The 72,089-nt window shown below is 38.3% G+C and overlaps 1 protein-coding gene across 1 annotated transcript; it reads left to right on the top strand.

Annotated features, from left to right (window-relative positions):
• Positions 1-33,390: 33,390 nt before the first annotated feature.
• BCHE (butyrylcholinesterase) lies at positions 33,391-58,954 on the top strand. The gene is made up of 3 exons (XM_004598348.3): positions 33,391-34,907; positions 50,202-50,368; positions 58,454-58,954. The coding sequence occupies exons 1-3, from the start codon at positions 33,391-33,393 to the stop codon at positions 58,576-58,578; spliced, it is 1,809 nt and encodes a 602-aa protein (XP_004598405.2). The 3' UTR covers positions 58,579-58,954.
• Positions 58,955-72,089: the final 13,135 nt, after the last annotated feature.

Here is a 72,089-nt window from a genome sequence, read left to right as displayed (position 1 = left end):
TCCTGAGTTTTCACAAGCCCATAATGCTGCCAGTGGGGTGTCTGCCATCAATGTGGGAGATTGTCAGCCGTTTGGTTCTGAGTTCATCCTTTGGGTGCGTGCATGCGGGCTTACTTCTTTTTGTTTCCACCTTTGAACTTCTTAATTTCCGCTACATTTCCATGATGCATCCCCTTAAGCACAGTCCACCACAGACAGAAGAAAAACAAAAAAAAAAAAAAAGAAAGAAAAAACACAGTGAGCCTTCATCCACCTGAGGTTAACGAACATCTCATACTTTTAATGGTTATTTCTGATGCATGACTATTTTGAAGAATGTAGGGTAAACCATATGCCCTCTAGTGTTCATTTGTTAGAATAACAACTAGCCACCAGAATTGACTCATGCTTGGGGAAGAGGGTTGGTAAACGATGGAAAAATCAAGTTTGAGAGTATGCAACTGTCCAATAAATGCTTTCTTCATGGAAGCGATATTTTTGTGAGGTGAGAAATAATTGTGACAAACTTGGGCTGGCGCTGTAGCTGAACAGGCTAATCCTCCACCTTCAATCACTGGCATTCCATCTGTGGCCAGTTCGAGTGGCAACTCTTCGGTTTCCAATCCAGCTTCCTGCTTATTGCCTTGGAAAACAGTGGGGAAAGACACAAGTACGAGGATCCTGCATCCATGTGGAAAACTCAGAGAAGGCTCCTGGCTCCTGGCTTTGGATTGGCTCAGCTGGAACAATTACAACCAGTAGGAGAGTAAACCAGCGGATGAAAGATCTTTTTTCTCTATCTTTCTCTAAGTAAATCTGCTTTTAAATGCAAGTAAACCCATCTTTTTAAAAAATAAGACAAAATAGAGCATGTCAAAACAGCAAAAGTTGATCCTAGTGACCTCAGATCCTGGTATAAAGGTACGGAGTATCGTCAAAGGCGACCCACCCAGCATCCGTTATTGCAGTTTGAATTTTTCCTTAGTTGTTTCAAGGTATCCAAATATTGGACGGATACTTTCTGTTTTTCTGAAAGTTTGAGGCTCCTTTTCAAACATCAAGTTAAAACTTAGAGGTACAAACCTGGATTACTGTGGCTGAGCATAAAGTACATAACTCAGACCAAGATGGCTACAGTGTGACTTAGAAAGGAGATATATTTGAGTGTTTACAAGAATATATATGCGCAGAAGAGAAACTTATTAAAATATGCGACAGGTCCCTAGTAAGATCCTCAAGCCCCAAGTTGAGAATGAGGATAAGATAATGCAAATTCAAGATAAGGCCAGGGAGATGCCAATGGCGCGTGACCATCACAGACCACATGCACCGTATTACTGCATGTGCAGAAGAGGCTAAGGCAGTTCCCCAGGGTGCCAGAACTTCCTGAAGGAAAGAAAGAACTTAAAAAGATGTTTATTCTCTCTTTGTGTAAGCATTTGGTGATGCCAAAATGCTCTGAGACATCACTCAAGTTGGAAAAAAGAAACTATTGAAGCTAGAACTCTCATGATGGAGTGTCGGTCTGATGTGTTAAAACTGGGCAGAAATAAGGCCACAGCAGGGCACACTGTTCCTGAGTGAAGGACAGTGCAAATAGTGAAGCCAGGAAAATTTTAGCGCCTTTCCCTTCTACAGAGATGGAACAGTACCAAATTTAGACATGACAGCAACAGAACTTCTGGAGCAGAAAACAGCCATGAGACGATGTTGTAACTTACATTGGCAGAATACTCCAGTGAAAGCAACTATTCCACCTAAAAAGAGATCAGACGTTATTGAATAGGCACAGCATCACTTCTCTGTCACTTGCAGCAGCCTGATCGTGTGCTTCCAAGTGAATATGTGGTCAAAGAAGCCAAATTATATTATTAGAGCTATAACACAAAGAAGGAGTTTAGAATGCATGTTTTTCTTTATGGCCTTCCAAATAATAGCCCCTTTGCACCAAGGGGCTAGTTGTAGCAGCTCAGACAAGCTGATAAACTGTGTGTTCAAAGCAGTGCTATACCTGCATTTGAGTCAATGAACCTCTTTATCAAAAACAGCAGTTATGGGCAATTCATGAACTATAGAAAAGTAGGAAAATTGTTGAAATTGAATTTTTCTATCATTTCAGCTTCACTTGAAGCAAATTTGACAAAAAGCTGCAATACAGGAGTTTCCTGGGAACATACATATATATTTCTAAACGTCTTTCAACATTAATCTGAATAACATAACTACCATGTGTATTTTCAACATTGGCTAGAGCATACCAGATTTCAGTGCAAACAATTCAAGAATTCTAGAATGCAATAATGTCAAATGTGATGATAAATGCCTTCTACAAAACAGTACTTATTCATAAGAGACATTCTTTGTGTGCAGAAACTTCAGCCTGTCAGCTTATGAATTTCAGAATTCTTCAGACAGTTTTTCCACTGGTTTTTCACTCCTGCTCAGAGTGAAATTAGCGTTACCTGGTCATCACACACACACAGACACACACACACACACACACACACAAATGGTTGGGGAAACTTTTTTTTTTTTTTTTAAGATTTTATTGTTATTGGAAAGCTGGCTATAAAGAGAGGAGGAGAGACAGAGAGGAAGATCCTCCATCCGATGATTCACTCCCCAAGTGAGCCGCAACGGGCCGGTGCGCGCCGATCCGATGCCGGGAACCAGGAACCTCTTCCGGGTCTCCCACGCGGGTGCAGTGTCCCAAATCCTTGGGCCGTCCTCAACTGCCTTCCCAGGCCACAAGCAGGGAGCTGGATGGGAAGTGGAGCTGCCGGGATAAGAACCGGCGCCCATATGGGATCCCGGCGCTTCAAGGCGAGGGCTTTAGCCGCTAGGCCACGCTGCCGGGCCCGTTGGGGAAACATTTTAAAGCAGGATATGGATTCAAATTTTGGATTAGCTGTGGGATATGCAGTTTCAACATGATGTATTACCTTACTATGTATATTGGCAAAGAAAGAAATCTAAGCTTTATCTGCGTGCAGAAGTGAGATCGTGGCCTCCTCCTTGGACAACATTTTCTAAAGGAATGAGTTTTTTTTTTTTTTAATGCAAACATGTATTTGTTTAAAGGACTTCTTCATTCAGACTTGCAAACACATACTGACTTTTTCAATTCTTCCTGAGCCCATTCCGGTAGGTGACGTTGTTGTTTGGTAGAAATCAATTAACGTTTCATGCCGTCTGGCATTCTGCTGCTAAGTGCAGCTGCGGCACTGCGACAAGTGTGAGTGCAAGAAGCAAGGTTTATGTTCATTACTGTGTAACGGAGCAGACTATACACTCAATAAATCCTTCCTATGCCAGGCTGATGCCAAAGCTGCTTCATCCTGATAGGAGATGGAATGACTTGGCAGTTCACATAAACAATTATCATGAACAGTAATGACTTCATTGAGACTTTAGAGATCTTGTTTCTATAGTTACATCATCAGCAAAGACACTGTCCTTTTCTTGAATTCAATATTTACAAATCGTGAGCAGCCCTGTCGGCACATAAAAAAGATGCTACTGAAAATTCTGATCTCGTATTTGTTCTTCATCAATCAGAAATACTTTTTTCCATTTTCTCAATGATCCCTTTTTATCTGCTGGGGTCAAATAATTTTATTGACTTTATTATAGTAAATGAAAGAATTATCAGTGATTCTGCAAAGAAAACAAAAACACATCAAGTGTATCTCAGAATAATGAATTTCAACAATGCAAGTCCATAATGTATACTCTGCTAAATGCTGTAAAGTTCACACAGAAATTTCTGGTCTAAACAGTTCTCAGCATACTACTGACTTGTTTTTAAAATATAAAACTTTAGTGTTACTGTTTTTCAATGTGGTGAGATTGTACAGAAATTTTCCTATAAGCAAGAAGAGAAAGGTGTTTATTACAACTATAATTACTTATGCATTATTGTACGTTTTGTCCTACAAAATTTCTCATTGCAGTGGTCTTTCCTGCCTTCCCAGTTTAGCACAACCCACCATGGGAAAAGTCGTGACTACTAGAGGCACATCTTTCTGAATTTAACATTACACACTGCCCATTGCTTTTCCAACATCAGAAATGTGTGTAACCTTCAAGTACTTGGAATGCATTACTGTATCCAGTTGGAATAAAACTAGTTTAGAAAAGAACTTGGGGAGAGATACTGACAAATTCTTGCAGGAAATAACTACCTATAACAGATGAATGGTTTCAAAAGAGTGAGGAGAAACATTTTTTAAGTGCTTGCTTTGTCTCTATAACATTAAAAACTCTTAGAGAAAATAACACACTGTGCATTCAAAGTAGATTTAAAAATGGCCTACCTGTATGGTGTACTCATTTATGTATTCCTGGGACAGTATCTACTATGTGCCAGTAAAGTTACAATGAATACAAAAATGAACAAAGTGAAATCCCTTTTAGAAGACTTACAGGAGTGTGACAGAATACAATCAAGGTACGAGTTAGGCTGCTGCTATTCATATTCATCTAAGAGACAAGTTTAAAACCCCATTGCTCAATTCTAATGAAACTTCCTGCAAATCCACCTGGGAAAAAAATGCAGAGAATGCCCAAGTACTTGGGCCCCCGAGACAATCCTTGGTGACCACGATGGAGCACTGGGTTTCGTTCTTGACAAGCCCTGGCTGCTACAGCATTTTGAGGAGTAAACCATTGAATGGAAGGGCATTCTCTATCTCCCTCCCTCCCTCTCTCTCTCATTCAAAATATTTGTCCAAAAGTTTCCAATATTGTTATAAACACTCCAAGATAGTTTTGAGATATATTCCAATGTGTGGATTTCTTTTTATTGTCCACATGGTCATAGTCATTGACTTATACATTACTTTTCTATTTTAACTACTATAATTTTTATGTTACAGGATTTCATTTATTTATACTTACCAGTAGTATTTTGTTGTCTGATGAAGAGTTTGCAACCGTGACTATGAACATGGAGTTATTTACTCCTTCCTATGTAGCTTAGATGCTTAAAGGATGTGTGATGGTACTTTGCATTCCTAAAGTTCTGTAATACTAGATATTTCTTCATTTAAAAAAAAAATCTGCTATAGGGCCCGGCGCGATATTGTAGCAGTTAAGGGCCTTGCTTTGAACGCACCGGGATCCCATATGGGCGCCGGTTCCAATCCTGGCAGCCCCGCTTCCCATCCAGCTCCCTGCCTGTGGCTTGGGAGTACAGTCCAGGATGGGCCAAAGTTTTGGGACCCTGCACCCGCGTGGGAGACTTAGAAGAAGTTCCTGGCTCCTGGCCACTTGATCTCAAGCCAGGATCCCCAGTGTTCCAAAGGTTCTGCTTCAGTGGTTCCGATAGTTCTGACATGTGTTGCTTTCACCCTCCAAGGATGAGGAAATCCTTCCAGTGCCCATTGGCTGACATGGTTCACTTAGAGTGTGTCTTCTCCCAGATATTTGCTGCCATCACTTGACTTGGATAGTTCCCCAATAAAATTTGTCTTACTTTTAATGGATCTATGACTACAGGGCTTATGAGTTGAGCTTGTAAATAGTATTTCTTGTCTCCATGTGTTTTTGTAATATATTCATGGTTATTCCTAGAAACTAACATTTATTTACAGATAGTAAGTTTTGGCATATACACACAGTTCATTTCATTTTAGTAATGCCTTTATTTATTTCAATGTTATTGTCATTATTATTCACCATGATACACTTTTAGAGATACAGGGTTTCTTCCTACCCTTCAAATCCTTCCCTTCCTATTTTTCCGTCACACTAGTTTTTCATATATTATTATGGTATTATAGTCTCTTAGCAACAGTTATAACTTTAAGGTTCTATTTTTATGTGTGTCTTAGCATTGTAGATATAGACAAAGGAAGAAAATCAAGTATCAGATTGTCAAGGTATATTTCGGAGTTTGGTTGGGAATCCTTTTCTTAGGGAGTAGAGATGCATACTGCAATATGTCTTCACTGCTCGGAATGCTGGCCTCCGTTCTACACTTCATCGATGAGGGTATATACGTATATAACTATTTATCTTCATTTAATGACTGTTGTTTCCTATCATTTGCAGTCACGCTTGCCACTCCCTGCACTGAGTTTCAGTCGCAGGCTCTCATGCTCAGCTTCCATCATGGTCTCTCTGGACAAACCTCCTGGCTCAGCACTCTGCCCCCTCTGCGACCCCGTGTCGTGGGTACACCCTTGCCTTCCCAGCCTTTCTCCTGTTCTCACTTCCAGCAGTACCCAGGATTTTGGACACACAGCTATCTTAAATCATAGGATTCACAGAGGTGCTGTTGTCATGGATTATATTTTGTTGTTGTTGTCTCCCTGTTCTCTGTGGAAACTGGCTGGCCATTATGTCTGGGGCCACCTGGACCCATTTTGGATGAAACCTGGAGAATGCCAAGTGAGCACTCTTTTTCCAGTGGGACCAGTGCAATTTTTGCACCAGAAGTGAGTTCTTTCCTGGCTTAGTGCACACGTAGCTCTGTGTTGTCACTCCACTCCCCTGGGGACTTTGCTTCAGTACCATCAGTGGCACTGATGTGGCACTGCTGGGGATCTGGGCTGTGGAATCCACCCTGCTCCTTCATCTGACTGCTTGGGATCTGCCAACCTGCTTCTGCTGTTGGTCAGATGAAATAAGTGAGCAGGATAGGAAGTTCTATGGTTAGGTTCACTTCTTGAGTTCTTGGAACTTCCTTTCCCATTTGGCTGCTAGTGGAGCGCTGGTCGCTGCTCACCACTGGGCTGTGTGGTCCTTAGACTGTATGGATTAGACTGTCTCTGGTTGACCCTACACTCATTCTATGCAGAGCCTAGAGTTTGTTTTTGTTTTTGTTTGTTTTCCTAACTAGTTAAGGGAAAAGTCTGAATCTATCTTGGACATAACTTGCAAGATGGTAATTTTCTATAATGTTTTTTGCAGGACAATAAAAATGTGTTTGTGGTATCAGATTACCCAGAACGTTCTTCTAGAGCTGGATGTGGGTTCTCCCAGAGCTTAGGACATGTGCAGATCAGTGTTTTCCCACTTCGTAATCATATTCAATGCCACCCATTATGGGAGCTGGGTTGCTCATTCCACCCCAGCGCCCATTGCTTCCTGCAGGGGTTCTCTTTTTGACCTGTGATCTGACTAAAGATCAGCTGCACAACAGTTCTCAAACGTGAATCCCGTCTCGCCTCTCTGGCAATTCCCCTGTTGCACACTTCTGCTAGTGGATCTCGGAGGCCGTTGGCACATCTGCTCAAGGCAGCACTACTTCATCTTCCACACTCGCAGTGCCCCATTTACGCCTCTGCTGCCAGCCAACGTGCCCTTCTGCACACTGCCCCGTCTCTGCTCCTCCGCTGCTATCCATCTGTACGCATTCGCTTCTGCCATACTGCTCTGCCAAATAAATATATTTTCAAATGAAAGGAATACGATTTCAACTGTTACATGCTAAGTCATTTTGTTTATTTAAAGAGCATGCATTTCACATATTTCCGAATATACGTTTAGGAACATAGAGACCAAGCCGCCCTCATTTCTGCACATGTTCTCTGTAAACAAGAACTAAATCTTAAAATGTCAATTCTGTTCATAAAGGTTACATTTGTTTTCCACTCTGTGCATCGGTTGCTACAAACCCGGGAAAGTGCATTGTGGGCCTGAATTATTTCACTAAGCATAATGGCTTCCAATTACATCCATTTTGTTGCAAAATGCGGGATTTCATTCTTTTCATGGTTGAATTATATTCTTTATTAGTGTGTGGGTGTGTGTGTCACATCACATTTTACTTAATCATCCATTGATGGGCATCTAAATTGATTTCATGGAATAGCTACTGTGAATTGAACTGCAATGAATGCAGTTGAGCAACATCTTTCTTATATGCTATTTACTTCATCTGGATAAATTCCCAGGAGTGAGATGGCTGTGTCACACAATAGGTACAGTTTCAGATCTCTGAGTCTCCAAATTGCTAGCCATAATAGTTATACTGTTTTACATTCCCGTCAATAGTAGGTCATCACACTTTCTTCCCCAAAATCTCTGTACCTTTTATTGCTTATTGATTTGGAAATCAAAGACATTTTTACTGGAATGAGGTAGAACTTGTGAATTTCATTTGCATTCCAGGACAGTTGTTGGTGCTGAGAATTTCTGCATGAGTCGAATGGCATTCTGCATTTCATCCTTTGAAATGTGTTCATGCCCATTAACAACTTTTTACCTGGATTGTTTGTGTAGATGTCAAGTTTCCTGAGCGCTTAAAGATCCTGGATATTAATCTCTCTGTGTCATGATTGTCAATATTTTCTCCATTCTGCTTTTATGTCATCCTTCTGTTGAGGTTTTCCTTTTCAGTGCAGGGGCTTCTTAGTTTGATGCAATCCAATTGGATTGTTAGTAGTCTATATATGTATAACCTATTATATATTATATATATTAATGTTATGTATTATGTAATACATTGCATATTATAACTATAATCTTATAATAAGACATTATTTTGTTATATAAAATCTATTACATAGGCATATTAAATATATAATTGTTTTATATGGGTACATAATATATGTGGTATGCTGTATGTGTCATATAAAGTATGTGTGTGTGTGTGTGTGTGTGTTTGCTTATATGCCTGTGCCTATGGGTTTCTTTCCAAGAAGTCTTTGCTACATACATGTCGTGCAGTTTTTCTAGCGATTTGTTTGAGTGATGTTATTATCCATGACTTTACTGGTTAGGTGCAAGGCAGAACTTTGCTGCACATGTAGACCTGGTTTTTTCAGCAACAGTTGCTGACCATACAACTGTTTGCCCCTGAGCTGATTCTAGTTCACCTGTCAAAATAGGTTGGCAATGGAAGTGTGTGTTAATTTCTGGGATTTTCATTCGGCCCCATAAATCTGTCTCCTTTTCTTTTAATTGCCAACACCAGGCTGTTTGGATTAAAACTACATTATAGTATCTTTCAAAATTGGACACAGTTATGCCTACAGCTCATGGGCTTCTTTGTTTCATATTCCTTTAGCTACTTATTTCTTTTCTTTCAATGTAAATTATAGCATCATTTTTTTTCTAAATCTATGAAGTTGATTTTTGATATTTTGATTGGCATTCCATTGATTCTGCTAGTTGCTTTCAAAAATTTTACCATTTTGATGCTTTATATTACCGATTTAATCTCCATCTTAGTTATTGATCTATTTAGGTTTTTTATCATATTGTGAGTTAATTTGGTGACATTGTATCCGTGCAGAATTAAAGCCATTTATTTTATATTTTCCTTATGTTGGGATATAACGGATGGCTCTCTGGATTTCTCAGGAGTCTGTCTTTAATTCTTCTTTCCATATCTGATGTTACTGATTTGGGTCTTCTTTCTCTTTTTTCATTAGCTGGACCAAACGTAGACCAATTTTCTTATCCAAAAAAATCCATTGATGCCATGTGTCATTTTCTGTTCCATGTTGATTATTTGTTCTCTAATTTTAATTGTTTGATTCTTTTAAGCTTGAGTTAGTTTCCTCCCCCAAGTTTGAGGTTCATTGATTACTTATATTGTGTGGTTTTAATTTATTGATTTAGACATTAACTTTCCTCTTATTGCTGATTTTGCAGTATCCTGTAAGATCTGATTCACTGTGCTGTTATTGTATTTTGCTTCCCAGGTGTGTGTGTGTGTGTGTGTGTGTGTGTGTGTGTTCTAATTTCCCTTTTGATTCCCATTGCAGTCCAGTGTTTCTTGTTGATTTCCATGTTCATTCAATAGCAGATTGGAACACGGTATTATTTCATCTTTTTTGAATTTGTTGAGGCTTACCTTATGGCCTCACATATGGTCTATCCTACAGTGAGTTTTATTTGCTGATTAAAATAATATATGGTCTGCAACTGTGGGATGTAATGTTCTGTAGATAGATTTTTTCACACTACACCAAAGATAGGGGGCTCCTATCCAAGATTTACAAAGAGCTTCAGAAACTCAACAACAGCAACCAGACACCCTGTGAAGAAACAGCTGAAGAAAACAAGCAAGCAATTTTTCAAAAGAACAAATCCAACTGACTAGTAGACATATGACGGCATGCTTGGGCTCCCTAGGTATCATGGAGATGCAAATCACATTGATGCTCCTCAAAATTCTGATGAGAATGGCTTCTTTCAGAACTCTACTAACAACAGCTGCTGGCAAGGATATGGGGAGAAAGGCACAGCACTCCACTCTTGGTGGAGGTTCTGGTTTCTCTGTAAGTTTGTTTTCAATATTTTGGTGTACGAATTTTCTTCTAATACTAATTCAGTTACAATCCATTAACTATTATTGATGTTATTGATGTACATTAAACATTTTATCATATCCAATTTTCCTCTTCATTAATCAAAGAATCACTTAGATTTGTTTCTGAAATCTTCAATATTACAAAGTGATTATTTTGTTTTTATTTTAGTTTATTTCTAATTACACTGAATTACCAGGAGATGTAGTAATCTGTGATTGATGTTAACACAAGCTATGTCTTGCTTTGTGATCCGGTATGAACTGAATTGTAGAAAAACATGTCACTAATGTGAAATCTCATTTTGTGTGTTTTTATTGGGTGAGCTTGTTCATTACCCTTTTTGAAATTATCAGGATGTCTATTTTCTTTTAATCTAATGTAAGCTCACAAGAAATGTGTATAACATGTTTTATTTGTAAAAATATCCTTGCTAGTACTGGTGTATGATATCTTTACAGGTAAGTTCTTGGGCCTAGGCATTCTGAATAACTGTATAGTCATATAACATAGACTTTTCTAGGGTTCTATGACTGTCTACTGTGAAATCTGTGTTTTCACTTTCTTCTGTTGCTGCATGGCTCCATTTTAATTAGTGTGTATCAGATAAAATGTTCCACACTGTAAATTTAATATATTTAACTTCCTCCGCCCATCTAGTTTATTTTAAATGCCACATAGCTTGATCTTAAAAAAAAAAAAAAGGTACAATGTATAGGGGCCGATGATATGGTGTTGGCATTTTAGCCGTCTCTAGCAAAAGCAGCATCCAGTAACGGCGCCTGTTGCAGTCTCTGCTGCTCAGCTTCAGATAGCTCCCTGCTGATGCGAGGAGGATGCCGAGCACCTTGGCCTCTCTGCTCATGTGGGAGACCCAGAGAAAGCTGCTGACTCCTGGATCCCACTTGGCCACTCCTGCACACACAGCCATTTGGGGAGTGAGCCAGTAGATGGAAAATACTTCTCTCTGTCTCTTCCTCTCTTTGTGTAACTTAGCCCTCGGAGCATTAAAACGGAGCTTTAGAAAATATAATCAAAGGAGTGCATGATGCATTCCAGTGTTTTTATCAGCTTTTTGGGATGCCGACATTTTTACCAGCCTGGTGTGTGAAATCTATGCTAATATATCCTTATAATATATCCTTTTTTAATCTACGCTAAAATATCCTTATTATTGAGATGGGATGGTAGCAAGTGATGACCGATGGACTTGGGTTTCTGCCACCCTTAGGGCGTATTTGGAATTCTTGGATGCTGGTTATCCCTGGCCTTACCCCTTGCTCTGGAGAACATTTACAGAACGAACCAGAACATAGAATCTGTCTCTCTCTTTAATGTAAATAAATAAGTAAATCCTTGTACATATGTATATATATATGCAGGTTCTACTATTAATTTTATTGTTACTTGATCTATTTCTTTCAAATAGACACAGATTCTTCATCTCGTTTGAAGTCTCACATGCATTTGGTCTTATTTTGGGCAATTGACTACATGTGTCTATGTGCATATGTGTGTGTTCAATGCATTTCCTTTCCTTTCTTCCTATTTGATTTACTGAGTTTTTCTTCATTAATTTTGTTGCCCTACTTATATGCTTGGAATGTCACATTCTTTTTATTTATATTTTTGATAGCTTCGTCGCTTAAGTGCAATGCATTTTCAAATTAATAAATGTCGTTCTACATTTGATAAAGTATCAAATAAAGCAATATACAGTTAGTATATTTTATATTAATATACCTCTGAAATTCCATTACTATGTAGAACTGTTAACATGGACATTATTTTAATCTTATCAAATGAATCCATGCTAATATTTTGTCATGATGATTTTTATTCAACTTATATGCTACCATAGCTGTTCATTTTGGTTCAGTTATTCTCTTCATTCATTGATTTGGCATTTCCATATCTTATTATTTACTTTGGATTCAGTATCCTAAATTCACAGGCTGTTCATCAGCAATTTTTTCATCAAGAGTCTGATACATAAAACAGCTTACTTCTGGAGTGTCTTATATTACCTTTTAGTGCTCTAATAGTAAAATCTCACTTCTTAGGAAAAATAACTAGCATTAATATTAATTTAGTTTTAGAAAAAAATGAGTATTGATTTTCTAGTATATAAGAAAATGTTTTTGAAAAGTCTACAGCCCACAAAAGAGCAAATTAAAAGACAAGGAAAGAACATAAACAAGAATTTCTTCATTAAGATATAGAAATGATTACTAGGTTTATGAAAACCATTGATCAGCAAGAGAAAGCATGTCAAAATAACAACAAACTCTCATTTCACAAATGTAAGTATTGGAGCAAGTGTAAGAAAGCCGACAATCCTACATGATGCAGGATGACTCAACCTAGTGTTGAGAGCAGTCTAGAAGCTCCTCAGAAAATTTAAAGTAGAGAAATTACTCGATCCATAAATTCCACTTGCTTCGAGTGTATCTGAGGGACAGAAGCCAGCAACCCAGGACATTCTGATGCTCACAATACTGCTGTCCACAACAGCCGAGAAATAAAACTAAACGACAGATACAATAACATATTTTTTTTAAATATGGTCATTTATATGCAGTGGATTATCATTTTACCTTAAAAAATCCTGCTTCTCATATCAACCTGATTATCCGTATGTCAAGTGAAAAGAAACAAATCATTTGTAGGAGAAAAATAATGCATGATTCCACTTAACATATCATACACTATTTGCATAACAATAATGTAATATCACTGGTGAAGTCATTTATAATGAATATAAACATACGTTTCACACTTCCAATGGCTTGATCGTTTAGCATTTAGTGAGGGCTAGTTTCTCCTTTCAACATATAATCTCAAGGTCTCACACTCCTGAGGGAAACAAAGCTGAGTTCTCCCTTGGCAGCTGGTACTAGGATAAAGAGGGATAAACTCTTGGAATGACGTTTTACAATATGATTAACATTCATGGAACAGAACCCTCCTGATCTAAGTCTCCCACATGATTTGGCCTTGCAGTGCTGTAGGATTGAAAAGTAGGGATTCGGGGACAATATTCACTTCATAGCGTAAGAGATGCCTGCGATTCTAAAAGCTCACACTGTAGATTGCTGTTGGTAGGTTACTTCTCAGAGGGGAGCACATGAACTGGTTAGAGAAGGCAAAGGGTTATCATCTGCTTCCCCAAGGTGCTTTAGCATGAACCTGCCAGCAGCAGTTAAACCTACTGTGCCGCAGCACAGGCCCAGACTTCCCATGTATTCAACAATCATTTAAAAGGTTACTATTTTCCTGATGCTGATCTGCTTAAATGGGTTAGTGTTGAACATTTCTGTGTTTTAAAGCAAATTGGGTTTCACTAGACTTTACCTTTCAACATGAGAAACATAGCAATCTATGGTGAAGCACTTTCAAACTTAAAAAAATAGATATTTGGGGCTTGGCACGGTAGCCTAGCAGCTAAAGTCCTTTCCCTGCACAGGCCGGTATCCCATATGGGCATCAGTTCTAGTCCCTGCAGTCCGCTTTCCATCAAGCTCCCTGCCTGTGGCCTGGGAAAGCAGTCAAGGACAGCCCAAAGGCTTGAAAGCCTGCACCTGCGTTGGAGACCCGGAAGAGGCTCCAGGCCCCTGGCTTCGGATCAGCTCAGCTCCGGTTGTTGCGGCCTGTTGGGGAGTGAATCAGTGGAGAGAAGATTGTGTTTGTCTCTCCTGCTCTCTGTATACCTGACTGCCCAATAAAAATAAATATTTTAAAAAGATATTTAGATTTGAAATACAGTGTGGGCAATTTAATTATAAGGGTGAGTGTTAGAGTGTGTTGAATGTGACGCTCCAGTCATATCAGGATGCTGGTTCAAGTCCTGGCTCCTCCATTGGTTTTTGTTTCAGCTTCCTGGCAATGCCTCTGCAAAGGTGGCAGAATATGTTCTAAATCCAATGTGTTTCAAGCACAAGGAGGCTCCAGTGAGCTTCCGGGCTGCACCCTAGCCCAGCACAGCTGTCGTGGGCACTTGAGAAATGATGAAACATGCTCTCTCCTACTCTCCCCTGCCCCTTTTCCCTTAGCCTCTGCTTTACAGTTAAATAGATCGTTAACAAATTTAATTAAAATAATTCCAAGTGTCCATTATTAAATGAAAATCTTGTTGGCAATAGAAATTTAGACAATCACCCTATGTAGGTGTATGTGCTGCCTCTTTATGTACCTGTATTTGAGAAGCAGAGACCGAAATAGAAAGAGAGCTTTTCGAAGCATTTGTTTACTCCTATAATTCCCTCCACGGCTGCAGCTGGGCTGAGTTGGAGCCAAGAGCTAAACCTGCCTCTCCTACAGAGACGACACAACCCCAGGCTGTAATAATTGTGGGGTCTCAACTGGTAATATATATGTTTATACCTAAGTAGTTTGAATACATGGCTACCTTGACTTTTTTCAGATGAGAAATTTCATCCAATTACCTTATTTCTGTAAGTAATAATACTTGTATGTTCATGGTTGGTTTATATTATTTCCATTTCTGTGGGTTTGAAATTTTCTTTTTGTTCTCATTCATTCAAAAGACAGTTTTGTTTTCTTATTCATGTCCTCGCTGACTGATTGCTTTCTTTTTCATTACTTCAGTGACACATTGATCATTCAGTAGCAGGTTATTTAATGTCATGCTGCAAATTTTTCACTTTTCTTCCTGTTGGCTTTATTTTATGGCTTTTCATTAAGGGAATGCATAGTAACTGTGTAGTGGAGATTATACATGTGAAGATACAATGCAGTGTGCATCTATATTACAGTTACATTTCCAATGAAAATGTTGGAAGTGTCTTGATAATAGGATGCTGTACTCTCTGCCATTGCTTATGCCTACAATGTCAGGTTATGTTTAAATAGCACAATGATGGCCTGCTGACTGATTGCAAAGGACTACACCATTTTAATATATGGGGGAATTTAAAGTGGAGTTGGGATTTAGGACAGAGGGAAGGGAAACCATGGGGCCTATGGGCCTGTAACTTGGAAAAAAAAAGAATTAATTAGTTTAAAAAATAATACCAAATAACCAAAATTATCTCTTTATGTGGTTATTTTCTCCTGGATGCCCCTTGGGATGTACATCATAGGCTTGATTTATGGCTTTAAAATGTATAATTATGTTCTAATATCTTACTTCTTTCTTGTTTTATATGTTAATATTGATCTTTCAGTTCCCACCTTCAAATTTTCAAATTCAAATTAATTTTTCCACGCATTTATAGCAAAAACTAATTTCCTTTTATGGTAAGTCTATGATTTTAACACGTTATAAATACTTGTTTTGTATATTTTGAACTCAGTGAGACAGATTACATTTTGAATTCTTCAGCAGAGGCATACTTGTTCAAATTCCTGGCTTCACTGAAGAATCTTAAGATGTTAGCTGATTAAAATCCTCTGGTGATCAGCTCTAGAGACACTGATTTGAACAGTCTAACACAAAATGTGTCACCTTAGTAAGAGTTGCAGAAACCCGATGAGACTACAGTCTATTGTTTTGTTAGAATCAGGAGAAAACTCAGTTGGAATAAAGAAGGGAAAATTGCCTGAACCCTACTTTCTCCTGTTGCAAGTTAAGCTGTGTGAAGAGACAGCTGGTTGTCAAACAAACTAAGTGTGTTTCAGGGCCACAACACACACACACACACACACACACACACACACACACACACAGACGCAGGTGAGCTGAGCCTCTCACACCTGAGTCAGATAGTAAGTATTCCAACCATCATATGCTCTCTGCATTGTGAGCAAAGGAATGCATTCTTACCTCTATGGTGATCACACTGTCTTATCACTATATCATATTGATTTGTCAAGCGAACCCACAAATCAATCATTGGGAAATGCACGGTTATTTAGTAACAGAGAACTCAGCAAGTGAGGAAGAGAAGAAGAAATAGAATAATGGTGTCCAATATTTTGGAGTATTTAATCACTAAGGCAGATGTCAAAGATGAAATTAAAATCTAAGACTATCTTAATGTGAGGACATTTAAATGTTTGTACAGGTTTTCCTAAAACGATCTTTCCTGAACTCATCAAACCTTTGTATGCAATTAAGACACTGGAAAAACATTGCTAAATTATAATTTAATAAGCATTTTCACCATTACATTGTTGGCTTTTCCCAAAAAATACTGAAACAGACAAGACAGAGATGAATACATTCTCTTAGAGGCTTCTATTACTCCACATTCTCCGGAAAAACAGCCACTTGGAATGTAATACGTGAGGTTATATTTCTCGTTGGAATTGACTTACACCAACTGGGGGCAAAAGAACAAGGAAACCTTGTGTGCACGTCCCCGAGTGCATGCCTGCGATCAAGGGGCGCTAGTGAGCCCTGTCACTCAGCCTCAGGGCAGCAGGCAGCAGCTTCACTCCTGGGCACAGATGCTCTGCTCCCCCATCCCAAGGCAGAAGCATGTCCCTCGTCAAGCAGAGAGCAAAGGTGTTCCCCCTTGGCCTTTGCCATCTCTGCGTACGTCGGGGAACAGGGTTTGCTGTCCTACATTGGTGAAGGCAGGGCTTCTTTGCTGAGACAAATTCAAAACTTCTTCAAGAAACACCACCACCAAGACATAATGCTTTTTCAGATATCAGCAGATAAACCTGTCAAGTTCATAAATAAAATTAGCCATCTCACCACAGGGATCATCAAATATTTTCTATATCCACTGACACAGAATTCCAAAAGCTCATAATATTGTAGTTCTGACAATTTGTTTAAAATACAAGGTATGCATATCTATTTGTGGAAGTACACTCCATAAGCCTATAAACATGTTGCCTTTTCGAGTTGTATTTCTTGGAGTTTGTAATATTAAATGGCATGTTTTGTGTCACATTGATAGTTTAAACGGAGCCAAAAATATTACTTCACTCGGAAGAGTGATATTACAAGACAAACGTTTAAATTATCTTCTGATGGGTTGAGGGAGGAAGTCAAATGTAAAATCATTACTTGGAAGCAGGACGATGTCATCAATGCTTTCACGTGGCAAGCACGGTTAATGGCGATGTATTCCAGCACATTCTGAAGAAATCTGCATTGATGATTGAAAACTGCTGTGATTGTAATTACCAAATATGAACAGACTGGAAAACAAAGTTAAGATACAGATTGTACTAAGACATAGCAAGATTAATTATTATTGGCCTGATTATATTTAGTAGCTGCTGTAATACAGCAGCAATCCAGTGCTTAGCTAAATGTCAGGCTCTTTGGCAGCACATTGCTGATCCTTCTCCAATACAGAGGTGGATTTCTTAACAGTTCAAAAGTTTTGCACTGTGGATTTTTATTACTGCAACTTCAGAAACTGAAAAAAATTTCTGAAGTAAATAAAATAGCGTTTCATGGAAATAGTAGATAAGTGTCTGGAATTCTGGCAAAGAAGAAAAGAAACAAGATAAAATTGGTAAGAGGCCAAAGCTATCAGGCAATACAGCCAAGTTATCCTGGAGTTCTAGGTGCGAGTCTACCATAGAAAATAGTCTTTATGTCTTAGGTTGGAAGTCATGGCGAGACTCAATGGGATGCTCCTAGGATAACTACATTTATTTCACAAACAGGTTATTTTTGTTTAAAACTTGTATGTACAAATCAGGGACATTTTCAAATTATGGTAACGGAGAAATAATTCAGAGTGTCTGAAAGTTCTACTTTATAAGTAGCGTGACAGCTTGGTTTTTATCAACTACAGCTGACCTTTTGCTTATTTCTTAAGCCCTTGCTTATTTTTCCTGCCAATATCTGTGCAAAACAACCCCCCCCACACACACAGGACAAATATGAGAATACCCCAGAGCCACTGGAGATCACTTACTATCCTGTCATGACAAAGGTTAGGGTTTTCAGCTTGACTTGTTCTTTTAAATCAAGGCATGTGTCAGCCCTCACTTTCCATGTAGCACACACCCGGAGCATTCCTCTCCTTAACATGTATCTAGCTTTCATTCTATTTTCCTTGTCCCTTCTTACATCCATGTGCTCCAGTTTCTTCCTTCCTATGTGTAACTTGTTTTGTTTGTGAAGTTTATTTGATTTCTGTAATGTGAATTGGGTAAAATTACCTCTTCTTGCTTTTTTAAATCATAGAAAACATAAGACTGTTTCCACAATCTTGCATAAGAAGTCATTGCTAAAACTTTTTTATTGTTTAGTTGAGAGGGTGCATGAGCAGGAGTGAGTTTCCATCAACTGATCCACTTACCCAGAGACAGGAGATGAGCAGAAGCCAAAGCGGGAGCGTGTTTGAGGTATTCTATGCATTTGTCAGACACTCCCTTACCTGAGCCATCCTGCTGTGCCGACAGCCTGTATTGGGAGGGATAGGAGCACAGAACAACAAACAGAGGTGTGCATGAGACCTGGGCATCCTGGGATGGGGTGCTGAGTCTTCATTAGCACATACAACATTCATACTTCTAGTTAGCTTAATTTGAGAAGGAAGTGAATAATGAAATGTTTGAGTTGTTCATTGAAAATGTGACTTGCTGTTCATTTTTGTTATTATAGGGGCAGTGTATTTGCAATAAGGAAATTGCATAACATAACAAATGTTTAGAAATAAATTATTGTGTATAAATACTATCCAGCAATAGTCGCTACTAACATCGTAATGCCTAGCCTGCCAAATGAAAGTTTATGTGTGTGTGTGTGTGTATGCTTGTGTACCACAATACAATCACATTTTTACCAGTGTTCTGTCATTTCCTACTTTTTCTCTAGATTTTTATGGTGGGTTAGTCATTTTATATAGTCATTAACTCACATCTGACATGATCTCTTACATAACCACCGCATCGTGATTATAGCTGGCGACTCTGCTTTCAACATCATGTTTCTTAAATACACATATAATTTGACATATTTTGATATAAAATGCCTCTCTCAATAACAGGGTAATTAATTTCATATTTTGTTGGCCACACCTCTGATTGAATTGATTTACTATATTTACACGTGCTGAGCAGGTGGAGTTCCAGAAATACAAGTGGAATGTTTAGGCGTAAATGAACATGATGCCTGAAATAACTGAAATATTCAGAAAAACAAATTTTACATGCATATAAAATATAAAGCAATGCTTAAGTGATGATATGCATACACAAATATGGGGGTTACACGTGTACATTGGTTGATGTCCTGGCTGCTACACCCCGATACAGCTCGCTGCTAATAGTCCAGGCAAAACGGCAGAAAAAGCGCCAAGTACTTGCTCCACCAACAGCTGTGTGAAGGCCCCTGCTAAATCTCATGCAGTCTGCCAGCCATCCTACCTGCTTCGCTGGAGGAATGAACCAGTAAAGCGAAAATCCTTTCTCTCTTTTCCTATAGTTCTCAATTATTGCATGATAGTTTAATTTTACAAAGACAGGAATTGTGAAATAATACAAATTATTTCTTCTTATCTACTCTACACATGAGTTCCTTTATTGTTAACTTCTATCACCATAACGTATATCTTACAATGAATGAACCACATCCAGAATCACTTATTGAAACAAATAGCTTAAATTGGCTGTATTAAAATGGACTCCAAAGGCACATATGCCTCCTTTTTAACTGTATCTTAAAACAAAAGATGTAGTCATGCATGAGCAAAAGGAAGAAAAAATAATAAGGTGAAGTATAAACATAGCACAATAACCATTTCCTGAGGAGCCAGACTCCAGTAATCAATTTCTTTTCTATGATTTCTCACCTTGTAATCAAATTAAAGCTCTATGTCAGATCTACTGAGCTCAGACTGAAGGAGCATGGCCTTGGACTCTGAATTTGTGAGATTACATCTGATTGACACTCTAAGGCTTGACTTTTCTTAGGGTGTTACATCCCATGAAAGAGTTGGCAAGAATATGTTCAAGTCCATTTTGCAAACAAGATTATATACAAAATAGCTTGCCTTTTTTCCCCTTTCTTTTTTGTAGGCATATTTTTAATGAGCTTCTCTTTGCAACCTCATTTCAGAGTTTGTTTCTTCATTCTGATCCTCTGTTTCTGCCCCTCCTCCAAAAATTCTGTTGCTGTTAGTTTCCCTTAGAAGCAAGCGTGAGTTGCTTACTTTGGCTAATGTTTTGCAAGCTGGTGTTCTAAGTTCTATAAGTCTCTCTAGATGCCTGTAAATCTCTTTCCATAACTCCTTTGCCCGAACCACATGCATCTTCAGATGACACTCAACGAAAGCTTCCATTGGCAACTTTCCCTTTACTGCGTAAGCTCCAAAGGTCATCCCTTGATGACGAGGCTGCGGGCTCTTTCCTCATGGCTGCCACCAGATCTTCACAGAATTATATTACTTGCACATCCAGAACCACATCTAACGTCTGTTGAGAAATGATTTTTCTACAACGTAAGTTATAATTTTTTTTTTTTTTATTTTATTTATTTTTTTTTTATTTGTTTTTTTTTTCTATTGTTAATTATTTTGCATTATGTGACAGTTTCATAGGCTCTGGGAATCCCCCCCTCCCTCCCCCTCCCCTCCCCCCGGTGGATTCCTCCACCTTGATGCAGTATTACAGTTCAAATTCAATCAAGATTCTTTCATTGCAAACATATACCAAGCATAGAGTCCAGCTACTTATTGTCCAGATTGGTTGAACAGTTTCTTGGGGAGACCTTTTCTGGTCTGAAGTTTGAGCTGGCAGAATATCATCACAGTCAATTAAGAGTCCCAATATAACATCAACAGCAATTTGCAATGTTATGGAATTGACATGGTTTTGAGTAACCAGTGTATTAAAAAGAAAAAAAAAAAAAAAAAAAAGGAAAACAAGTCCTAGCCACAACCTATGATTAGCTCATTGACATTTCAATTTAGTTCATATACAGGACCGGCTGCTCTATACCTTAAAATGGCCATAAGGCACCATTCAGCTGTTTCGTGTCCATTTCATCTTAGTATTTAGCCAGTTGTTGTGTTGAAGTAAAATTTTGCTGATCTTGGCAGATTTTAGGATAATCCAGACTGGCTTGTAACTCTAACAAGATATATGTCAACATTTTAGGTGCAGAACATTTTTTTTTTTTTTTTTGGGGGGGGTGTGCAGGAAAATCCTCAGCACCATGGTGAGGAGTAAAACTAATCTTTGTGACCCATCCAGCGAGGCATGAGCCAATCCATGCCAGCTCTTTCCTGTCAGATTTCAAGTTCTACTTTCTGTTGTTTATTTATTTTAGGTTTTTTTTTTTTTTTTAGTTTGTATGATTGTTTGTTTGCTGTGAGGGGTTTTCGAAGCGATCCCGATGGTCATTGCGAGGGAGGGGGGGTCCAGAGGTGGAGCCAGTCTCGGACCAGAGAAAGCTCTCCTCTCTGGTCCGGAAGGACGTTTATTGTTCTTCTGTTTCTGCAGACCACTCAGGGCTTCTGGTTGTCTTTCCGATGACGTTGGTTTCTGCACTGTAGTGTTTGGACTTCTTCCATCCCCTGTGGAAGCTCCGGTTGGGGGTGGGTGACCTCAGAGTACTCGGCCTCCGAGGGCATCCAATTCCCTGTGGCCTCCTTGGCAGTTGGGATATAGTCCTTGTTGCTCGTATTAATAGTTTGTGGTGAAGGTCTGGGAGTCTTCATGGTTGGGATCCAGGCTTTCTCCTTACCACCTGCTCCACCCTGGAGTGCTCCCCTGCTCCACGCACATGACCTCCTGTTAAGAGGTTGAATCCATCATGCTAAGAGAAATGAACCAATCCCAAAAGGTTAAATACCACATGTTTGCCTTAATCTGAGATGAAAAGAGAACAACTTGGAAAATAGTACCTGTATATTGTAAAATTAGTGCAATCTCTTATAACCTGTATCCAATGCAATAAGATAAGGCGATATAATCTATAAACCAACAATTAATGTCAGAATACTTAAGATCTACATCGAAAATCTGTAAAACCTACTATACCCTCAATACGCTATGTTAACCTGTAATGGGGGGGAGTGCAGGGAAATCTTTCAGGACCATAAAAAGAGTGAGAAAAAAGTACAATATAGCCTATCAAGATCAAATCTGGTAATTCATAGATAACAGACTCAAAGTGGCACTAAACAACAATAAAACTACTATACCAATGCATGAGGGGGGAATCGGGTGCGATCCTGACAACCTCTTAACAGGAGGTCATGTGCGTGGAGCAGGGGAGCACTCCAAGTTATAATTTAATACGAGTGTCTAGTCTTTTCTCCAGAGGTTGTTCAGATTCATTCTGATTAACAAATGGAAACATTTCTATTCAAAGTCTGTGAAGAGTTTCAGAAGGCTGAAAAACCAACTTACACATATCATAGTACACTACTGGAAAACAATTGAACATAAGGAAAAGATGAATATTGTCAGTAAAATATGCATTGCCGTCAGTGTTGGCATGACTATTAGAAAATAACACTGACATATTTATGACTTACAGCAAATTATTCAATTCTTTTGTAAATTAAGCACAAAATGGGGACAATGACATGAAGACTGTTGCTGAACATCTATACTACTGTAACAATACGGGAAGCAGTAAGGAGAGGAGGAACGTTGAGGGCAGAAGGGCAGCTCCCCAAGCCAATGCAAATGCATCATCAATAATGAAAAAACTCAAAAAATGATCATGGATTTCCAATGAATTAGTGTATTTGCAGAACTTCAAAGAGTGTTTTCATATAATGTTTATTGCCTGACATCATTACCTTTGAAAACATAATGAACATAGAACAAAATAGAGTTTATATGATGAAGTATCAATCATTAAAACATTTCATGGAAAATTTATAGCCTTAAGCAAAATAACAGGAATCAGCTAAAAGCCATTAAGCCACTGTTATATAAGCTATGTAGCTATAGGTACATAGATTTAAGAAAACCTCAAGAATATATCAAATGCCATTCCCCTTGTCTGTGATATGTAAATTGTAGAAATAGTCTTCCCTTCCCCCCATGGCTTGTCAGACAATGTGTTGCTTCTATATAAAATGAAAAATATAAATAAAAGAAGAGAACAACACCATTGTGTGGTACTGATATGTCTAAGGGATATAAACATTATTCAGGATTAATGAGTTGTGCATCGACTCAAAGATCCTTGAGCAAAGCTATTGACAAGACGGTCAGTCTAATACTGGTGGGTAACTGAGTTATAACGACATCTTCTAAGCAAAAAACACCATGACTGGCTAACGGAAAGTGATCCCGGTGCCAAGGCTGCCATGGCTCCCTTGCACAAACCTCAGCATATATGGTTGCAAAATCCAAGCAGTGTTAGTGTCGTGTCAAGTGCCTTGTGATTCATCAGTGTCGCTTCTAAGGCTCCCTCCGCTTTGAAGAGCAGGATCATTAACCCCCAACGCTGGGAGGTCATGGAACAGTGCTTGCCCACTAACCCTGCAGCGAGCTGAGCATGTGTGACCCACATCCTCTGGCTGGATGTGTGCGGGACAATCACGACACCTCAGAAGCAAAACAGCTGCTGTGTGTTTAGCCTCAAAGGAAGAAACTCAAGTAGGACAGGAAGAAGGAATGCTTTAAGAATACACAGAAAGAATGCAGTGAGCGATGTGGCTTAACGGAGAAATCAGTGAAAATGTATTAAAGCGGCAGTAGCTGAAGGTGTTCCACTGGAGTCAGTTCATTTAGAAGAAAAAAATGCCAGGTTTTATAATTATAGCTGAAGCCGGTGGTTAATGTTCCAATAGGAATTAAGCATAGAGATTGGCTAATGAATAATACATTGCTAAGCTTCGTTTTTAAAGAGGTAAACACAATTTGAAATAGTTTACATGGTAGTAAGTGAGTATGAGGAGCAGGCAGTGTGCTCTGCTGTACCCACTAACGTCAAAACGCATCACTCCACCTGTTAGCACTTTACAGTGAGACTGGGAGGCTAGCACGGAAATCAACGCAGCGGAAATATGTTGGAAAGAGTAATTTGTATGTTTGTATGAAAACTTCCCATACATCAGGAATTTTCCCATGGGGGGATACTGTTTGTGTCATTATGATTTATATGCAAGTATTATAATTATGCTACAGATTATTTTGTTTCTGAGGTCTGCCACCTAATCAAGTGACAACCTTCACGAAACAGCCGATTGTATTTACTTTCTCACATTTCAAGGATATGTATTTTAATAAGATGTGCTTTTTTTTCTACTTTGTTATGAAGTGGTTCTTGTTTTCTTCCAGAAATGAAGAGATTTAACATCTTTCCTTTTCCTGTTTTATTTTTCATAGTGCAGTTCCTTAGGCTCAGGGATGGCCCCTTCCATTTTCCCAACCCCCCACTGTTTTTGCCTGTATTATAACAATAGCACAGCCCCTCAACAACAATCACAAGTCCATCGTAGTGCTACTTAAGAACACCCTGACCGACACTGCAGTTACAGACAATGGCACACAGCCCAGCATCCAGTTGTCAGGATGCATTTAACAGTGTCATGGGGGTCCAGCTTCTATTCAGTACAGCTGTGTCCGGGCGTGACACTTCTCCATTACACAGTTCCAGAAAAGATGATTTTAGAAAACCAGCATTCTTATTCTCCTGAAGTAGGAGACAGGAGACAACATCGGATACATCTAGTTTAAGATTCTGATTCCCACAGTAGCTGCCGCAGGGTCTCGAGGAAGTTTCTAATTTGTATACATACATTCCCCAGAGCCAGTGAAGTGGGATAGCCGCCTGTGTGCTTGCAGAGCCGGCTGGCACGTGGTTCCAGTTAGTGAGTTGGTTACTCCACTTCTGCTTCAACTCCCTGCTTGTGCAGAAGCATCACAACAAAGCTCCAGTCCTCGGGCTCCTGCACCCACTTTGGTGGCAGCTCCTTGCTCTTTGCTTGGGATAGGCTCAGCTCTGACAGTTGTGGCAACCTGGGGAGTGAACCAGCCAATAGAATACCTCTCTCTGTCTCCTCTTCTCTCTCTGTAAAATCTGCATTTCCGATAAAAAAATTTAAATTCTTTAAAAAAAACTTTCATTTGAAAATGTGCATAATAATATTTAATTCATATTTATTTGAATAGCAAAACTATTCCTTGTAAATTTTCAAGGAAGATGAACCGGAAAGACATAGGTTATCTTCAAAGGGTTATTGGCTGCTGGGTGGTCAGCTTGCAGAGTGCTATGGCTATCATTTCTTGTATATTTGATCAGAAAATGTGGTTTTCTCTTTAACTGCCTACAGGATGCCCTAAATAGGAAATTACCGGCAGAAATTTTTATGAGCCAAACAAGCATTAAGGTATGGCGGTGGGAAGGATCAGCCAAGAACATTAATTTGTCATATACACTCCTCTTGATTTGCACAGTTTATATCTACATTGCAACTATTTTATATTTTATTTTATAACTACAAACTTGACACAAAGCTTTGCACACTTCCATCAGCATTTTTTGGAAAACAGTGTAAATATTTATATCGTAAGACAAGAATAGAAAAACCGTAATTCTATGAAAGTTGATAGAAAAAAAGCACGTGACTTCTCAGTTTTATCTTCTTTAAAACAAACTGAAAAGGCTGCTCTGACTTCTTCTTCCTCGGTCTGAGAACAGCGCCTGCAGTCGTGAGCCGTGAATCTGCAGTACCTTTGTAAATGAATCATTAATATCATTAGTCTGAGAACAGATGTCAGAAAGTGAAGATTGGCTACGTCCAGATGGAGTTGCTGCTGCCAAGTCTCGCGAGCTTTGTCAGTAACAGTTGATTGTAATGTCACTGCAGTCCAATCCAGGCTGGAGCAGCAGCTGCATCCTTCACCTCCCTGAAGATTTACAGGCTCCGCGGTCCTTGCAAACTTTATCATCTTTCTTGCAGCAGCGGGTAAGTTGTGCTGATTTTACTCCTTTTGGGAGAGATACAAGTTACGGAGACGCTCTTCCTGCGCAACGGGTGTGAGCTCTTCACATGTTCGCTGTGTGTCTGTAGTGCTCCGTGGAGAACAGTTTAGTAAAGCTGGTAAATGGGACCGATGAAGCGAGCAGGCACATGCATTCAACCTACTGCTCAGGGAACGCACACACAGCCTATTGAACTGCTGAAGAAACAATGAATGTATTCAACTTTGCTCAGAAGGACTTGTGGAATCACTGTCATGGATGTTTCTAAAGTGCCCCATAAGGAATTGCATTTAGACAGTTTTATCCTAAATGCTTGATGTATTGAATCTGTCCTTAAAGGACCAATCAAAATAGTCTTTGCTCTATTTTCCTCTTTTGAAAAAACTGAGATGAAACTAATAGCTGTCTTATTTCCTTGTTGAATAGGGTACTTATCTGACTAAATACTTTGTCATCAGGAACATTAACATGAATTGGCAACTAAAAAGGCTAAGAATCATTTATGTAAAGGGAAAACTTATTTCTTAATTTGGTTCACAAACATGTCTGCTTTGTCATTTGCCCATTTTTTATGTAAGTATTTATTTTGTAGCAAAATGTGTTACAGTGTTGTTACTTGCAACATTCAAACAACCACAAGCAAATTGAAACTTTTTTTTTAGTCTTAGGAACTCATAAACTATTTCTTATACTTTTTTTTTTTCTGACACTATTTTGATGACATCAACTCCAGTGTTTTCAGAGGACTAAAAATTCAGAGCCTAACATGTGCTAGTAATTCAAAGTGAATTGAATTTGATTTTGAGTTCTATTTAATCCCTATTTTATTTAATTCTGTGCTTTCTCTTTTATGAGAATGTATCATCAAAATAAACTTGGTTACACCATCCTTTGGCTATGGAATAGCTTCTTTAATGTAAAGCATCCCGTGGTTATGACAAATACAATTATTATAAGCTTCTCTAAGGACTACTTTTATCGGGGAAGCATGAGCTTTCTAACTGTGGCTGCTAAATTGAAATTGAAATATTAGAGTGCTCAGTGATGTGGAATAAAATGAGCTTGCACTAACAAAGCTCTGATCAAATTTAAAAGTTCTGGTTTACTCTCCTAAATTCTTTATGTTGTAATGTCCTCCTCCTCCTATTGGAAAAAAAATTGCAAACAACTACATGTTTTAGTTTTGTAAAAATTAAGCGAATAATGTCTTAGCAAATCACGTCTTACAAAAATACTTTCTATTTTGATTGTTTGCTTGATATTAGTAACACATTTTCTGAATGCTATTATTTTTGTATTGATAGTTTCATGATAAAAACTGGTTCTTGACAAAAACATTGATTATCTCAGATGTTAGGAATCAGAATTGAGTGTATACAACCTATGACCAAATTCACATTTGAAAAGAGTAATAAATCCAGTACTAAAATATTTGTATTATCCACACAACACAATGTTTGTGAATGGTGTTTCTGCTTGATGGTAGGAACTTCCTAATACTTAGTCTACCTGATACACTATCTTTTGTCAGTAATAGTGATGCACTTAGAGTTCCTCAGTTCTCCAATCCAGTGAGTTTGCAGCAAAACAGACCTTTCATGTTTGATATATAGCTTAATTTTCTTAATTTGACCAAATACATTTTAGCAGTGCTTGCTCTAAATTGTATTAATGTACCCAGATGGTCATTTTCCCACTAAGTAAAGCTATGTTTTCAAATAGAAATAAATGTGTGTAGGCACACATATCACTTTTACAAAAGAAGACTTACTCTACACCCAGGAAAATTATGGTAAATACTCTTTTGATGATTATTTAAGAAGTTTCTGGCTGACCCATTAATGTGGAAATTTGATATCCAATAATCACAAATAGTTGGCAGGCAAATGGCCTTTAGTGTTGAATTTTTTTCAATATCCAAATCTTTCATAGAAGTATTGGCTATTTTCCAGTAAATTTGGCCTAAGAACCTATACTTATTTAAAAATTGAATTAATCACACAAAAAGGAATTCAATTTTTTCCTTTCTTGAGAGTCATATTTTTAAAAGTTTACAGATTTTCAAAAATGGCCTGTGTATTTACTTTTTTGCTGTATTGGCCTCTCACAGTCACAGCAAATGTGCAGTTACTGTAACGTAATTGTCGTCAGTTGTCATGTTCCTCTAATGTTAATGCAAGAAGAGGCTGCACGTGCGAGTCGAAGAATGTAGCAGCTCCACTCTCTCCCTCTCCTCCTTCCTTCCTCCCTTCCTTGCTTCTCTCTCTCTTTCCTTCCCTTTTAAGGTTTTTATGACAGTTTTAATTTACATTGCACCCAGGGGTTTAACTCTCCACTGCACAGAGTTCAGGAAGTAAACATTGATATCCTAATACAGTTGATAACTTGGAAGGCTGTAGTACTTACGAGTTATCAAATCTTTTCTCCTCTTCCACATACACGTATATGTGTATATAAATATATATATATACATTTAAATATACGTATATATGCACACACATACATATGAATAATATATATTACAGATCTCTACGTAAAGACTTGCACTGTTCAAGCAGTAACCATCACTTCAGGAGCAGACGGTTGGTGTGAGATGTTTTTGCTGTTTGGGGCACCCACACTCCATCTCAGAGTCCTTGAACGTGAATCGTGGCTCTGCTCCCGAGTCCAAATTCCAGAGAATGCACATGCTGGGAACCAATAAATGAAGAATGACCCAAATATATTTTATTTCTATAAATATAAAACATATTGTATGATCTTTTAATATAGGAAATAAAAAGAAATTTAAAAATAATTTCTATTTAGGTGAGCTGATTGGTCCAGATTTAGATACCCCGTTGAACTTGCTGTAAAAATTGGCCCAGCACTTTGTTAGGAGTGATATACTACATGATTCAAAAACGTAATCATTGATTCAATGTCACAACACTCTCTGACTCAGAATTTATATAAGGAAAAGCAGTACAAGTCTATTGAGTATTTGAGTATTTAAATATTTATGATGAATTTAGCCTAAAGTGAATCTGTCGGTATCCTTTAATAGCTGTATTTTTTGTTATTTAATCAGGTGGTATAAAAATATAAACCAACAAACAAAAAAAGAAAAAGAAAAGAAGAAAGTTAACCAGGGCTGGTGTGGTACAATAAGTAACCATTTATAACACCAACATTTCCATATGAGAATGTTTATTTAAGTCACAGCTTCTCGAATTACGCCCTAGCTTCCTGCGGATGTGCCTGGGAAGGCGACAACCACAACACGTGCCTGAGCACTGAGGGCCCTGCCATTTACACGGAAACCGCTTGGTGTTCCTGACCTTGCCTGCATCTGGCTAGTGTGGTCCTTCAGCGAGCCATTCAGTGGATGCAAGCTCTCTCTTTCTCTGTATTTTTCTTCTCCCTGTCTAGCTGGATTTTACATAAGTAAATAAAAATAAATTGTTTAAAAATAATGTAAACTTGGGCCCAGTACGGTGGCCTAGCTGCTAAAGTTCTTGCCTTGAATGCGCCCGCATCCCATATGGGCACCAGTTCTAACTTCTGCGGCCGTAGTTCCCATCCAGCTCCCTGCTTGTGGCCTGGGAAAGCAGTCGAGGACGGCCCAAAGCCTTGGGACCCTGCACCCATGTGGGAGACCTGGAGGAAGCTCCTGGCTCCTGGCCACAGACCGACTCAGCTCCAGCCATTGGGGTCACTTGGGGAGTGAATCACAACAGATCTTCCTCTTGTCTCTCCTCCTCTCTGTGTATCTGACTTGCAACAAAAATAAAAATAAATCTTAAAAATAATAATAATGCAAAGTAATGTTAACCTATTTTCAATGGACTAGATATAATCCAATATGTTAGACTGTGGAAAACCAAATTATGACAAATGGATGCTTATTAAATAATAAACTGAAACTAAGTGTCAAAATATTAGCTTAGGTCGAGATGTGAATATGTTCATATTTTCAGAGAAAAACATTGATTCAACAATTAGTGATATACAGTCTAAATAAGTAGTGCTTGATTTCTGATTTCAATTTTTTAAACGTAGCTGTTGAGTATTGGAAAAGTAAGGACTCCAACTGATTGTAGTAGCTCTATACAAAATCAGAATCTTGTCAAGACAAAATAAAAAAGAGGACCATTAGAGATAAGAAATATTTGTGTAAATTAGACTCAGTGAATATGAATAACATCTCAACACTTAAGACCCCATAAACATGAAAATTTATTAATTAAACATGGAGCAAATATGTTTTGGCAATTAGTATAGTTTCTCTGAAATAGGATTAATAGTTTGTTTATAGAACAAAATTTGAAGATAGAGATTAAAACTTTTGAGGATTGGTGTATCATTTTAAACACCAAATAGTGTTTATGTAAAAGCAAGGAAATAAACAACAACACATCCAGGTTCTTTGTGTTAAATGAATGTTGACCGAATCAAGCTGGAGGGGCGAGTAAAACCGGAAATGAAACAATTTATGGAAATAGATCTGAGAGTAAATCAGCTTTTTTGCTTATTCACCTGCGAAGCAAATTTTCAAAACAGTAAAAAATTAATCAGAAAACAAAGCAAAGCAAAAATAATAGCAACTTATCATAAATTTTTCAGAAAAATAAAACTTCATTAGTTTATGTTACAGTAACTTTTACATTACTGTATGGTATTTATTATTGGTATGATAGCAAATTTCATTTATTATGACAATAATAATACATACATAGCATAATTATGGAAAGGTCCAATGCCATCTGCTTCACTTAGAAATCTCTGGTTGTGCCACACATTTTACCAAATACTAATTTTTAAAAGATTTATTTATTTATTTATCTATTTATTTTAAAAATTTATTTTATTTTTATGGCAAAGTCAGATAAACAGAGAGGAGGAGAGACAGAGAGGAAGATCTTCCCTCTGTTGATTCACTCCCCAAGTGACCACATTGGCAGGAGGTGAGTAGATCTGAAACCAGGTGCCTGGAGCCTCTTCCGGGTCTCCCATGCAAGTGCAGGGTCCCAAGGCTTTGGGCCGTCCTCAGCTGCTTTCCCAGGCCACAAGCAAGGAGCTGGATGGGAAGTGGCACTGCCGGAATTAGAATCGGCGCCCATATGGGATCCTGGCACATTCAAGATGAAGACTTACACCACTAAGCCACTGCACTGGGCCCAGATTTATTTATTTTTATTTGCAAGACAGAATTACCAAAAAAAAAAGGAGAGAGAGAGAGAGAACGCACGCTAGGGAGAGATTCTCTCCATCGGCTCATGCCCCAAATGGCCACAAGGGCAGAAGCTAAGCGCATCAGCTGGCATCTAGGAGCTTTGTTAGGGTCTCCCATGTGGGTGCTAGTGCCCAATCACTGGATCATCTTTCGCTGCTTTCTCAGGCACATATACAGGGAGCTGAGTTTTAGCCTACTACACCACAGTAACAGCCCCCCAAACTCTAAATTCTATGAAAATAAAATTTCTGCTTTTATTTTTAAATATTATAGCATTTTCTACAAAATACATGGAAAAGATTCATATTTGTTGAATTAGGTGCAGACGGAGACAAGTTTACATATATGCTCAGCATATTGATCTTTGGAGAAAAATACCACATAAGCATGTGGATTTAATCAGGCATTTCTTTTGATCAAACACACTTAATATCACTAGCTCTCCCATTCTCAGCAGTAAATGTACTTGTTTTAAGTGGGAGCACCTGAAGGTCTGGTCTTTTTGATAGGAGAATCCTTATTCTCTAACGTAAAACAGCACAAGTGAAAACAAAACAGAACTGGCGCAAATGTTCGATTCTCTGATGATTAAGGTTTTTGTTCATGTATTTGGTTTCATGTTATTGCATCCTAAAACCTAGTAAAGGAACTGAGCTTGACCTTCTGGGCCCTTTGTTATTGCATAAGCAAGAGAGTTTAACTGAATGTCAAAATCAGTTTATTTTCAATATTCCAAATGACAATTTTGTTTTACATTTTTCTTTCTCTGTGGCTCTTCAAAATCTGAAATACCTTTATTACTCAGAAGAAACTCATATTTGCCTTATGAATTTTGATAGAATTTGGCTTTCCTAAGCATTCTCATTATGACTCCTAACAAACATTGAAGCAGGTGCCAGCTACTAAAACTGTCACTGGACACAAGAACATCCTTTTCCCAGTGACTTAGCAACTGTACAGTTTAGTTCTCTGTTTTTAGTTATTTGTTGCATTGTCAGAATCCCTTTCTGACTACATTGAAACCATCATTTATTGTAGGCATTTTAATCAATTAACAATGAATATGTGCCTTGAGAAATGACTGAGTCTACCTTTCGTCTAAGCCAGTGTCTTCTCTCATGTATCTTAGTACCAACCGAGAGTTCTCTGTTTTCTGCTTTGGGTGTCTACTCAAGCCATTAATTCTCACCGTGAGATAGAGAAACCTCCTACAATTTCTAAACTTCAGAGGAATTGCCCAACGTACATCACAGCACCATTTTTTCCCCTCAAGTGCTAGCAAGTTTGTTCACAATTTGCAGAAGAAATTACATCACACTAGTTTTGTCATTTTGTAGTATGGGAATGACTTGTCTGCTTTTTCTTCTAACCATGGACTGCATTGTGCAAAGAAGGGAACCACAAAACAACAGACGGAACTGTGAGACGGGAAAGGCCGACACTGCAGCTTGATAAAACTTCTTAACTCTGCTCACAGTTCTGTTGAGCATTAGCCAGCCAAGAAAGCTGAGAAAATACATGAGTTTGAATTGTCTTCTCTAGTGCAGAAGGAAATTATATCTCACCACAACTTAACTCCATGTTTTCTGCAACTGTGTATAGTACGTAGCTTAGCATATCAAAACCCATGGAAAATTCTGGGTCATGGGTGTTTTGAAAAAAAAAAAAATCTGCCAACCAACCAAACAAAAAATTACAAAAATGATTTGAAATGTTTTTTCAACCAAAATAATTTCATTTCTATGACATTTAATTCAATTTTATATAATCTTGTTAAAGTCCTCTTGCATTAAATTTGTCTAGGACAAATTTTCTCCTTAAAATATTAAATCTCATTTACATATTTATAATAACAAATATTCCCCGAATCAGATAAATTCTTTTTCCCAATCCACTTACTTTTCTTCTAAACTGATAACTGAAATGCCTCAATTTTCTTTTTTTTAAATCTAGATTGGATTTTATAATGTCAGTAGATTTATTAGTTTTTATAATTTCTAGGATTCAAGAAACAGCTGTATTTCAGGGAATTAACGTATTATGTAATATTAAATGCATAACCCTGATGAAATTTTGTATTGCTTTCTCTTTCAGAAGTCAACATGCAGAACCAGGACACGATCACATATATTCGATTTCTTCTGTGGCTTGTTCTGTTCTTCATGGTTATTCAAAAGGCACACAGTGAAGAAGATGTGATCATTACAACCAGGAATGGGAAAATCAGAGGGATGAATGTGCCTGTTCTGGGGGGCACGGTAACAGCCTTCCTCGGTGTTCCCTATGCACAGCCACCTCTTGGTAGGCTTCGATTCAAAAAGCCACAATCACTGACCAAGTGGTCTGGCATTTGGAATGCCACAAAATATGCAAATTCCTGCTATCAAAACATAGATCAAAGTTTCCCAGGTTTCCATGGATCAGAGATGTGGAACCCGAATACTGACCTCAGCGAAGATTGTTTATATCTGAATGTGTGGGTTCCAACACCCAAACCTAAAAACGCCACCGTCATGATATGGATCTACGGTGGTGGTTTTCAGACCGGAACCTCATCACTGCCAGTGTATGATGGCAAGTTTCTGACTCGGGTTGAAAGAGTTATTGTTGTATCAATGAATTACAGGGTGGGTGCACTTGGATTCTTAGCATTGCCAGGAAATCCTGAGGCCCCGGGCAACATGGGTTTATTTGACCAACAACTGGCGCTTCAATGGGTTCAAAAAAATATAGCAGCATTTGGTGGCAATCCTAAAAGCATAACTCTCTTTGGAGAAAGTGCAGGAGCTGTTTCAGTCAGCTTACACCTGCTTTCTCCTAGAAGTCAGCCATTGTTCACCAGAGCCATTCTGCAAAGTGGATCATCCAATGCCCCTTGGGCGGCCATGTCTCTGCACGAAGCCAGGAATCGAACGTTCACATTAGCTAGGTTTGTTGGTTGCTCCAGAGAGAACGAGACAGAAATAATCAAATGCCTCCGAAGTAAAGATGCCCAGGAAATTCTTCTTAATGAAGTCTTTGTTGTCCCGTTTGATACACTCCTGTCGGTTAATTTTGGCCCAACTGTGGATGGTGATTTTCTCACCGATATGCCGGAAACACTGCTTCAGGTTGGACAGTTCAAAAAAACCCAAATCCTGCTGGGTGTGAATAAAGATGAAGGGACTGCCTTTCTTGTATACGGTGCTCCTGGTTTCAGCAAAGATAACAACAGTATCATAACGAGAAAGGAATTTCAGGATGGTTTAAACATATTTTTTCCAAGTGTGAGTGAATTTGGAAAGGAATCAATCCTGTTCCACTATGCAGACTGGCTAGACGACCAGAGACCTGAGAACTACCGTGAGGCCTTGGATGATGTGGTCGGCGATTACAACATCATATGTCCCGCTCTGGAGTTTGCCGAGAAGTGCTCAGAGATGGGGAGCAGTGCTTATTTTTATTATTTTGAACACCGATCATCCAAACTTCCGTGGCCAGAATGGATGGGAGTCATGCATGGCTATGAAATCGAATTCGTGTTTGGCCTGCCTCTTGAAAGAAGAGCGAATTATACGAAAGCCGAGGAGGTTTTGAGTAGATCCATTATGAAACACTGGGCAAGTTTTGCAAAGTATGGGTAAGTATCACTTATAAATCATTGTTGTCTGGTTTTGTTTGTTTCGTTTTGCATATCTGTTGCACGGTCTGACAGGTTTTGCGCATGGCACAGAGAAGATTTAATTATCCTGGTTGTGCAGCAGCTACTTTCTGTTACATTGTGAATTTCACTTAGAACTTTTAATCATAGCAGTGCAATGAAAACTATGTTCTGATTTAAGCTTCTAAATATTATAAAGTGTTGACAATGCTGTTCAAACTTTGTATGGAAATAGCATTTCCCTTGAGCACTGGCATTAGTAATACAGTTGCTTTTGAACCTGAAACTTTACAATGCTCCCAGATTTTTTTCAAGTGTATGGGGTATATTTTGAATGCTTGGCACAGTGTCATTAGAAACGTGAGTAATTATACCTCTGACCAAAAAAATCACAGGGCAAGATGCTGGTGGACTGAGCCTGAGGCAGAATACATGCAATCCAGCACATCATTCTTTCTCTAATAGGGGTTTTCAGAGTTCTTTGATAACCTATGATTGGCACCTTCTGTGAAGTCTTTTTATTCGGCTAAATGTTCTGAATTTGACCAATCTGATGCCGGGATTTAAATAGAGTTCACACTAAACCATGATCTTCCCTGATGTGTGATATGTGTTGTGATATTATGTCCTCAAGAGAGAGAAGAAAATATGGACAGTCGCAACTCATGGTGATTTAGCTTCCTATTTTTCAAGTTTATGATGCCATTTGGTACAACTATAATTGAAAGCTTGCATATTGGTTGTTTCCCGGATGTCAATCTGTGATAATATATTCTCTGGTGATGAGAAATTCCCAGTCTACCACGTCACAGATAAATGAACAATTGGAACTGTAGCACACTATAGCACTATGCTGTTGAACTACAGTGTTTAAAAGAATGGCTGTATTACATGTAATCTGAACATTGTTTATTTACAATGGTTTTATTTGCATGTAACTTCACTTTTGTGTTTAATAAATTTCAATGGTAAATAAATGAAAGTTAACATTTAATTTAAAATGAGAAGTTAATGTAACAAAGGTTAAAGCTTAAGGGGTCTACGTAAACCTTACAAAACAGTGAAGCCATACTTCACGAAGTGATTTTATTCACAGCCTTTGCTATAGTTGACCATAAGCAAGAGTGAAACATTAATTTTCCTTTTATGCCTTAAATTTTTGGTATTGAGTCTCCACACATTTAAGATTATATGTTACTAATTGAATACTTTATTATTATAAGATAGACATGCTAAAATCCACACACTTATGTCTTTAACGTAGATGCATATTCGTTAAATGTTTGTTTTCATTGATTTTAAAAACATAGTTAAAGAAACGCAGAGATTCCAACGGAGTTATCTTCCATCCACTCATTCATTCCCAAGATAATCCCAACAGCGGAGAATGGGCCAGGTCAGATACAGGAGCCCAGAATTCCTTCTGGGTCTCCAACATGAGTATCCAGGACTCCAGCATATCCACCTTCTGCAGTTTCCTCAGTCAAAGAGCCAAAGTGCAAGATTTGAAGGGGAGCACCAGAGAATCAAATCAACCATATAGGCCCTGTCTCCACCTATCTATTTGAAAGGCATTGTAGTATGAACAGTTTCATTTAACTGACAAGGTGAGAGGTGTATGGCTTCTATTATTAGTCAGGAAAATACAGAAAGAGTAATACTTTTTAAAAATTCAGATGAGAAAATTCTGGTTCAAAAAAGAAAAGTGGGGCTCAGCTCGATGGCCTAAGGACTAAAGTCCTTGCCTTACATGCACCCCGGGGTGCCATATGGGTACAAGGTCACATATCGGGTGCTCCACTTTCCATCCAGCTGCCATCCAGCATGTGGCTTGGGTAAGCAGCGGACAATGGCCAGGGCCGTGGGAGCTTGCATTTCCTCATGGGAGACCAGGAAGAGGCTTCTGGCTGTTGGCTTCACATCGGCTCAGTCCCCGCAGTTGAGGCCACTTGGGTAGTGAATCAGCAATGGAAGATCTTTCTGTGTCTGTCTTTCCAACAAAAATAAATAAATCTTTAAGAAAAAAAAAGAAAGAAAAGTGAATTGTTGTTAATAGGTAGCGGGGCAAAGATTAACTATGATTCAAAATGATTAACTTGCATTTAATTTTATTATACATTAACCGGGTTGTCTTCATAAAGCATTGTTAAAAGCAATAGGTAAGAATGGCCACAGCATTCCAGTCTTCACACGTAAGACGTTAGCATGCTGATGCATGCCTAGCTAATGTTACAGAGATAAGAGCAGAGCATGGTCTCAAATTCGATATCCTGAGCTATAGAGACAAGTTCACGCTCATGAAAAATTGTCATCTAGTCCAATTATTATCAGACTTATTAATAGATTTTCTGACAGATAATAGGTATGGGGTTTCCTGAGTGAAAGGAAAAAACTTTCATCTCTGCTTCTGTAACTATTTGTGGTACATTACTATAATGAACCCATGAGCACATTTGATGACTTTGCAAAAGGGTGAGGACTAATCCCATAGGGTTAATGTTACTGCTCTCGTGAGGACATGCACATTCTGTTTAAATCCTTTTGCTCCTTAGTAACTAGTTGAAGAATTGCTTTGAAAAGAGTAAAACAATAAATGCCAACTGGCATTCTGGTATCAGTTTAATCTTTACAAAAAACAAATGTACCGAAAATGCACAATGCTAGAATTCATCAGAAAAAGATGAATTTCATGAAATTGTCCAATCATTTGCCAAATCAAAGAGCAGTACTCCTCTAACATCACTGATATTGGAGGAGATATGGAACCCTGATGCTTCTGAAAAAGACGAAACTCATAAAGAGATTCCCAAGATTACTTATTTGACCAAATATTTCAGAATTTTGCATCATTGCAGTTAGTAATTTTACTTAACATAAGGAGGTCATTAAAACACAGAAAATTGTATTTATTGAGTCATTGTTAAAAATATAATGCGATTTATTTCACATTTCTTAAATGTTTCTGTATTTGAATAAACTAGAATAACATATAATCTTTTATTCAATCTAAGAATTATTCTCAAAATGGATACTTTAGAAACCAGTAATAATTGATTGATATATGTTAAATGGCATGCTTCAATCGGACAGTGACATCAAAATCTTGCTTCAAAAATTGCATCTATTACTGTATAAAATATCATACTTCTATGATTCTTCCACAATTCCAGATGAGTAGGTTATTTTTTTTCAAATTGCTATGCTGCAGGAAGTTATTCCTGCGTGAATTTTCCATCCCAGTAATATCAGGATTACAGTATAGCAAAAAAACGAAATTCTTTTAACTTGTGTTTTAATAATTTGTAACACATATTATGCTAAAATTGAATATTTCATTGCTGTAACTGGGTGATCTGACTGATTATAAATTAAATATCAATATTGAATATTCCACACACAAGTCTGGGGTTAAGGAAAAAGTAGGGATTAGCATTATCAGTTTGTATAAGAAAGCAATAGAAGCTGGGATTATAGCAGTTGTGGAAATTATAGTGACAACAGAGATTTGTGCACTGCAAGTTAGAGATAAGATAGAAGCTAGAAGGAGAAAAAAATCTGAAAAGAAGTGTCTCAAGAAAAGAGTTAATTCATGTCACTGTTACAGAATGAAAAACACAGCTATGTAAATGCGTGCTACAAATGTGGACACCGCCAGTGCAACGCTCTCATGTTTTGATGGAGTGTCAAGAACTGAAACTTCTAAGAAATTCAATTCAGAGTAAGAAGGAATTCTCATACTGCATTCTGAAAACGGTGCAGTCATTCAACAACAGTCACGCAGCCCATATTCTGTTATTTAACTGTGTCGTGGCATTGTGTGTTAGACAATGTTAGAAAATCAAGCATCCTATTGTCAACATGTATTTAACAGTTTCATTTATTTGGGAGTAGAGATGCATATTACAACAATTATCTTCACTTCGTGGTAATCTTATCTCCATTTATCTTACACTTCATCTAAGAGAATATGTGTAGAACATGTAGTAGAATTTCAATCATCTTAATGACTAATATTTCATACAGCAGATGTACTAGATCTTGTTATTTGCTTCACCCATTTTGTAAAATTTATTTTAGCTTTATTAGAAAGTCCGATTTACAGAGAGAAGGGGAAACAAAGAGGGAAGCTCTTCCTTCTGCTGATTCACTCCCCAAGTGGTTTTAAGTGTCGGGCTGAGTCAGTCTAAAGCCAGGGGCCTTTTCCAGGTCTCCATCACGTGGGTACAGAGTCCTAAGACATTGAGCCATCCTTTACTGCTTTCTCAGGATGCAAGCAGAGAGTAGGAGGGGAAGTGGAACAGCCAGGATTAGAACTGGTGACCTTATGGGATCCCGGTGGATGCAAGTCCAGGACTTTAGCCACTAGCATACCGCACAAGGTTCTCAGCCAACAGGATTTTTGTTTTGATGATGCTGAGTTTCTTAACCTCTTTATAAAGGTTGGATATTGGTCCCTTATCTGTCCTGTAGTGTGCCAAGATCTCCTATTCTGTTGGTTGATTCTTCATTTTGCTTTTCATTTCCTTTGCTGTAGAGAAGTTTCTTGGTTTGATGTAGTGTTTATTTTGGCTTTGACTGCCTGTGCTTTTGGTGATGTTTTAAAAAGTCTTTTCCCAATTCCTGTATCTTGGGGTGCTGCCTGTGTTTCCCTCCAATGGTTTGATGGTTTCTGTGTGCCGATTAGGTCCTTAATCAATTCAGAGCTGGATTTGTATAAAGTGAGAGGTGGGGACCTCGCTTCTTACCTGTGCAGGCTGGTACCCATCTGCTCTAACATCTGTTGAAGAGATCAGTATTTTCCCCTCCATTAATCAGTTCTCTTGTTGAAGATTACTGACTGTACATGTGTAGGCTCAGTTTCAGGATTGTCATTCCATTGCGCTGGTATAATTCCTTGTTTCTGTACCAATAATGAATATTTTGATATCTAATGCCAAGTGGCATGTCTTAAAAAGTGTAATTGTGATTCCTTCAGCTTTATTTTTAAGATTCAGGATAGCTTTGGCTACTTGTGGTCACTTGCTTTTCCAGATGAATTTTTGTACAATCTTTTTTTTTTTTTTGAGAAGGATGTTGTGGCAATTTTGACTGAGTTCTCAATATATATCACAGTAATATGGATATTTTGATTATATTAATCCTCCCAATCCAGGACCATGGTCATTTTCTCCTTCTTTTATTACCTATGCCTGCAAAACTGTATCAAGGTAAATGATAGTACTTTATGTGTAAAGGTATTTTATTAATACTTTCCTATAGTCTATATATTTTTTTACTTTTTCTTAAAGAAAAATAATAGTATTGTTTTAAAAACTATAGCTTCAATAGCCAATACAGTTAGTTTAAGTGATAATACATACGGGTGGGTTCCGATGGAATTATGGCTATACTCAGCAATCTAATAGGAGCAGAACAAGCTTGTTAAAAACTAGTTGTACTTTCAGCTCAACACTTGGTTTTCTGCCTTTACCTGACCCTTTCCTGTCATGATACATTTAATTATCAAAATGATGCTGTTGTTTACTTTCACTAAGGAACTATACTTTTTTTTATTTAATTTTTTTAATTTTTAATTAATATTTAGCATTATGTGACAGTTTCATAGGCTCTGGGAATCCCCCCACTCCTCCCCCTCCCCTCCCCCCCGGTGGATTCCTCCACCTTGATGCAGTATTACAGTTCAAATTCAATCAAGATTCTAGGAACTATACTTTTGTAAGAATTTGGGGAATAACGGCGAGTGATTAGGAAGTGGAGAAGGAGGAAGCCCTGCATCTACTAAACTGTATCTTACAAACTGCATACATACATATGTGTTACATGTATATTATACACATACATATGTGTGTATATGTGTGTATATATATATGAAGTTGTACCTCAAATTAAAAATGCATTTTGAGGTAACGTTCCCGAAGAGTTTTATCCTGCAGGACATCTCAGAAACATGCTCAAAGGCTATAATGGGAACACCACTCAGGGTGTTTTTACTCCTACTGTGTCGTGAGAAGCACGGTTGTGCGTTTGTGAGCTGAAAGTACTGATGAAGGTTACTCATTTTTATCTCGCCAGCGCCGTAATTATTATCCTGATTTCATTTGCTGTATTTTTAGAAACAATAGTTATAAATGCAATACAATCTATTCGGCTGGAAATTTGGCTGTCAGTAACTTGTAAAATGGAGCACAGCAAGGAAAATCGAGAGACAGTAGACAAAGGGAAAACAGACAAAATAGCTAATCATGAATTCGAAACACTATGGAAGCTATCACAGAAATATCTGTGGCTAGATATTCTACATAAAGTCTGTTTTGGGACATAATCATTTATAATGGATCCTATATTCTAAAGAAAATGTTACTGGCAAACATCCTTGGATACTTTTCTCAGCTTAATAAAGAAATTAAAAATAGTCAATCAATTGCAGAGAAATTTAATTTGTCAACTGAACAAATGAAAGTGAGAAGCAGGAGGGGAAAGTGCCTCACAGGATGGAATTGGGAGATGGGGTGTCCTCTGGGAGGTACACACAGAGGTTTCTTGAGGTGTCTTGCATTTTTCAGGGTCCCCTGACTCCCCTTTGTCAGGCTAGACATGCAGATTTTCTTCCCAATTAATGGGCTATAATCACTCAATCAATCAGGATATGGCTGGGCAATTCCTGTGCTGACCACTTGAAGACTTTATATTAGGCAGCTGACAAGTGATAAGTTTCCCAACAAACAGTGAATGTTCAAACTCAGGACAGTGAGATGGTGGTCCAGGGAGAACGGCCTCACTGGCTTTGTCTCTGGACCTCATTTTAGCATGCTTGAACAACCTCAGCAAACATCCCTTTAGATTTTCAAAATAAGAGACAAATCAGAAACTGTGATTGTCTAAGACACTTTAAAAAAAAAAGGCAAGGGTCCAGTGTAGTACACGAGTGGCTAAAGTGGCACATGCTGGGATCCCATATGGGCACCAGTTCTAATCCCATTCAGCTCCCTGCTTGTGACCTGGGAAAATAGTTGAAAATGTCCGAAAGTCTTGGGACCCTGCACGCGCTTGGGAGACCCAGAAGAGTCTCCCGCTGTTGGCTTCGTATCAGTTCAGCTCCTGCTGTTGAGGCCACTTGGAAAGTGAATCAGCTGATGGAAGATCTTTATCTCTGTCTCCCCTCCTCTCACCGTATCTGATTTTCCAATAAAAAGAAGTCTTTTTTTTTTTAAAGAAGGCAAATTTTTAAAGGGAACTGACAGGTCACAGATTAAAAGCAATATAAGAGTTGGGGGCGTAGGTTGGGACAGATCATTTTTCCTGTGCAAAGTGTTCCCCAGGTGAGGGCCTTCAAATACACACATGACTGAATGGCTTTTGTTTGTGTAGCGTCATTATTCTGGCAGTCTTTATGATGGCGTTTGTGCTTTGGACCCTGAGACGTCAAATGCTGTCGGTGACCTGGCGACAGTTAGCAAGTCATTCAGAAACCACATTTATCAGTGTGGTCACAGGGAAGGAATGACCAAACCCTGTATTTAACCTCTGTGAGAGCCACAGGCTCCAGGCTGCTCATCCTTCTCACGTCTCTCTTGGGAAGTAGGTACCAGTAAGCGCTAAGCAAGGAAGAGAAGGGTCAGCTGCTCTCAATAAGCTTCCTAAATTCATCCCACTATTCCTTTCTGCGACTCACCAGCCAAGCTCAAATAACCACATGTTCATTAAAAGTACTTGGTCATCCTTCTTGTGTTCTGTTAAGCAGCATTAGGACATGTATTTGTAATAGCCATTTAATTCCTTTTAATGTCTGTCTGTACTAATTAAAGCAGCAAGTTATGAGATCAGGACACTTTCAGTCAGTTCTGTTTTATTTTATATGCATTGCTCAGAGGTCACTTCCCGGTAATAAAATGTCATTATTGTCATTATTGATTAACACATTTTTTGTAAAAAAAAAAAAAAAAAACTCAAACTTTTTTTAAAAAAATGAAATAACAAAAACTACAACCACCACCACAACAGCATTTCATGCATTGCCTGAATAAAGAAAATTCATTTTCTCACGAGAGAAAAGTTTTAGTCTAAGGTACAGAAGAAGTGTGGACTGGGGATGGAGGTATGGCTGGGGACAGATCTGTTTTCAAATGCCATACAAAAATAACAGATATAATCTAAGTAGGCACAAAACTGAGAACCTTTTGATAAGATTTATATAGAGAAAGTTTTTATGTTGGTTTTTGACGGAATAGTTTACAAGATCTAGTTGGAATTCTCATAGCGTCTGAGTCAGATACTTTGGCAACCAGATACAGCATTGGATTAGTTTGTCAGGAACAGAACGGCCTTGTCTCCCAAGTGACAGGTGGACAATATCAAGTGAACAGGCCGAAGTTAACATGGTTTTATACAGATATTCTAGAGAAGATAGAGCAGCAAATGAGAAAATACAGTGTCATTGTAAGGAAATCATACTTTAAAATAATTTAATAATAAAAATGTGATTATGAGGTACTTAAGATTGCATACTAATAAAATAGAGTGCCTCAGTGATATTTAAAGCCTTATATGTTGTATCATGAAAATTTCAAATATTTAAAATAGACACTATTTATTTTTAAAGACTTATTTATTTTCTAGATTTATTTAATTTCATCATATATATATATATATACATATATATATGTCATCACATGGAAGATCTTCTCTGTCTCTCCTCATCTCTATATATCTGACTTTGCAATAAAAAATAAATACATCCTAAATAAAAAAAGAATAAGTAATGATGTAACCTTAAAGTTTCAAAGTGAGCTGGAAGAGGAACTGAATCATACTAAGACAAATATTCAAGAATTAAGGGATATTGAGGAACGGGCCAAGAGATGAGTGAAGGGAGTTCCAGAAGGCACATAAAGAAAATTTGGGTTTATGCATATATTCAAAAAATAATAAAATCAATCTTCCCTAATCTGTAGAAAGAATTGTGAAATAGAATAGAAGAGGGGCACAGAACTCCCAGCCAGGTTGATCAAAATTGACCTTCACCATAGCACATAATTAGGCTTATTTAGTCAAACATGAAGAAAAGATCCTTAAATATGTACATGAGAAAAAAATCAATATACATATAGAGGAATGCAATCAGACTCACAGCTGACTTATCACAAGAACCTGTATGATGCAAGACAATGGAGTAACATTCCAAATTCTAAAAATAAAAAAAAAGTTGACCCGGTATGACTTACCCAACAAAGCTTTTTTTTTTTTGTCTTTGAAATGAAATAAAATTCTTACACAATAAAGGAATTGCAAAGAATATGACTCTTCCAGACCTGCCCTAACAAGTGACACTTAAAGATATTCTCTTGACAAAGAAAAGGAGTGGCACCCATGAAACACCAAATGCAAATGTGGAAAAGATTCCAGTAAAATAACAACAGAAGACTAAAGCAAACAGGGAGCAGCACATTGCTAAAATGACAGGGCAACATCGCCACCTATTCTTGTTAGCCCTGAATGTAAATGGATTAAGCCCATCAATCAAACATCACAGCGTAGTAGCCTGGATTAAAACAACAAAACTAATCTATTTGTTGCCTACAGGAGACATATCTAACCAACAAACATCAGCAGAAACTGTAACTCATGGATTTGATGTTTGTTTTTATTTTAATTTCTCCAAAATAGTTTTTTTTCTCATATGAAGTTCTTCACTGGCTCACAGGTCACACAGTAGCATCATTTTCTTCAAGACAGTTCTTAGTTTTCTTTTTCATTTCTTCAGCAACACATTAATTATTCAGTAGTATGTTATTTAGCTTCACAGTGTTGTAAATTTCTACTTTTTTTCCTGTTGTTGATTTTGTTTTGTGGTTTTTCATTTAAGGGATGTATAGCGACTGTGTAATGGAGACTATCATATTCAAATATAAGGATACAATGCAGTATGCATCTCTACTTCCAGATCAAAGATGGACTCCCAATGAAACTCTTAAATATATCTTAATAAGAGGATGCTGGAGTCTCTCTCATTGTCTATTGTAATAATAGACTTATGACACCTGTGAAGAACTATACTATTGTAATAATATAAAGGAAATCAGTGAGGGGTGGGATGGTTTTGGGGAAGGGGTAAGACAAATCCGAAAGCCTATGGAACTGTATCGCAAAATAGCGGTGATGATCATGATCATAATAATAATAATAAATGCAATGTTTTCAAACATCATTTGCATCATTAAATGAATGCAATTGCATGTGCTACCTCTCACAAATTACTTAAAAATGTTTCTTGTTGGTAAATAGTAGCATCATATTTAATGGTCATATCAGGATATTTAGCTAAAACACTTAAAACACCAAGTTTATCAATTTTGTAATGTAGGATTTGAAATGTATTCAGTCATCTTAATGACTTGTAATGGAAAAGCTATTCTCCTCCCCTTAGGCTTCTTCTATAAAATATGAAAAATAAGATCACATAGTTTAAAGATTTATTATGATGATTGATTGTTACTTCATAAAAAGCACTAGAACCTAAAACATTTCCAGTAAATACAGGCTGAAATGCATTGTCCTGGGAGTGGGTCTTTGGCATACCAGTTAAGCCATCACCTAACAAGATTGCATGCCATATTAGTGTCTTAATTCCTATCTCTATTCTCTCTCTCTCTCTCTCTCAGCTTCCCTTTGGGAAGCGAGAGATGACGACTCAAGTCCATATTACCTGTGATGTACGCGTGAGAGGCCCAAGTTGAATCCTGGGCTGTAGCCTGGAGCAGACACAATCCTTCAGAACATTTGGAGAGTGAATCAGTGAATGGATATCTCTGTTCCGCTCTGATTCTATGTTCTCTCTTGAGTTTTCAAATAAATAAGGACATCTTATATGAAAATAGTTTGTTCTTATTTATCAAGTGGTTCTGAAACATAACTCAAGTAACTTCAAAATATCTTAGCCAGCATACACCTCATTTTTTAGAAGAGATGCAAAAACAAAGTTGTGTTTTTCATTTAGAAATAACATGTAACCATAGACAGTGTATTTACAATCCGCTTGCACCTGCAATTACAACATTGAGCTTTCAGGACTTCTTGGCAATTTCTTACTCATTGCCAAGACATAGGGACTAAGGACATCAACAGATAGCACCAACCAACCAAACAAAAAGAGACATAGCTAGTGAACACAAGGACAAAAGAAGGCCGCTTTGTTTCAAGTTTAGAATATTTTCTTGATCATAGTTTACATAAACTTTGGCCTCTTGTTAGAATGAGAGATTTCCTCAAATCATATACATACAAGAACGTTTGAGTCATTTCATCAGGCTATAGCAATTAGGGGATGTATATAGTCATATCCAAGCGACTATATTTGTTTGTTGCCCTTAGGAAAAAAAAGCAGGTGCAAACATAATTATTCTTCACACTTAGAAATTACGCAGGATGGATTAGTGCGATAGCAAACTCTTAAAACAGGAAGCAAGGAGAGAATGGAATAGAAATAACTAAGAAGGGAGGAAAATGTTCTGTTTCTATTTAAATGGATCTATTTAAATGTATTCCATGCAGCTCATTTTCTGGAAAGCTGGAGGAGGTGACCATGGCCCAGCATTCCTCTTCAACTCCCCAGCTCATTATGCAAACTCTTCTGTCCAAACAGTGCAGAGGAAAGAAGAAAGCGCAAACCTGCAGACCATGGAAACTTTGCTCCTCATATGAAAAGTACCCTCAAGCACTCAGACATCTTTTGACAACCTTTTGTTCTTTCAACCTTTTGTTCAATGCAACCTAATTACTAAACGAGAGCTGTACACTGGTAATTAAGCTCTCTTTGGCACCCTATCCAACAACTTGTGTGAACTGTTTAAGTCAGTGAGCTAAGACCACAATTAGGTTTTAAATACTAATTAAAATTAACCATTCTCACAATAAATAAAAAAATGTCTTAAAGTGGGCATCAGATTCCCAGCTATAAATTTATAACACATACTGTAAGACAACACATCTCAACAAAGGTGAAAATGTGTTGGAAAATTTTGATATGTGTTAGAAAAGAACACATCTGTGTGTCCTGCAGGTACTCTGTGTTTTCGATTAAGTATAATTCAGTTGAATTTGTCTCTGTCTTTTGTATCTTAACCATTTGGTCACTCAGCATTTCAAATAAGTAACTCTTCAGAAACATGTAATTGGGGCCCCACACTGTGGCCTATTGGCTCAAGTCCTTGCCTTGAAACCACCAGGATCCATATGGAAGCTGGCCCCACTTCCCATGCAGCTCCCTGCTTGTAGCCTGGGAAAGCAGTCCAGGACAGCCCAAAGCCTTGGGACCCTGCACCCGCGTGGGAGACCCAGAAGTGACTCCAGGCTCCTGGCTTCTGATAAACTCAGCTCTGGCCCTTGAGGCAGCTTGAGGAGTGAAGCAGTGGATGGAAAATCTTCCTCTCTGTATATCAAACTTTCCAATTAAAAATAATTAAAAAAAAAGAAACATGTAATTGTATTAATGACATCTGATCATTTTTTCAAGAGCTTCTGTTAAGGGCTAATAAAAGTGATAGTAACAAATGTGGTTAGACTAATATAAAGTGTATCACAACAGGAACCATTTTAGGAGAGTCATATGGGGCTGGCTTGATGGCATGGTTTATTAAGCTGCCACTTGGAAAACCAGCATCCCATGTGAGCACTGGTTCCCATCTCTGCTGCTCCGTTTCTGATTCAGCTCCTGCTGATGGCCTGGGAAACAACAAAAGATGACCCGGGTGCTTGAGTCTCTGTTCCCCATCTAGGAGAGCTGACTGAAGCCCTGTCCCCCGGGGTTCAGCAAGCCCAGCTGTTGCAGCTATCCTGTGAATGAATCAAAGGAAATCTCTAACTCTGTCTCTCAAATAAATAGATAAAACTTTAAAAAAATGTGTCACTCATGGACAATACTTAGTCACACCCACTGGCCGTGCTTCAGCCGCTGGCCTCTGTTGTAGTCATGAATCGTCCACTCTCATAGGACATCTCCAGCCGTGCTCTCCTAGCTGACCTCTGCTTGTTACTGGTTCCAAACCGTCATCTCATTTCTGCACAGTTACCGTCATTGTTAGTTATTCTTAGACATATTCTGTGTGCAGCTAAATATATCTCCCCTTCCAAATATTTATGTAAATGAAGTGTAGTGGCTTATTAGTACTAAGTGAAAATACGTCTTCCTTTCTATTTTCTCCCCTCCTGGGAAGTTTAGCAAACGTATGTGTTTTGCCTTTTCATGGCATTTTATACTAAGATTGTACCGGTATGCATATTTTCCTTATTCATCTGTCTTCCCCTCGCTTGCTCTTACTTTCCACTTTTCTATTTACTTCCCAGAAAACTCAGAATTCCTATTTCTATGTGAAACTGAGAATGGATTATAATCCTCTTTTTATGAATAATGAAACACTAAAAATGTTTTTAAAAATCCCCTTATTTGACCATGTGCTTTTCAAATATAGATTTGTTAGATCCAAGATGCCACGTTTAGTTATTTTCTGACTTTTTGCAAATTTGTATGTATGTCGTTACAATCCTATTTCTCTGATTATTTAGATTCCAGAATAGAAAAAAGAGACTCTTTGTGTTTAGCTAACTAACTAATGAATTTAGGGAATTCTTTTCTTAATACTTTTCTCTAGTTTCCAGGCGCAATAAAAAAATTAAGAGATACATGGAAACAAATAGCAACAGTATAAGATATAGACAATTGCGCTGATACAATCATAATTGAAGACATTTTGGCTATGATGTTTTCTATATAGATTTGCATTATTTGATACTATAGTTCTTACACTGGCTCATCAATCTATATTAGCATATCTAGAAGGAAAGCTGCAATCATATAGAACCTTGACGGGGGTAAGTATCGTGGCCCGGCAGATCAAGGCCGCACTTGCACTGCCGGAATCCCAAATCCGAATGGTGGTTGGAATCCTAACTCCACTTTGGATCCAGCTATCCACTCTAAGTACCCGAGCCTTTGTCACCCATGAGGAGTTGTAGGAGGATGTTCCCGGATACTCACATCATTCTGGCCCAACCCAGCTGTTACAGGCATTGGGAGAAGTTGTATCTAGAACAGACAGCTGTTTGGTCAAAAAATCTCCAGAATACTAAATACTTGCAAGCTAAAATCTGAATCCTTTTCCAGGATGTGTCATTTGCTATGAAAATACAAAAATCTAAGTTTTCATCTCCTGAAGCAGATTCATTGTTTATGTGTTCATTAATTCTGCCCCCCTTTCTCGGGGGTCTTACCACTTTCTTTTCTGATTTCAACACTGTATTTCCCCTTAGTCATTTAACCTCAATGTTAATCCTCTGTGTAAGAGTCTTGACTCCTATCATCAGGGAAATGTATCTGAGAATAAATTTGAAAATGTGCATAAGACCATGTTCATTACCTTTATCTGAATCCAGTGGGCGATGATTGAAAGATCCTCAAATACTTAGCTGATCTAGAACATAAGATATAGTTGAAAGTGCGACTCAAGACAGTTTTTACAATAGTGAGGTTATTGTTTCGGTAATCCATCCCAAACTCTCACAGTCATGACTAAAACAAAAAGAATGAAGTACAACAAAGCAAGAGGTGACTCTATAATATTCACTATGAAAGGATTAGATTGGAGTATGGGGAGCATGTGAAATAAGAATAACAGTGTGCTTTTGAACATATTCAAAGGTGGATGACAATATATTTCATTGAAATAAAGCTTTCCCCATCTCTCTTTATGTTATTCAAAACTCTGTGGTGGGTGTTGGCGTTTTGGCTTAGCAGTTTACAATGCTGGTCATGATATCATCCCATATAAAAATTTCCATTAGAGTCCTTGCTGCTCCACTTTCAATCCATCACCCTGCTAATGTGCCTGGCACGGTGTCCTAAGATGTCTCTTGCAGGATATTAGAATGGAGTTTTTAGCTTCTGGCTCCAAACTATTGCAGCTCTCAGGACTGTAAACCATTTGTGGAGTAAACCAGCAGTACCTGAGCTCTTTCTCCTTAAATTTCGCTACATTTGCATTTCAAATAAATATAAATCTTAAAGGAAAAAAAGAATGTGTTAAATGAAATTAAATATAATTCTTGCAAGTTTAATTGATAGAGCTTTTCAATATCTTCAAAAGTGAACTAGATAACATATTTGATATGATCAATAGATAGACTGTTATGACTACTGGAATGATCTTGCTAAACGTTTTAGAAGAATGAATATTATTGTTAATAATTCCAATTAAAATGTAATGTCTCTGTTTCATTATTTAGATATCCAAATGGAACCCAGAACAATGGCATAACATGGCCACTCTTCAAAAGTGCTGAGCAGAAATATCTGACCTTGAATACGGAGTCCCCAAGGATACACACTAAACCACGTTCTCAACAGTGCCGATTCTGGAAAGTCTTTTTTCCCAGAGTCTTGGAAATGACAGGTACACGTCGTTCCCGGTGTGCTTAGGGAGTGGGAATGGATTCTTATGCAAACGGAAGACATTGCGGACTATCACAGGCGCAGAGGTGCTGCTAATAAGTAGTTATCCTGAACTACAGTTACATGAGTTCAACGGAAACATTTGATTAATGAATTTCTTATACCAACTATTTTAAGTGTTTGCTGTAAGAGTATATGAAGTAGATTAGCAAGTAATATATATAATAAAATATAAGATATGTGAGTATAGCTTCATCTTCATATTTGATTATTGTTTGTAGTCCTGTCTATACTCCCAATAATAGTAGTCTTTGTAATTACTACTTGTTGAATTCTTTATTTAGTGGTGGATTAAGCTTGAAATTACAAAATAAACTGAAAGCAAGTCATTCTAAAAATTATAAGAAAATGAAGAAAGAATGAGGCAAAGGATGGGAGAGGGTGAGAGGAAAGTGAGCTACTTCAAGTCTTTACAACTGTGTACATGAAATACAGGAAATGTGTTTTCCTTATATAAATAAAGGATGAAAATGTATGAAAAGAAAATTTCAACATGTCTTTCCCAAAGATAAAATGTAGCAGGATAAATAAAGTCTTGCTGTATCCTAGTCAACCAATCTTCGTTCACTTAATGGGTAATTAATATGTTTTACTGATTAATAATAAGTATATGTTCATTATCAGAGCAACAAAGCCATTCTTTTGTCTTCTAAGAGTAAATAAGAATGAATTGATTTGGTCTGCTACGAGGTTCAGCATGACAGCATCTGGTGTCCATTACACTATATAAAAGGAATCCCTCATTCCTGCTAAGGATAAAACACCCAGTCTAAACATTCTGAATATGCTGAGCTTAGAAACAGACAGACATGATATGGCACATGAAATCATGAACAGAATCGTAAATCATAAATACATTCACAGCTACAGGCTATAGGTAAAGCAAAATTAGGGGAATGGACTCATATTATGAAATAACTCCAGTATTAATTATTAGGAAAATACTTTAATGACCTTGCATGTTAAACATGGTTTACATTACTATGGTCTGTTCTGTGAAAACAAAGGCGCATGAATCCAACTCGCTGTCGGCTTAAAATGCCCTGCGATTGAGAGCTCCACTGCTTTCTCAAGTCTGTGTTCCAGTTTTAATTTTTAAAACACTAGTGGATTCAAAGACGAAGCTTCTTACTGGACAATTGCTTGAGGATTTACCTGTCTGCTCACAGCACCCTGTCACACTGCGGCTTTGTGCTATCACAACCTGGTAGATGCTGTTTGTTTCTTGCTTGGAAGCCTTGGGGGATAGTTTCAGAAAAATGTGAAAATTTTGGAGATTCACACGATTGCTTAATATGACTCTGGACTCTACAATATTACTCTCCAAAATTACGGTTATGTTATCCATCTGTTTGGAAGGGGTGTCTCACACACCAGCATTATGTGTGTGACCGAAGTTCTGTGGCAAAATATACACCCACAGACGGGCTTCTGCAGCCACTGGCCAAGCAACAGAACTGTCCTTGTGTGCTCTGCGAATGAATAGGCTTGAGGTCATAGGTTAACTCTGCCAACAGAGCCACAGAGGTAGCGTTCAGCCTCCCACAAGCCATGTATTCTTCAGCTGGTTTTACTGTTCTTGCATGACAGGGCTTGGAGCAGAAATGAGTGGGGACAGCAGAGATGATTTCAAATGAGCAGATTGAGATAACAGTTATTTTGGTTCAGAATGTAGTGATCAGTTCTAATTTATCTGTTGATCAAATGGAATTTCAATACAAGTAATGTTGAACATAAGCTTCAAAAATATTTCTCCAAATACATTTCTAAACACACACACTCCAATGTTTTAGGGCAGCTGCTTCACCTTCCATCCTAAAATATGGAGCAACTTTAAAAACATTTATTTATCTTTATTGGAAAGTCAGGTATATAGAGAGGAGGTGAGTCAGAGAGGAAGATCTTTTATCTGCTGATTCGTTCTCCAAATGGCCGCAACAGCTGGGCCACGGGAAACAAACTGGTGCCTGTATGGGATTCTGGTGCATGCTGGGTAAGGACTTTAGCCACTAGGCTACCACAATAGGTCCCTATGGAACAACTTCATAGCTTGAAAGATTTATTTTTTAATTTTTATTGGAAAGTCAGACAGTTTGAGCAACAATGAACTTTATAAAACACATCCTGCTCTGGTTTAGTTTTCAAGTTTCAAGAAAGCAAGATCTTACATTTTATTAGCACTTTAATATGTAATTTACCCCACCAAAAAATAAGTTTTCCTATTAAAAATGATTCATGTATTTTAATTTACATGCATATGATGATATAACACCAGTAGCAAATTTCCAATAATAAAAATATTACATTTAATCAAGCAAGACCAATACAGATTTATATTTTGTAAATAAATAAAAGGTTCTAGGCATCAAGAAAAATGTTCACATTTTTTATATTTTTCATATTAAATACTTCAATCTTTTTTTGAATATTAGTATTATTCAAATGATGTGGCATGAATTATTAATACTTTTTCAAATGTTCATTCGTTCTTACGTTTGAGTAATCAGATTGAGGCAAAGAGTAAGAGGGAGACGAAGAGGGGTCATTCTTGCATAGACTGGTCTGCTCCCCGAAGACAGCATTGCTCAGGTCTGTGTCGACTGTATCCCGAGCCAGCAACTGTGGGGATCTCTGTGTGGAAGCCAAGGATTTGGGAACCGGACCCACTGCCTAGCACGCATGAGGCTGCGGGGGGAGCAGAGGCAGGCCTCCGTTGCAGCAACTGAGATGGGATGACGGCTCGCCCTGACTCACAAGGACTGCTGGCACTTTTGAAAGTGGTTCTAAAATGAAGGATATTTGTAAAGGAACTACTACTTGGCTTCCTTTGAAAAAGTTTCACACTCTTGAGATGGAAGCCCAAGATGTTTTATGTATGCCGCTTCAGCAGTAATTTACAGTTGATGAATATTTTCCAACAAAACATTTCTTTAAATGTGCTAATCTGGCACCTAACTATATTGCATACACTGACAAGAAAACAAAATATAATATTTGTTTCATGTGTTATGAAATTTAAATTTTCCCTAAGAATGTGCTCTAGATATTATCTACCTGATTATAAAAGAAACAAAGCAAATCAAAGAAGGACTCATTATTTATGACATTAACATTTTTCTCATATTTAGTATAATACAGATATCAAAAGTTTGGGTTAGTGTGAAGATCCCAGTTCTGTTGCCTGCATCCCACATCAGAGCATCTTGTTGCAGGCTCACCTGAGTCCAGCTTGCCAGATGGACATGAGAGGATGCGTCCGTTCAACACTTATGTTTTCACTTTAAAGTTGTACTTAAAGTCTCCATGAAATCCAACCTGAGTGTACATTTTGGAACGTATGACTTACAATACTTTTAATATTATTCTAAGCACATTTCAATATAATCTCTTCCAACTTTACTTCCTCTAGCATTTTGAGTATATTCATTTGCTTTTTGTTCTGTCCTCCTTTGGCCTGAACACGTATATCCCCTCCAGATACAAATGTTAAAGCCCTACTCACCAAGGTGATGTCATAGAAGGTGAGCAGGACTCAAGGATAGAGACTCCTCAGAGCAGTTAATGCTCCTCCAAGGAAGTTGGCTACTCCATGTCAGGACAGAGCGGTTAGATTGCCTGGAGAGAACCGAGTATCCCCTTGCTGGACTCCAATTCTGTGCTGCCCTTCACCTTGAACTAACCTCAAAACTGTGAGAAATGTGTTTAGAAGCTGCGCAATATATGGCAGCTTGTGACCACAGCCTGAAACAGCTAGAACATGGCTTAGCGCTGCACACTTGAACAATTTGTGCAGCTTCAATGAAAAATTGCTGATTGTTAAAATGCAGGGATAAATTGATGGTTCTGTAATTATCTTCCCTTTCATAGAGAACAAAAAATCCAAGACAACTTTGGTAGCAAAACAAACATCTCAGAAACATGAGTGAATGTGTTATGCCAGTACTAACCATAACTATTCCTCTCTTGTCAATCAGCAAATACTTAAAACACTGATTCAATTCTATTATGTTTTCCTAAAACACATACTTAAAGCATATAAACTCTGTCTTCTATTAAACAAAATGTTTAGTGCCATGTGGAGAAATTGTAAATTATTTAATCATAAGACTGAGCAGGTTAAAAACAAAATTTAAATCCATGGACCTAATACAAGGCATAAAGAAATTAATTTTCTGTAATAAAGCATATATAAATAGATTGTAATTTATTCATATTTGTATGCAGATTCTCCAAACTCTTAAAAGGCTTATGCTCTACTCACGAGTCTCAAGCATTCATATTAAAATTGTTATTCAAACTGTAAAGAATTAATTATTTTCCAAGGAATATTCTGATCATCAAAATAATTTAAAAATTTTAATTAGTAAATATCTATCACAAATGGCCACTTTTTCTGGATGCATTGTTTGCTGTAATATCAAGCAATGCGTTTTTAGAAAATAAAAATCACTTAATTTTACTTTTGCATATCTAGAAATTGATTTTTTACTTGAGTTGCAGATAAATTGTATTTTCTTACACAATACGAAATATGCTGGTATCTATAAGATGGAAGTGAGCTATTGCCAAAATGCTACACAGCTATGAACAAACTTGGTAAAATGTTCTCCTGCAAATGGCACTTAACATTTTTGTCAAGGCTAATACAAGTGGATTGTGTGAAGAGAGGAGTTGAAATTATGATCGGGTGAGAGAAAGTTTCCTTTAAAATTGGGATGGAAAAAATACATATGTACTTGAGAGGCAGATTAACAGAGTGAGAGAAAGAGAAAAAAAAGAGAAAGAAAGAAAAAAGCCTGTCCAGCAGTTCGTGCCTGAATTACCCCAAGTTAGAACTCAATGCAGTGGGGACAGACCAGACTAAGCAAGGCTGCAACACCTGTGCGCTGCACGTGGACTAGATCAGGGGAAAGCCAGGCTAGGTGGATTATTCCTGCTGGTGCAAGCATAAATTAGAGTGGGTGAGGGATGTTTGGGCTTAGCCACAGCATCAGCTGGCAGAAGCTGGCACTGGGGACTAATTCTGCCAAGTCAAATCACAGAACCACCCAAAGAGTGCATAAACTGGGACTGAGAGAGACCTGGAAGGGAAATAGTGGGTTCCCCCCTCTTGGGTCACTACTCCCGAGGGAGGGCATGAAAACTAGGATGGGGGCTGAGGTGGCTAGACAGAGAGGCACTCAACAACATCCGTGAGGGCTGGATAGTTGAGTTGGTTAGATGGAACTAAGCTTCAATATCCACTGACAAGTACAAGAGCCAAATAGGATGTGGGACAGACTGGGCTAGTCTGCTATACATACCGGCAAACCAGGGTAGAGGGCAGGTCTGGTGGGGGTTATTGTGGGTCGCCCCGACTAGGCTGCAGCTCTCACTGGTTGATGTGAGGGCCGAGTATGTGCTGGGCAGAACCAGGCTGGACTGCAACACCCATTGGTTCCAGTGCAAGTCAGGACTGAAAACAGAATCAACCCAGCAATTGAAACCACCAGCTGATCGTGGTGATGGACTGTGCCGGGCCCTGTGCTTGCTAGAACATACAAGAATCGGGTCTGGGAATACCTCAAAGTTTCTTTGGAGATCTCCCCAATCGAACCCTAGCCAAGAAAAGACAGAGGACAGAGCAAGTCAATCAACCACCTCAGCAAAATATTGACAGCGAAATACTGGGCAAATGGAGACTCTATGATGGACTGTGTCAATCAGTGGACGACATCATCGAGCGAAACTGGCAGCGATTCATAACTGGAGAACTATTAAAACCATTTGAGCAAGGATCTCAGAGCATGCCCCACATCCGGGACTTAGGGTGGGTGGGAAACCCGGTGGGGCTTCTCCCTCAATATCCCCCTTTACCTCAGATACATGATGGAAACAATATGGACATAATACTATTACCCACTTCCCTATACCCCCTGAACCTTTTTTTTTTAACCGTAATTAACTATGTAAAGATTGTCAACCAAAATACAATAAAAAAATTTTTAAAAAGACAAAAAAAAACCTCAATGCAGGTCCCATACTTGCGTCAGAGACACCCAGTTATTTGACCCATTACGACTGCCTAACGGGTTTCCTTAACAGGGAAAGAGTCAGGACAGTACTTTACAACAGCTTGAACGATGAAAACTGAAAGATAAACAGAGCACTCGTATTTCTCTTGGTCCTCTCTTATGCTTGCGATAACCTGTCCAGAAAGGTTGCTATGAATTTTTAAGTGTGTACCACCTAGGAAAGGTAATTAAACAATCACAAAAGTATGTGTCAGGTTGTTTAGAAAATATTTTCCATTCCTAATTTCGTTATAATGTCATGACTAGTTGATATTAGGAAGTTTGCTTTTTGATTTTTAATACTGTTTATATTTTTATAAGTTTGTATCTTTAGAAGACGTTACTATCACGGCCAGGATTGTTAATTTTAAAAGGACATCTGTTAAAAGGGTTGCATCTCTGTAAGAATACCTGCATTCAATCCCTGGCTGTGACCGTTGTGGATTATCATGCGTGAACACAGGGCTGCAGGTTACTTTCTCATATGCAGATTTCTCTTCCTTTGGATATATTCCCAGGAGTATGTTAGCTGGGTCATATAACAGATCAGTTTCCACTTGTGTTAGCACTCTCCATACTGGCTTTTACAACAGCTGTACTGACCTACATTCCCAGCAAGAGTGAAATAGGACCACTTTATTTGCCATGTCTATGCCAGCATGTGGTCTTAATAGATTGTTGAATTACGCCAATCACACTGGTATTAAGATGGACCTCAGTGTGTGTGTGTGTGTGTGTTTCCATAATAGGTAGAGAACCTGATTATTTTTCATGTCTATTAGCCATTTGAATTTATTATTTGAAAAAAAAATGCTTGAGGACCAAATATGATGACTCAGTGGCCAAGTCCTAGCCTTGCATGTGCTGGGATACCGTATGGGCACCAGTTGGTGCCCTGACAGTGCCACTTCGCTTCCAGCTCCCTGTCTGTCACCTGGGAAAGCAGTACAGAACGGTCCAAAATCTTGGGATTCTGCCAGGTGGGACACTTGAAGAAGCCCCTGGCTCCTTGCTTCAGATTAGATCGGTTCCGACTGTTGTGGTCACTTAGGGAGTGAACAATGGATGGTAGAGCTTTCTGTCTCCCTTCTCGCTGTGAATCTGCCTTTCCGATAAAAATGATTAAATCTTTAAAAAATGCCTGCTCGTTTGTTGTGGTCTTTGGTTTCTCTATTGCTGAACTTTTAAACCTCTTTTAAATCCTAGATAATGGTTTCTTATCTGTTGTATCGTGTGCAAAGATTTTCTCCTCTCCTCTCGGTTGCCTCTTCACATTGTAAATCCATTTCCTTTGCTGTTTAGAAGTTTCTTAGCATGATACAGTCCAGTGTGTTTATTGCACTTTAGGTTGCTGTACTTTCAGTGACTTCTAGAATTCATTATCTATTCTTATATCTTTGATAGTTTTGAAGACCCCATACTTCCAAAAAATAATACCCAGATTTGCAAAGATTTTGTTTACAAAAAAAATGTTTTGTAACATTAAGTTATATAGAACATTGACTATGACACATTAGGAAATAAATATTTACATAGATCAGTGAATTCAATATTATCCTATGAAAAATAATAGAAAATAGATCTAAGATTTTTCATACACAAATTAATACCCATGGTCTAAATGAGAAATTATCCATTATGTATTTGTTTTAGCAAAAATTCTGTTTTTTTCTGAAATTATATTTCTAATTTTTGTGATATTTAAATTAGAATTTGTCATCCAACAAAAGCATAAATAGATCTTTTCTTGCAGCATTTAACATATGTCCTCCACATTTACTGATTTGTAGTGCTCCATCTTGTAGTGTTCACCTGTTTTGTAAAAATTCTGTTATGTAAAAGAAGGTTAAAATCATTGAGCTTTTAAAGCCATTTTTACATAAATGTGGAACATTTTATAATCATACTTATTTTTCAATGAAAGTAAACAGATTAAATTTTCAATTAATGCACATTACGTTCATGTTTTACAGGAAATATAGATGAGGCAGAACAAGAGTGGAAAGCAGGATTCCATCGCTGGAACAGTTACATGATGGACTGGAAGAGCCACTTCAACGACTACACCAGCAGGAAAGAAAGCTGTGCAGGAATCTAAGGAGCAGATCCCCCCTTCATGAAAGGCGCCTTTCTCTGCTGCACAAGGGTAAACAGCAGCTCTCAGCCACAGATACCAAGGAAGCTATGACACAGCTCAGAGAAAAATGCTGGAAGGAGTATCTCAATTTCTTGCATCTTTAACTTTGTATTTTGCCTAACATATAAAATTCAAATGGCTATAGTGTATTTACTTTAAAAAATCACAACATATAGTTTGACAATTAATTATATGTGCATTAAAATGAAGTGAAGCTTCAAAACCCCCTGAAGAACTTTGAGATAATTTTCCTCTGAAATATAAGCTATGGTTTTTAAACTCCATGTACTCTCATTGCCACACATGGACAGGTATCTTTTCCAAGTGAATTAAACCTCCATGACAGGTCACTGTGCTGGATTGGAATACGCTGCTCTGCAGAATGTCCAATTCCAAATAATAATGAGAGTTGCAGTCCTGACTCGTCTTCCAGTGCAGCTTCCTAATCATTCGCTCTGGGTGACAGGACAATGGCTCTTGTGTTGGAGCCCCCGACACACACACGTAATTCCTGTCTGGCTTTGGTCTTCCCCACCAGCCTCTGCTGGTCTGGGGATTGAAGGAGTGATGGAGGCCACTGCGTGTGTCTGCCTCCAATGCTCTGCCATTCAAGTAGGTGAAAATAAACCAATCAGCATTTTAAAGAAACTACATCTTGAAACAACCGATACTAAAATTAACATCAAATGTTTTTTAAAACACATAAAATTGTCCCTTCTCTTACATGTGGAGGCAAAAAGACAATCTTAAAAGGCTAGAAGTTTCATAGTATCTTATGTTATCAAATGTTGCTTCCAAGAATAAAACTATAAAGACTATATTTCTGTGACTTGTTTTTTATATTTATACTTATGCTTCTCAAACTATATTCTTCTAATTCTTTCTGTTTCTTATTTCCATCCCCTCAGCCCTCTACAAACATATACATGTGTGAATTTGGAATTCAAAAATAATGAAGATAATGAGAACAATTTGGAATCAGAGATATTTATATATGGGAAGAGATTTAGTAAATATACAATTATTAACCTTTTAATATAGAAAATGCTGAATTCCAGAAGAGTAATAACTATTCTCTTTCTTTGTTACAAACTCTATGGTTTTCGTAATTAGAAAAATTTACAATCCTGCATTTACCAACGTGTCTGTCAAGAGCACACAGATCAGTTAACTCATTGAGTTGGTCACTGAAAGGTAGAGATCAGAGCATTACAAATTCAGTAATGTGTCTGTGCTTTCCATGCTTATTAAATCTTCCAGATCAGCAGTCAGGACAGGAAAATCTGCGTGCTATCAGACAGAATGTGCTCCATTTTTCAATGATCATAAATTTGTGTACACTTAGATTCAGTATCAATCTGTCATCTTCATAGTCACTCAGAAGCCAGTCACTTGTGCTCTTACTCAAGTGCCAGCATAACCAAGGCGCTGCTTCAGGCTCTCATTCGCAGGCTGGCACATCCCTCATCGTTGCGGACACTTGAGGTGGAACACTGGAATGGGTGTGTCTGTCTGACTCTGCTTTTCTGTTTCTCAGATAACAGCCAAAAATAGTATTTACAGTGGTGGAGTCTTAAGAATATGAATATATATATATATATGAAATTAACAGATTTCTGAAAATATACACACAATATAAGCATAAGTTTCCCTACAGTTATACACACAGGAATCTCCCAATGTGCAGCAAAACATTTCAGCAAATTCACTAAATAGTTCCACGACAAGAAAAAAAATAAGTTTCGGATTACTTGAAAGGAAGAGTGCTCACCTCCATGCGATGGCGTTCAGACTCAGCAGTAAACATACACATAGGTACACTTTGTAAACATAACATACATTTATTGTGCATTTCTATAGTTATACGTATATTAAAATGTAAACTACATTTATAGTATATTGAGGACAGCTGTGATAAACAATAGTTGTTTTGATGTCGTTGGCTAGAACTACAACTGTAAAACATAGATTAAAAGTTAATTCGTTAGAAATATTGCACCGATTATAATTTTAGAACTTGAGTAAAGAATAGAAAAAAATCAAATGAAAGAAAGAGGAAAATGAGGAGGAACAATGAAGTGGGAAGAAAGTCACCACTGCAGCTACCTGTGCTGGGATTCATCATCCAAAATGTCATCTAGGCACCTGTGAGTATCAGAATAAAAGAAGTTGTCAGAAATTAGACGGATGGATGGATGGATGAATAGTTGGATAGATGATAGATAGATATGCATAGACGACAGACCAATGATTTTGTGTGCATCTATATGAATCATTTCATAAATTTCACGTGAACAATTTCACAAGATGAATGAAACATTTAATTCAGTGGTTATTAGTCCTGATTTCTAACTACACCTTAGAATTTCCAGGGAAAAATGTAGCTTGCTACACCTGCAGCCAGTTCAGTTAGAATATTCACAGCAGGAATACAAAGGTGATTGTTCCCAGGCAAGGCTTTCCCACTGCATTTTAGGGTGCGCTGATTTCCGGAATTTCCCCGGATATGGCAACCTTCACTCCATAATTTGTGATAACGGGGGACTGATTTCATGTTCTCTTCTGAAGAAAAAAAAATTTCTTTCAGCAGAATCTATTCTCTGGCTCCAAATTGACTCTAATGTACTTATTTATGGTAGTGGTCTATATCTTGACAAAACACGTGAAAGATATTTTTAGAGGAAAAAAATATTATTCCTACATTAGTGGTTTCCAGACTGCTACATTATAAAGTTGTTTTTGAAAGACACTAAAATTTCAATACATATTCCACACATTAAAGGGTAGTTCAGTCACAATAAGAGGCTAGGGTACAGACGTTAACAGTTCTCAATGGTCTTTATTTGATACCATAGGGGTAACAGAGTTTGGAAAGCAATGGCTCATTCTAAATGGTTCCTTTAAAGAACTAGGGTAATATTGTTTTAATACGCGCAAGTACACAACTACAAAATCCTCAGCTTTTGCAAGAAAAATTGTTTTAACTCCTCATACACAGAAACTAGTTGCTTTCTGCTAAAAAATGTAATTGGAACATAATTTATTGAATGCTGAGGATAAATGAGCCACTTATTTTTGTTTTCTGAAACTTCTACATTAGAAACTTCTACATTAATCAGGATATCTTTTTCAAAATTATTTATTTTTTTATTGCAAAGTCAGATATATATTGAGAAGGAGAGACAGAGAGGAAGATCTTCGATCTGTTGATTCACGACCACAACGTTAGGAGCTGAGCTGACACGAAGCCGGGAACCAGGAACCTCTTCCAGGTCTCCCACGAGGGTGCAGGGTCCCAATGCATTGGGCCGTCCTCGACTGCTTTCCCAGGCCACAAGCAGGGAGCTGGATGGGAAGTGGAGCTGCCAGGATTAGAACCGGCGCCCATATGGGATCCTGGCATGTTCAAGGCGAGGACCTTAACTGCTAGGCCATCGCAACAGACCCAGGGTATCTTTATTTTTAAGTTTTACAACAAATACATTCTTTGAAGTCAGGTACATTTGAAACATGATCAAGTAAATCAAATACATATTGTACAACGGCTTATATAGTATTAATTATTGGATATGAATACCATTTTATCTGAGCTAACCTGGAATTAGGTAAGTGTTTAAGGAATGGTTTAATGATGATGTACAATATAAGGAATGATCATCGTGACTCCTAATTTCAGATACATTTATCATGTAAAAATGCTGGGTTTTTACATTGTCAGCTCTCAAAGGACACCTGAGCCTTTCGCCCAGATGATAAAAAGATGTTAGCATCAATTATTTATGATTATTAAGTTATGTTTAGCAGTGCAGAGAATTGGTTGTCATCCCAGAAGCACTAGCAGAAGGTTTTGCTTGAGGCAATTATTACTTTTTTTTCTGAACAGAGACCTTCCGTTTTCTTTCGTTATTGCTTCAATAACTAAGAGAGGGATGAAAAAAAAAAAACCTCTTTGAAGACCAACTTGTAAACACATGTTACAAAATATTAACACTCTAAGATTATTGAAAATGAACATGCAAGAAGAATCTATGTATTTAGCTTTCTATCCATGATGGGCCTTTCTGATACTATTCAAAAAGAATACAAAAATAATAATAATACTAAAGGAAGTGGGGTATTTACTCATCTAATCTGTTGAAGGCCATCTGGGTATAGAAACTTATTAGCATTGACCAAGATGGCCTTAACTTTTTCCTAATTTTTCTTCATGTTTTTTCCTTAATATAGGTTGCTCACGTATCTTTTCTTTAGTCACTCCCACTAGAAACTTGCACCTGTACATGATTTCCCTGTACTTTCTCAGTTTCTGTAAGTCTTCCACTGTCATCATGCATGTTTTGCTCTCCAAAACATGAGGTCTCTCTCAAGGACCCAGGAAAGATCTTTTCTAAATCAAGTATAGAACGATGTAGTGCAGCTTCTTTACCAAGTCAGTAAGAAGATAAGAACCTTTCTGACTTTCACAAACAGCAACTATGTAAAACAGGTGTCCTGATGTCAGAGAAAAAGGGGAACTATTTCCAGTGGCAGAAATACTGGGGCTATCGGTGTATGCTCCCACTGATGCCGTCCCTCCACCCTTCAATTATTTCAACATGTCTGTCTCCACGTGGTGGGTGTCTGTCCGTCTCCTCTCTTGCAGTGGTCTTTACTAAAGTCTCCCTCACCTGTTTAACTCTCTCAGGTTTACTCTGATAATGATTGAAATCCAATGTTTAATAAAATAAAATTTTGATGAAAATGTAAAGACTGTGTGCACAGTGGCCATCTCGGTAACCTTGAAGTTATAGCAAGTGTTGAAACACCTAACTTCTATCACGTTTTCCTATTACTTTTCAGGCCCCAGAAATACAATGATCTTGCAATATTTCGGACTACAGTGCTTCTTTCTTCATTCCAGTTTGCTTCTTCTTTCCTTTGCTATCAAATTAAAAATTTCACGATCATTTTGATTTTCTAACAGAATGAGTCTGAAAAATGAATTATTTTCTTTCCTATATAAATTTGCCTTTATTTTCCCTACTCTTCTTTTTTTCTATTTTCTTTTTCCTTTCATTCATAGGAATAGTTGGGGAATCCTGTGATATGATTCTGAACTCAATTCATGTATGATTTTACTTATATGGGTGCAAATCTCATTGGTACTTTGTTTAATATGAGAAGATACTGAAATAAATACAGTTCTCTCATAGAAAGTCTTGTCAAGATATTAAGATAACTTATACTTCAGGAGTTCTCACTTGCAAGCAACCTCTTCAACAGCAATACATGTCTTCTTACACTGCTTTTTTAAATTGTTTTTTTAAACTTTTCATCCTTGTTTTTATGATGTTTACATAGTTAATCATGGTGGGAAGGATTTAGTGTTAAGAAAAAAATGGGTGTGATCATTGTTTCCAAATCTTCTGTATTTCTTTGTTTCTGGGGGAAGGAAGAAATAAGCGGAGCAGCCATGCCCAGCCTCCCAGCACCCCAGTACTCAGGAAAGGGAATGGATACCCAGTATCAACTCAGTGTCCTCCATGTGGCACATATTCCGAGGGTTCTTCCCAACTGGTTTTGATAGTTCTGAACTGCTTGGATCTCACAGATCCAAAGATGAAGAAACCCTTTCAAAATCAGTTGGCTGACACAGTCAACCTTGGAGTCTCCATTCATCCAGATTTTTGCTGTCATCATTGGACTGGGGTAGTTGTCCAATTTGTTCTATTCTTTTTCTGCCATGGTACCGGATACCCTCTGTAGGTCCCAATGGACTGCCTTATCATCCATGTGTATCAGAACCTGATGTCCACTTTTCTGCCTTTTCACTGAGGAGGACTGGTTCTTGCAGGTGGTACCAATGACAAAGGCCAGGTAACTCAGAGCCTGCCAGACCCCACGCCAAGAGTTCACACACCCAGTGCCTACCATGCAACTAGACCCAAGGACCTGGGCCAGGCAAGCTGAGCCCAGTAGACCCCCTTCCCTGGGGCTTACAGATTTAACACCAACTGTGCCTGCTAGCCCAAGGATCCAGGCCAGGAAACCATGGCCCTGTCAGAACCCCTGCACATGGGCTCACAGACGGATACCCACTGTCCCCGGACTGGTATAGTTTGCCTCAGCTCAGCATCCAAGAGCTGGTGCTGCAGCCTGGCTTGGTCCATCTTGTCCCCAGTTCCAGCTCATGCTGGTAGGCAGTAAGTGTATGCTGACATCTGCAGTTTCATTTCAGTTTTAAACCAAATGTGTGTATAACATCCTCTTTGATAAGTAAGTTAACCATGGAGGATAATAGTTTAATGATCTCCTTCGTACTTGTCTCTTTGAAGTCATGTGCAAAATATTAAGTGAAAGTTCCGTCAGAATGTTTTGGCTTCCCTCTTTTCAGATTCTGGAAGCTTTCACAGGCATGGAGAGGGCATTGTGACTGTCCCAGTTCACTCAATCTAAAGGCCAATGAGAGGCTTGTTTATTACACTGAGGATTGATTGCTCACAGGGAAGCTCTCAAATGCTCAACACCCCATGAGCTTTTGCCACCTCTGACTGGCACAACCAACGACGTTCTACAAATTCACACACATTTTCCTCTGCTGAGACACATTCTAATTTTTCCAGAGACATTTTTCTAATTAACTTTCAAAATCTCCTCATCACGATTTCAAAAAAAAAAGAAGACATTTAAGCCACTGGATAAAAGGGTCCTAGTTATCACTATTTGGTTTATCACTTCCCTGATAGTTTAACTAATAAATTGTTTGCGTGTGTATGTAATATGTGTCTAGCATTGATTCTATTTAAAAAGAGAAATGTATGTGTTTATATACACACACATTTATAGATTTCATTTCATTTTCCACTTTTCTGTTCCATGTATGTATGAATAATGTTAATAGTGCTACATTCAAAACTATGTCTTACAAATATGTAACAAGAACAGAGTAAGTTTGCTGACAGAAATGTTCAACTTTTGTGTTTATAACAATCTAGTAATCCATATTTTGCTTTATAAAATACATACATAAATAATGCCTAAAGGCACATATATTTTAAAATATCCCTCAAAATACCTTAGGACACATTTTCTTTTTCCATTTGTCATCAGTTATTATTACATATTTTTTTGCTTATAATTTTAGACATTGGAGATATAGTAGTATTTAAACTAGAAGACAATTCTGTTCCCATGGAATTCCTTCTGGCAGTGTGTGATAAACATTGAAATAACATGCAAAGAATGATATCATTAATTACTCAAATAATGGCCATGAATAAGATACAGTAAAATAAGGAAGTACAGATTTATAGTGTATCAAATATCATTTGCTGATTTAATAGGCCCAACTAAAGGATATTGAGATGAAGAGCCATGTGAGTTCACAGGGAGTATCAGCTCAGGAGGAACAAATGAGAAGGTCCTGGGCAGGTTCTCCCTGCCTTTATAATGCTTAGGGAGCAGCAAGGGAGTCTTTGTTGAAATGAGATAAAATTTTAAGGGGTCAGATCCTAAAGAGAAAAAAAAGGGACAGATTGTAAATCAGTGCTGAGCATTGAGTGGGTGGACTGACAGGATTGTGATCCTACAGCATTTTAGAAAAGTAGTTCTGGCTTCCTGTAGACAGAAAAGAAGGGGAGGGGAAATGTCAGAGAAGAGAGAAAACAATTTAAGTATCCCAGACAAGTGGCCCAAGGCAGGTAGTCACTGTGGAGCGGCAGATTTTAGATTTTTGATAATTCTGAAAGAGCAGTTAGCATAATTAGCCAACAGACATAGACACTAACAATGGATGTTAAGAATTTCTGCTGGACACTTAATTGAATAGAGTTATTAATTTTTAGAAATGGAGAACCGTTGGCGCAATAAATAAGCACAGGTTTGGTTTGATAGTTGTTAATTTTCTTGTACTGTCCAGCTAAGAAAGGAAGGAAGGATACTCTGTTAAGTGAAAATTAGATGAAAGCAGGTATCTTGATCGGGAAATTTTTTAAAAGTGATGTTTTAGTGCAAACATGTTACAGAAATAACTGAACTGAATGAGACTACTCAAAGATTGAGTGCAGCTGTGGCGTGAGAGGAGCCAGCACTCATGAACCAAGACTCAATTTGATGCCTAAACTTCAGTTCAGCCTTCAGTTATGCCTTCAGTGTTCCTGCTTGAAACAACATCCCCATGAAGCTTTCTACTTTAACTCAGCTCTCATCTATATCTAAAGGTAAATACAAGCTTGATAACTAAGAAAGTCTTTTGGTTTTCTTCACAAATAAATGACTACATAATGGATTGTGTTTATTTGTTAAATAGTTATTTGTTTGAAAAGCACAGCTGCAGATTGAGAGGGAGAGAAAGATAGAATAGATCTTCAAACCCTGGCTCACTCCCTACGTGCCCAATAACATCAAGGTCCAAAACCAGCCAGAACGTCCACGCTGTTCTCCCACGTGGTTTTCCCAGAACATCCTTCATTGCTCTCCTCAGAGCATCACTAAGGACTCAGTTTGCAATTACTTAAACCGGCAGTTTGGTACAAAAAACAGGGTTGAAGACAGTAGCTTAACACACTCCTACAAAAATCCTGTGCATGAATTGATTTTAAAAAATTGCATTCCCTTAACTCTATAGACTCGAAGAGTATAGAAATCTAAAACCATCATTGTTCCTATGCACATGATCCAGTATGTATAGTTGCTGTACTGCTGTATACACACATTTATAATGTATCTTTGCGTAGCGGTACCTCGCAAGATACCTGATTTCCAATACCTGGAGTGGTATTGGAAGTAAGTTAATGATCATAAGAGGGAGGCGATAATCCTGCATTACCCACATGTATTATAAAAACATTCACATTTATCGGGCCTGGCAGGTGTGGCCTAGCGGCTCAAGTCCTCACCTTGAATGCCCTGGGATTCCACATGGCCGCTGGTTCTAATCCCGGCAGCTCCACTTCCCATCCAGCTCCCTGCTTGTGGTCTGGGAAAGCAGTCGAGGAGGAACCAAAGCCTTGGGACCCTGCACCTAGGTGGGAGACCTGGAAGAATTTCCTGAATCCTGGCTTCGTATGGGCACAGCACCGGCCGTTGCGCCCACTTGGGGAGTGAATCATCGGACGGAAGATCTTCCTCTCTGTCTCTCCTGTCTATATATCTGACTTTCCAATTAAAAATAAATAAAATCTTTTTTTAAAAAATCACGTGTATCCATATATGAGGGGCAAAGAGGAAGATCTGACTCAATAGGTTGAAAGCCATGCAACTAACAAGGTTGGAGTGGTACTGGTATGGCATGAGCTAAGTGTTCCCGTCGCCACTGAAAGCCATAAACGGCAATTGTCCAACAGATGTCCTGGCCTAATAACAGGACAGGGCTGCCAAGGGAGACAGTGGGAGAGCTGAGAACTGGGCGGATAGAGCCTCGAACCTGGAGCGGTGCAGCCAGGACCCAGAGGGGACTGTCCAGGACGCACAGCCTTTATTTGCTCAGAGGGAGATGGCCACTCGGAGACGGAGGATCAGGGAGAACTAAGATAGAGCCCAGAGCTGGGAAAGCCAAGGACAGGCAGAGAAGAGAGCTGAGGAGGAACGGAAGGACGGGTGCTTTTACAACACAGGGAGTTCAGGGCCCTGAGGACTGGTGTAACTGTGGTCTAAAGAGGGGTGTCAAATCAATTCGGGGATCGTTCAAGTCACTGCGTCTTATAATACTAACTCTATACATTTCTAGTTAAGTGTAAATGGCTCCCTTCCAACTTGTAAATGTGTCAAGAATCTGATGGTTGTTACGAATTTAATAGGCAGTGGTAGGGCCCAGAACAGTAGCCCAGCAGCTAAAGCTCTTGCCTTGCATAGACCAGGATCCCATATGGGAGCAGGTTCATATCCCAGCAGACCCACTTCCCATCCAGCTCCCTGCTTGTGGCTCTGGAAAGCAGGCGAGGACCTGGAAAGAAGCCTTGGGACCCTGCACCTGCGTGGGAGACCAAGAACAAGCTCTTGGTTCCTGGCTTCAGATCAACTCAGCTCTGACTATCCCGAACACTTGGGGAGTGAATCTTCCGACAGAAGATCTTCTTTGTCTCTCGTCCTGTCTTTATATCTGTCTTTCCAATAAAAATAAATCTTTAAAAAGAAAGAAAAAAAAAACCAGAAAGAATTAAAGGCAGTGGCAGCAGGTGCGAACGGCTCAGCCACTGGACCCAGTGCGGAGAAAAATGCTTGGCAGCTGAGCATGGGCCCTCGCGTTCTCTCTTTCCGACTGCAGGGACAGCCGACGGGCTGTGTATTGCTGGCGGGCAGGCAGGTTCCATACAAGCACCTGTGCTGCCCGGCTCAGTGCCGGTGTGGTGACCGTGACTTCCATCTGTGGGCTGGAACGCGCCACATGGCCATGGACTCCTAAAGTGGATTGCAAGGGTAATTCCTTTCAGAGAGGGGGGCAACACAGTGAATGATACGCTGATTCTTGTGGTTGAAGATTTATAACAAATATAGCTAAGTACTGAGGATTTTACAAATAACCAGAAAAGATCTATAAAGGCGCCACATGGTAAAAGGTAAAAGATCAATTTTAAAAGAACATTATCATGTCAAGTTACGTAATTTGAAAATCAAAGCCTGTACTTTCTTTAATAGCTCATCACCAACAGTTAGGATCCTGGAGTATTCAGTCTGATATAAAACATGTATTGTGAAAACTGTGTAAATAAAAAATAATATACATGTATCAAGTATTATTCCCTGCAGTGAGCATGAACTATGAATTGATGAAGTGTGGCAAGTATATTTTAGCCCCCTTGGTGTACTCAAGATGTGTTCTCTCTGGCCCATTCCTGGTTCAGAAAACCGGAAAGGGAAAATTCACATCTTTCAAAAGTTTGACAAATCAATTACTTATATTTTCATAGAATGAGTTTTTTTCCATGATACCTATTTAATTGAAGTATAGATAGTCCAAAATAGTGATGACTATTTTGAGTAGTTGATAAACATTGGAGTCCCTAAGCTATTGAGACAATTTAATTCAGTAATCCTGTGTTATAAAGTCCATGTACAATACTAAACTAGCTGAAAAATCAATACACATAAACTATCAATGGAACAGGTCAATGACAAATCTAAAAGCTAAAAACAAATGTTTGTCATGGAAAGTTCAGCTGGGAAATAATAAATGCGCCTTTTGGAAGGCAGGATTTCGAGCCAGATCAATCAAACAACAGCAGCAATACGTGCCTTTTATTTACTGGCTTCAGTATATTCAGCTTTTAGACGAGCACTTACGAAAACATAGTCCAGAAGTATCTACACTAAGCATCTTGGAGTGCAAAGTGCACAAATAATTTAAATGTCAAATTTGTACATTTCTTTGTGAATAGATACATATTGATTGTGAAATTATTTGAAACTGCAAGAGGGTTTCTAAGCTTTTAAGAGCCTGATGAGGTTGTCAGTAGATCATATCAGAATACATGTGTTTAATCCCCAGGTCGCGTTCCCAGCTGCAGCGTTGTGCAAGTGTTGACACAGTAGGGAGCAAGCTAGAGTCCTTGGGTCCTGCCAACCATGTGGGAAAGCGGGATGTAGTGTCCACCTCTCAGATCCTGACTCCACACTGGCCCATTCCTGACCCTTGTCAACATTTCAGAAATGACCTAATACATCTCTGTCCCCTTTTCTGTTCTTCCTCTACTCGCGCACTGCCTGCCTCTACCTAGATCTGTGGGTGTAGCACCGAGACAGTGGTATCTGTATCTTTATCATTATATATTCATGGATTTTTACCCTACCTTTATGTCTGTCTGTATTTCTACGTCTCTCACTCAGATTTTAAACTATTCATATTTACAGATATGCACATATATAGTGAGTATGGATGCATCTGTGAACATTTAAAACAGCCATTTAAATAAACAAGGTACACACGGAGTGAACATTCCAAAGTCCTACAAGGTTGAAATGAAATGAAATATTATGACAAAAGCGGGAAATGAAAGCAGTCAGAACAGACATTCTTCCTGATACTTACATGTGTGAAAATACATTTTTCAGTTTATGTGTTTATTTGAAATCCAGGAAGACAAATAGAGAATGAGCGAGAGGAAGAAAAGAGAGAGAAAGAGAGATTGACTTCATCCTGTCATATATACTGCCCCTCTCCCCCCAGTGCCCGCCGCACTCATGACTTGGCCAGGCTAAAAGGTTGAAATCAGGAACCAGGAATTCCACTCAGGCCTCCCACATGCATGGGAGAAAACCAAAAAGTGGATCATCATCCACTGCCTTTTTCAAGTGCATTACTTGGAACCTGAATGAGAAATGCTGATGTGAAGAATGAACCAGTGGCACATTGGGCTCCAGAGCACGCTGTGACAGAGAAGGACACCATCCCGTGTGAGGGCATCCTTGGCTGTGCAGCAACACTCCAGGCTGCATAGGAAAGCGAATTTGGAATGCACCTTTCTTGTTAAGTCAATGCTAATTGAGTAGATGTTAACATTTTCCCACATCCTGTTTATAAAATCTTCAAACAGAAAAGTGCACATAATTTACAGAAAACATTCATTCTTCTGTATATTATCGGACCTAGAATTAATATTACTTATTTATCCCAAATCTTTTAATGTAGATTCTGAGGAACACTGCTCAGATCATTTATTTATATATTTTTAAAAGCAAAGAAGGAACGCGCAGGCTGCAGTCTGTTACCCCACATTGTTCAACACGCACACTATGAGCTGGACTCCAACATCTTCTGGTTTTGTTGCCACTGATGTTTTGAGGTATATTTTGCATAAAATTGAGGGCATATGACATTAGTTTATTAACAAATCCTTTGAAAGTACCTAGATGTTAACTTCAACTTAAAAAGACGAGAGAGACAGAATGCTCCAATCCTCCAGTCCATTCCCCAATACATTCAAACGCTTAGCCTGAAACCATAAACTCAACCCAGGTTTGTGCCAGGTATGGCAGAGACTCAGTTATCTGAGCCAAAGCTCACCTGTGTATTGACATGTTAAATAGCAGCAAGCTGGAGGCAGACATGAGCCAAGACTGTAACTCCAGATACAGTTGTGCCAACGGGCATCTTGGTCAATACCCATCATAAAGATGTCAGTTTTAAAAGGGCATGGCTCACATTAAGTTCACCTAGTCTTTGTTATTTCTTCCAATGTCTCTACAAACTGATAGACTGGGGGCCATAAAAATAAAGCATTGGCGGGGGGGGATCTAAGATGGCTTTGTAGGAAAATAAATGCTCTGATTTTGATCATGGGAACAATAGAAGAAACAGAGAAGACATGCAGTGCCAGCTGAGATGGAGGGGGTTTTGCAGTGGACATTCTAAAGAAAGAAGTGAGACATGATGAAGCAGCCTGGAGGGTGCAATCACACAGCAGCTGGGACAGCACTGGTTTTACCTATGGCACCTTGTGGCTGCAGGTAAGAGCATCGTGTGGCAGCCCCTGTCACTGATGATGTTGCCCGAGGGA

The sequence above is a fragment of the Ochotona princeps genome, chromosome 3, assembly GCF_030435755.1.
Source record: "Ochotona princeps isolate mOchPri1 chromosome 3, mOchPri1.hap1, whole genome shotgun sequence".
NCBI lineage: Eukaryota > Metazoa > Chordata > Mammalia > Lagomorpha > Ochotonidae > Ochotona > Ochotona princeps.
This window is presented reverse-complemented; position numbering and strand designations above follow the sequence as displayed.

Coding starts and splice junctions, on each gene's coding strand:
- BCHE (XM_004598348.3), top strand. CDS start 33,391: ATGCAGAACCAGGACACGATCACATATATTCGATTTCTTCTGTGGCTT. Junction 34,908..50,201: donor GCAAGTTTTGCAAAGTATGG/GTAAGTATCACT, acceptor TTCATTATTTAG/ATATCCAAATGGAACCCAGA. Junction 50,369..58,453: donor CAGAGTCTTGGAAATGACAG/GTACACGTCGTT, acceptor CATGTTTTACAG/GAAATATAGATGAGGCAGAA.